We start from the raw sequence: 72,089 nt of genomic DNA on the forward strand, positions 1-72,089 counted from the left end.
CTGAAGAATCAAGCTTCTCACCAAAATCAACTCTATGAGATCCAATCCTTTGTGGAATTGCTTGTCTCTCTTCTAATACCTGCTGATGCCAAAAAGGAGGAGAAAGTGATTAAGTCCAAATGCAAATCTATTCAGACACTGAAAGGAAAGGATGATGAAAATGATGACCAGGGAAACTCTAACAAGGGTAGAGGTCATGGTCAAGGTAAAGGTTTTTCATCAATTAAAGCTGGAACTAAAAGTCAAAGAACAAGTTCTAATACTGGGAGAAGAATAAGTTCCTATACTGGTAAAAGGATAAGTTCTGATGAACTTCTGGAACTTGATGAGGAAATTTCAAGACCGTTATTTCTGAAAGAAAATCCAGGATTGGACTTTTAGAGTCTAAAGGAAGAAGAAGCTAGACTTAAGTTAGAAAAAGTCAACTCCAAATCTGAAGCTTCTGTTGTTGAAAAGAAACTTCCTAAAGCTAAAGGCATTGTGATAAAAGAAAGGACAAATTCTGAGGCAACTAAGGCCAAATCACAAATGGAGATAGATCCAAGGTCCAAGGGCAAAGAAAAAGTTGGTGAACCTGTAAAGGTTTATGTGCCTGCTATGGATGAAGAAATATCTGATGAACATGCTAATCTTATTCTGATTTCAAAGAAGATTTCTCAAACAACCTCTAACATGGCTCAAGTTGTTAATAGTCAAGATATGTTAAGTTCTGATATGACACTGAAGCAAGCAACCTCTGACATAGCTTATGTTATCAGAAGATAAGTTAAAGGAAACCTCTAACATTGCTTATGTTAAATCCTCAAGGTTACTCCTACCAGGATTTACTAAAGCTAAACAGACTCAACCTTTGAATACTGCAACATGTGTTTTGAAGCAAGAGTGGTTACAGGAAAGGAAGCAAAAGATAAATCTGGATTGGGTAGTGCTGATGAAAGAAGAGTGCAGAACATAACCAATGATCCAACTTCCTTAAGTGAACCAGGTGTTGGAGCAACTTCTGAAAGATTGAATCAGCTTGAATCTGTACAGATGGTTTACCATACCTTCTTGAAAGAAGACATCTTGTTATATTTTATGACAGATGGAAGGGTTTACCACATAAGGGAGAATGCTATACCACTGAAGTATTTTGAGGAACTAGAACATGTTCTATTCTTACTTCAAGTGAAGAACAGATTAACAGAAAGTGCTGCAAACTATTTGAAGACTCAAATTTAGAGATAGAAGAAGCTTTATTTTGTAAAGTCTGACAGCACATACTGTCCCAAGTACAGAGATCAGAAGGGTGATATTATCGAGATGAAGCCTAACTTTGCTAAGATTATAACTACCTTTCTGGGTTATAAGGCTATAGAATTCAATCTTGAGTCTGACAAGGCATATTTGATCAGACTGGATCAGGACATAAGGAAAGCCAGAATAAATGATTTCACACTACAAGAAAAATGTCAATAGACATCACACATTAGACATCGGTTGACGGTGCCACTGATGTTAAAAATTTTAATGACATCACCCCGTGTTTTTCTGATGTCTTTGTTATTTGAAGACATCAGTTATTATTAAACCAATGTCTAAACTTTACAAAAAAATAAAAAAATTTGCGCTCACCTTCATTTTCCCCTGTCAGTCAAAATCCCATCCATATCTGTTCTAAAATCCCCCCCTCCCAAAATTTCCCCCCTTAACCAATTTTTTGTTCCCCCCATTCCTCACTTCACAATTAAAATCTAAAAACTAAAATAAAAAACTAAAAACAAAAATCTGTCTTTCTCTCTGCTCACTCTCTCTCAACACATCTCTGTCTCGAACCTCTCTCTCTCCGCTCACTCACAATCTCTCTAAACTCCGCTCACTATCTCTCTGTTAAGCTCTGTACTGCGGTAAGTTATCTATGTACTCAAATACTCAAATCGAACTGATCTTCTCTACATGAAGACCAGTTTTATAAATTGAGGGTTTTTGAATTCGAAACCCTAATTTTGTAAAATTGGGGGTTTTTTAATTCAAGTGATACTCCTTCAAGGTTCAGACCCAAAGGAAGCACATACAGACTTATCAGCATTCACACATTCAAATCGCTGCATAAAGTTAAAAAGAAAGTTGATTTCATGATTTATTCAATTAGAAATTTAAGTGACTGTTATGATTTATTTAGTGTAAGTTTCTTCTGATTAATTCCGTGATAGTCTTGTTATGAACTCTTTCTTGAGGGATTATAATGCATAAAATTGATTTACGTGTACCTAAACTTTGTATTTCTTTTTTCTGATATCTGGGGATGGAAATATTTGGTTTTTCGGTACTATGATCTTTTTTAATGAACCTACTCAGACCTTGTGCTTATTTTCAAAACTAGATTTTAATGCTTTCGAAGCTGATGTAATTTTTTCTTCAATTTTATCATGTAAAAGAGTTGGAATAGAGGTTCTAAAAGTAGATGTATGCTTTGAGGACTTGACAATACATTAAGGTAAAAAAAAATTCCAACATTTAAACTAATCGAATGTAAAAACCTCTTGCATTGGTGTCATCATCTACTCGCAGAGTGATTGTTTTAAAGCTTGATGTAATTTTGTGTGCAATTTGTTTATCAGGAGCAGGAGGCCACTCTTACTTAAAAGTGGAATGATAACAAGTAGGTACTTGTTCTTGTGTTTCTGCATCTTTCTTTATGAGGTGCTGTAAATTTCTCATAGATTGTTGCAGTTTGCTTTCCATTGTATGGAAAATTGAAATTCGTGTTTACATTGCTCTGTCATCCGCAAATGCCCACTTGTAGTTAAATACTACAAACAAGTCAATCTTTTCATTTTAGTCTGCATGTCCAGTGCTCAATGATTCAAGAGCCTCCTCCCATTACAATATTTCTTTTCATTTATCTGCTCTCCTAAATTTACAACCAGGAGCAGTAAAAAATATCCATGATAGAACAAGTTGCGTTAACTATTATACATTCATAGTTAGTTGTTTAAAATTTAATATATATTGTGTCCAACTACATTTCAGGCCTGTTACGCTAATAGGGTTTTCGCTTGGAGCACGAGTAATTTTCAAGTGTCTTGAAACTCTGGCTAAAGCAGACTGTGATGGTATTTTCAGGGACATAAACTCTTTTTCCTTTTCGTTTATGCTAGCCTGAATTGTTCTAATGCAGTTACAATGAATACTTACAGCTCAGCTGGTTGAAAGAGTTTTTCTCCTTGGTTCACCTCTTTCTATTAAAGGTGAAAACTGGGAAGTAGCAATGAAGGTAATATCCTACTTTTTTATATATAAATGATCTGTCTTGGTGATCTATTATGTTTCCCTTTAAATTCATAGATCAGTTCTTTTGCAGGTTGTGTCTGGAAGATTTGTGAATGCATATTCTACAAATGACTGGATGCTTGGAGTCGTCTTTCGTGCTAGGTATATAGTAGAGCAGTCGTGAACTTATTACTTAATGTTCACAATTCTGCTGGTTCTTCCCATCTACCGGATAATACCATTTCTCGGTTTCATTTCTGATTAATTTTAAAAGTATAATATTGGTTCGCCATAACATGTGATTTTATCTTTGTGAGTTTATTCTAAAACGTTGCAACTTGATATTCTCATATATAAACAGTCTCCTCAGCAAAGGATTAGCTGGAATGCTAGAAGTTGATACCCCTGGAATTGAGAATGCAAGTATATGCTAACCATCATTTTTTGTTGCAGTTAGCAGATATACTTATCATACTTTGATATAAATTTAACATAATTATGAGTAAATGAGTTTTTCTTGGTACAGATCGATGTAACAGAATTCGTGGAGGGTCACTCTTCATACCTCTGGACTACTCAAGGAATTATGGAAAAAATCATAGGTTGTAGATTGCTATATGATGTGTGCTATAATATTATACTTGGAAATAATCCACCTGTTGCTGCATTTGTAGTTGGTAAGGGAAACCACCTTTTTTGTTTCCTCTTTGGATCTATGATTTCATATAAATGGTAATTTAATAGCAGGCTAATTAATTTAGGAAAATATCTGAAGCTGATGTGGTTTGTATATCTTAAAGGTATGTGTGCAGAGTGTTGAATGTGCCAATTTATTGTCCAGATATATAACATTTTATAACATGCATTGTAAATTCCATTTTATCTCAAGTTGACCCACATTATCTGTATTTTAAACCGTAATGTTCACTTTTATTATTGACACAGGTTTGGTAACACGGCATACTTGCATATATCTGTGGCTTTCATTCAGATGCTTAAAGCCCTGAGTATGTGATTTGAACAAAATTTACATTTATAAATTGCCTGTAAATTGTATCCAACTCTGTGATGGGGTGATATTTCATGTTGCCTTTTTTTACTTTTAAAAGAAAGCATTGTTCAGTTCATGAAGCTACCATGTTTCCGTTAGGTAACTTCTGTATTGCAATATTTCTCACTTGCAGTTTCGCATTTCTGTTTGTACCTTAATTAGTACTTCTTGAAGCAGCCTGGAATGGAAGTCTCTCAGATTAAGTTCAACTTCTGGATTTTTTTTCCAATGCCATTTGTGCGCTAGCATTGAACTTCTCAATTTTCTTAGTGATTGGTCGAACCGAAGCAGTGACCATTCGAGTTGTTGGTGTTCTGAAAGATTGGATATTGATTGCTCTTTCAACTGTAATATTTCCGGAGTCTATTATTACTGGACTAAACATTACTGGCTATGCAATAGGTATATAACTTGCGATCATTATACTTTTGGATAAACTTTGCTTGTATAAAGTTAATAACATGCAGTGTTTACTTTCCTTGATCATCAGATGTTGTCCAGCAGTTAATTGAGCTCTTTTAGAAGATAATATGAAAGACGAGTACAGAATGACTCAGTGACATCTGAGTTTTATCTGTAAATGTTAGGTAGCTAATCGTTCATATACATCATGTCTTACTTTTATGGTCATTAGTGTTTAGGTGTATGTATAGTAAACCTGCTATGCAGGAGAAAGTTTAAGAGATATTACTACTGATTGAAGAAATTTTTAATATACTGGCTTCCCATTTACATGGTCTTACATAAATCTTGTTTATTTCTTTTTGTGTTAGCAGTGTTTAGCAGTTGACATGTATATAAGAAAAGCTGATGTCAAAAAAGATAATGTACATCACTTTAAGGTAAAACACTGATGTCAAAGAAATCCAGGTTCAAGTCTAAATGAAACATAGAAATCAATTTGTTTAAGATAAAACTGATGTCAAGTGACATTATAAGCATCACTTTTAACCAAATAAAACTGATGTCAAAAAACGTAATGTACATCAGTTTCAGACAAATAACTGATGTGAAAGACTAACATGTTCAAGTCTAAATGATACATAGACATCACTTCATTCTAGAAAAAAGTGATGTCTATACGCTAAATTAGACATCACCTTTCATTAAAGAAACAGATGTTTAATATGCCATTTTACATCACCTCTGTCAAAATTATCGATGTTTTTGTGACAAAAAACATAGCTCAATATATGTTTAATATGTTTTAATAGGTGTAATTTAATTATTAAATAATTTTGTTATAGCATTTTTTGAAAAAATCATCACATAGACATCAGTATTTTTCACTAAAATCGATGTTTCTTTGACAAAAAACATAGCTCATGATGCGTTTAACATGTTTAATTAGGTGTAATTTAGTTATTAAATAATTTATTTATAGCATTTTATGTAAATAATCAACACATAGACATCTGTTTTTTTAACTAAAATCGATGTCTAATCGAGTATAGACATCGGGTATCCACCGATGTCTAGAATAGACATCACCGACATCAACATCGGTTGTGAAACAGCATAGACATCGGTCAAAAAGCGATGTCTATGGACTTTTTTCTTGTAGTGTCAGGGATGCTATCTTTCAAATTGGTGAAGATACAGTTGAATTGAAGAATGCTAAAAGGAGGATGATTGATGAACTTAAATATGCTGAGAGATGTTTGTTAAAGAACTATCTCAGAACAGCTCCTGACATCAAAGAGATCAGTAATTGAAGCCAAGTCAAGATCTACAACTGCTCAAATTATGATGTGTATACAGACTGAAGCTTTTTATCAGAAGTTAAAGGTGGTAAAGCTTTAAGGACTATCAGTTATGGTTATCTAGTCAAATTCTCATGCATTTGTACTTAATGTTTTTGACATAATCAAATATCTGTTAAACTTGTATATTATGCTAATTTACAAGTTGGGGGAGATTGTTAGATATATTTGATAATGTCATGTCTAATATGATTTGTGTTTAGTTTTCAGATCGTACTTAAACAGGACAAATCAGTATTAACTGGAAATCAGCACTTACTGAAGTCAGTACTTAAGATATCAGAACTTAAGTGGTAAGAACTTAAGTTGTCAGGAGATATTTATCAGGAGATAATATCAGGACTTAAGGGGACTTTCAGATAAGGAAGGCGGTCGATTGAAAGGAAAGAAGATCAAGACACACGCAAGAAGAGATATGCATGAAGAAGGAATTCTATGAAGAATAGAATACTTGGAAGAAAAGATAACTGATTGATATATTTTAGGAAGCAGAATTATATTCCATATCAATTAGCGATTATCTTGTAACTGTGTAGTATATAAACACAGACATAGGGTTTACACTATAAGTGTTATCATTATCGAGAATAATATTCATTGTAACCTTAGCAGCTCTCGTGATATTTGTTCATCATTGAGAGAGGACAGTTCCATATTGTAACAGAGTTTAATAAAGCTTGTTTTCTGTTACTTGTGTTCTTTAATTTGATTTGATTGTCATAAACACTGTATTCAACCCCCTTCTACAGTGTGTGTAACCTATCATACTTGTCGAACTATTTTAGTGTTAGGATCTCAACCCCTAAATTCAATTTGTAAAAATAGTTAAAATTTAAATATTCAAATATTCAATGCAGGAAGAGTTAAATGAATTTGAACGAAATAAAGTCTGGACCCTAGTGCCAAGACCAAAGAACATATCTGTTGTTGGTACAAAGTGGGTGTTCAGAATCAAAACTGATAGTGATGACATAATTACAAGGAATAAAGCAAGGCTGGTTGCAAAAGGATATTCTCAATAGGAGGGAATTTATTATGATGATACATTTGCACCATTTTCTAGATTGGAAGCCATAAGGATATATTTGGCTTACGCTACTCACAAAAAGTTTACTGTCTTTCAAATGGATGTGAAAAGTGCTTTTCTCAATGAAGAATTGGAAGAGGAGGTATATGTTGAACAACCTCCAGGCTTTGTAGATTCCAAACTTCCAAATCATGTCTACAGGCTTGATAAAGCACTTTATGGCCTTAAGCAAGCCCCAAGAATATGGTATGAGAGTTTAGCTCAGTTTCTTTCGGAAAGTGGATTTAACAGAGAAACTATTGACAAAACACTGTTCTACCTCAACCATGGAAAGGACTTAGTTTTGGTGCAAATATATGTTGATGATATCATTTTTGGTTCTACAAATGACAGACTTTGCAAGAAGTTTTCCAAACTGATGCAGTCAAGATATCAAATGAGTATGATGGGGGAACTTACCTATTTTATAGGCCTTCAAGTCAAGCAGAATGAAGAAGGCACTTTTATCTGTCAATCTAAGTACACCAGAAATTTGCTGAAGAAATTTGGAATGCAAAATTGTTCAAGTGCATCCACTCCCATGGCCACTACAAAAAAAATGGATAAGGATACTGGTACATCAGTAGATATTACTGATTATAGAGGTATGATTGGCTCACTACTCTATCTAACTGCTAGTAGACCTCATATCATGTATGCTACCTGTCTTTGTGCAAGATTTCAAGTAGATCCAAGAGAACCTCACTTAACAGCTGTGAAAAGAATTTCCAAGTACCTTAGGGGTACAGATGATTTGGGATTGTGGTATCCTAGAGAATCAGACTTTAAGCTAATAGGATACTCAGATACAGATTTTGTAGGATGCAAAATTGACAGGAAAAGCACAAATGGAAGCTGCTAATTTCTTGGAGGCAGATTAGTTTCTTGGTTTAGCAAGAAACAAAAGTCAATTTTCACATCAACTACAGAAGCACAGTACATTGATGCAGGAATTTGTTGTGCACAGATTCGTTAGATGAAGAATCGGTTACTGGATTATGGGTTAACATACTTTAAAATCCCTATTTACTGTGATAATCAAAGTGCTATTGCTATGACAGGTAATCCAGCTCAACACTCAATGACAAAGCACATCAGCATTAGGTACCACTTCATAAGGGAACATGTGGATGAAGGTACAGTAGAATTGCATTTTGTTCCAACAGATCAACAACTAGCAGATATCTTCACAAAACCACTGTGTGAAGCTACTTTTACAAGATTGGTAAATGAACTTGGAATGGTTTCAGGTTCTTTCTCTAAATCTGCTTAGTTTCTGTTCTGATACATCAGATTTTATGATCAGTATTTACAGATATTACTATCTTTGTGTATTCTGTCTTAAATTGAAAATTGCTTAAGTGCTGATTATTGTCTGATGTGAATTTCTAAACTCTGATAGTGATATGAATGTTTCTGTGACTATTCAATACAATGAGGATAACTGTGCTAGATGCTGACCTAGTAGTGTTTAATATACTAAAGTCCCATGTTTAAAGTAATTGTTTATATGGAAATCTTTTAACACAAGCAAATTCTGATATTGAGCTTAGTTGAAGTTTACTTTGTGTATCTTATTACTAAGTTAAAAACTAGAATAGTGCTTCTTATCTGTTAAGATCTGATGTTAGTAAATATGATGGATGTACTAAGTGCTGATAAACCTCACTTATCAAAAGAAAAAGGAAAAGAAAAAGAAATTAAAATGAGGTACTCCTTTAAGATCTAGAGTAAAAATGTGGAAGGGAAGACCCAAGTGCATTGCTGGTATTAAGTAATATACATTAGAAAGCAAAATAAATATTTTCTTGGTGACTTTTCACACTCTATGATAACTGGAGAAATACTCTGATAATAGCATAAATTCTGATAAGCAGTCGTGACTCAATTACACTGAGAAACCACCGTAAAATGGAATTTCAAAAGATGCATAAAATGAGAACAAAACAGTTGAGGTGGACTCATGCATGAACTCATTCTAAAGTAGACTTCAGAATAATGACAGATTTTGAGCAAAGTTCTTAGTTATGCCTTATCTCTAAGATGTACTGAAGTGAATCAGACTTTAATCTTTATCTGATATTTAGCTTACTGCACACACATACACTCCATATGAATGATGAACATTACTATGGTGATAAATGTTATTTTAGATGAACAGTTTAAGTGTCAGTTGCATAAATTCCGAGGACAAGTTCTGATGGAAGGTCTGATGATTAAGTTCTGATGAAACCATATCAGTATTTGTGTGAAGAATTATAGGAATATACATTCACTTTTCGAGTTAAGGAGCCATATTCTGATGACTTTTAAATCCTGATAATAATCAAGTTTTGATGCTCACGTGACAGTATTTAGTTACTCGATTTATTTTTGGTCATTACGTGAACGATAATATTTTTACAGAATAGTGATTAATGTGAGATAAAAAAGTCATAATCATTTTTGGTTAGTAGTTAGCGTGTATGTCTTGAAAAACTGCATGCGCACAGTAATTATCATTATAACCCGTGCCTATTAACTCTGGTTTTAGATCTTTTACTGACTGTTATTATTACACATCAGTCTAGGGAGTCGAGGGGTCATTATTTTTACTTGTAATTGTTGCCCATTCCTCGCGTTCCTTGGTATTCCATTGCCTATTTAAATGACTGATCATTCATTAGCAAAACCACATCTGGTCATTTCTCTCAAACAATGGCTCATTTTAGTTGGTTTTACAACTATGGCACCGAAACAGTGCACATTTTTCGAAATGGAATTCCGACGTCAAATCCTATCAACAACATTCCATTTGTCCTATGGATTCAACTTCCAAAGAACGTTAAAAATGATTTGTTGTCTTTCCAAAGAGAAGTTCATCTTTGTATTCTTCGAGAGCAGGAGCAAATCATTCGTCTTGTTGTTCTCTTTGTTGAAAGTAGGAAGAAGAATTAACTGTTATCCATCTGTTTCTCTTCACCGTCAGCTTTATGAGGCTTCTTAGCTTAGGACTAAGGCTGTTGATGTTAGGAATCGTAGAATAGGACTATCTTGTAGTTTTGCATGTAATTGATAAATTTCATCGAATGTAATCATCTTATATATTAATGAAATTTTGATTAATTGCAAGATTTGTTCTATGTTTCTCAAATTATGTGATTGTGCATGTTTAATTGCAATTATTTAATCTTTACTTCATTGACTTTTAATCTTATTTTGTGATGAATGTTTTGATTAAATTCTGTTGATTTGAGAAAACAACTGAGGAACAGGTTTCTATGTCAGAACCTGTTATTATAGAAGCTGAGAAGAATTCTTCTCAGAAAGATACTGTAACTGGGAGTTCTAGGCCCCTCAAAAGGCTTAGAAAATTAAATTCTGATGATAAAACTCCTACAGTGTCTCCACCTTTGAGGAAAGTTAAGAAATAGAGAGCTTATAGGAACATACTTGAGTTAGATTCAGATGTAGTGGAAGCAGCTAAGGAAGGGGATCAGGAATCTCTATTCTCAATAGAACCAGTTGTTATTGAATTACTTCCTTCTACACAACCAGAAACTGCTTAAGATAAAATGCCTACACCTTGTATGTCACATATAGTTGATCCAGTACATACTGAAAAACCAGGTACAAGTGCTGAAATTGATATTCATAACCTGATTGTGCCTGAGGTTTTGTACTTGGAAGCTCCACAAATTCAACTCAGTCCACCAACAACATCACTTTTGAATGTTGATCAGAATCTGGCTGCAGATCAGAATTTAGAGGATGATGTTGAAGCCTCTATAGCCTCGCATACTGCTGTTTTACCAGAGGATGCTGATACTGCAGGATCTACAAGTTCTGATGCTGCCAATGAAGAAATTACTAGTGAAGCTACTGCGAGTTTAGATGCTGATGCAGCTGGTCCATCAGGACATGCACCTCAACAAACTGTTCATAAAGCTGATTTAGTCAAGAAGTTTGTTACAGGGGAAGCACCAGTACCTTGGAGTGAAACTCCTAGAGGAAAGGAGTGGACTAAAGAATGGAACTCAGTTAGTTTTGTTCCTTCTGAAAAGATTTTTGCTGAGCATCTTGCAAAAGCTGATGAAATGCTGATAAATGATGATTTCAAGGCACAACTGAGAGTTACTGCATTGAGTACAAGGCACCTTCAAGGTCAACACTCAATAACTCATGACAAGGTGAAAAAAATTCAAGAAAACTTGATCCAGCAAGATATGAATCTGAAATTTGAAAAGAACAGAATTTTCAAGCTAGCCTTTGACAGAATTGCCTATATTGAGAAAACTCAGGAGAAGCAACAAGCTCAAATTGAAGAAATTCTGAAGAATCAAGCTTCTCACAAAAATCAACTCTATGAGATCCAATCCTCAGTGGAATTTCTTGTCTCTCTTCTATTACCTGCTGATGCCAAAAAAGGGGAGAAAGTGATTAAGTCCAAATGCAAATCTATTCAGACACTGAAAGGAAAGGATGATGAAAATGATGACCAGGGAAACTCTAACAAGGGTAGAGGTCATGGTCAACGTAAAGGTTTTTCATCAAGTAAAGCTGGAACTACAAGTCAAAGAACAAGTTCTGATACTGGGAGAAGAATACGTTCTTATACTGGTAAAAGGATAAGTTCTGATGAACTTCTAGAACTTGATGAGGAAATTTCAAGACAGTTATTTCTGAAAGAAAATCCAGGATTGGACTTTTAGAGTCTAAAGGAAGAAGAAGCTAGACTTAAGTTAGAAAAAGTCAACTCCAAATCTGAAGCTTCTGTTGTTGAAAAGAAACTTCCTAAAGCTAAAGGCATTGTGATAAAAGAAAGGACAAATTCTGAGGCAACTAAGGCCAAATCACAAATGGAGATAGATCCAAGGTCCAAGGGCAAAGAAAAAGTTGGTGAACCTGTAAAGGTTTATGTGCCTGCTATGGATGAAGAAATATCTGATGAAGATGCTAATCTTACTATAATTTCAAAGAAGATTTCTCAAACAACCTCTGACATGGCTCAAGTTGTTCATAGTCAAGATATGTTAAGTTCTGATATGACACTGAAGCAAGCAACCTCTGACATAGCTCAAGTTGGCTTGATATCAGAAGATAAGTTAAAGGAAACCTCTGACATTTCTTATGTTAAATCCTCAAGGTTACTCCTACCAGGATTCACTAAATCTAAACAGACTCAACCTTTGAAGACTGCAACATGTGGTTTTGAAGCAAGAGTGGTTACAGGAAAGGAAGCAAGAGATAAATCTGGATTGGGTAGTGCTGATGAAAGAAGAGTGCAGAACACAACCAATGATCCAACTTCCTTAAGTGAACCAGGTGTTGGAGCAACTCATGAAAGATTGAATCAGCTTGAATCTGTACAGATTGTTTACCATACCTTCTTGAAAGAACACATCTTGTTATATTTCATGACAGATGGAAAGGTTTACCACATAAAGGAGAATGTTATACCACTGAAGTATTTTGAGGAACTAGAACATGTTTTATTCTTACTTCAAGTGAAGAAAAGGTTAATAGAAAGTGCTGCAAACTATTTGAAGACTCAAATTCAGAGACTGAAGAAGCTTTATTCTGTAAAGTCTGACAGCACATACTATCCCAAGTACAGAGATCACAAGGGTGATATTATCGAGATGAAGCCTAACTTTGCTAAGATTATAACTACCTTTCTGGGTTATAAGGCTGTAGAATTCAATCTTGAGTCTGACAAGGCATATTTGATCAGACTAGATCAGGACATAAGGAAAGCCAGAATAAATGATCTCATGGCTGCTATCTTTCAAATTGGTGAAGATACAGTTGAATTGAAGAATGATAAAAGGAGGATGATTGATGAACTTAAATATGTTGAGAGATGTTTGTTAAAGAACTATCTCAGAACAACTCCTAACATCAAAGAGATCAGTAATTGAAGCCAAGTCAAGATCTACAACTGCTTAAATTCTGATGTGTATACAGACTGAAGCTTTTTATCAGAAGTTAAAGGTGGTAAAGCTTTAAGGACTATAAGTTGTAGTTATCTAGTCAAATTCTCATGAATTTGTACTTAATGTTTTTGACATTATCAAATATCTGTTAAACTTGTATATTATGCTAATTTACAAGTTGGGGGAGATTGTTAGATATATTTGATAATGTCATGTCAACTGGAAATCAGCACTTATACTGAAGTCAGTACTTAAGATATCAGAACTTAAGTGGTAAGAACTTAAGTTGTCAGGAGATATTTATCAGGAGATAAATATCTAGAGATCAGCTTGTGGAATTAGTCTTCAGGTAGTAGAGAATTTATAGAAGTCCAGAGAAATAATCGCGTGTTTCAGTCATGTTAGGAGAGTCATTTGTGTGCCTGGCTTTTAGCCATTATCAGCTAAACCAATCTATTATATTGTACCGTTCTTCTTTTGAAATAAAAACAGACGCTTACTAGTGCATCTATCTTATTTTCTCTCAGATAAAGAAATACTTATACGTATATAAACAGGTATATACAGGTGCTATTTTCAACAAAAACAAGTTCGAATGAGTAAACCAGCCGAGCCTAGTCGAGTTTGAATATCATTTTCGGCTAGATTATTTAAGGGGCTCAACTCGTTTGAAAAAAGTACTGTTTGTTTGTGCACTACAAGAAAAATGCCATCAGACAACGCTTGACCAAAAAAGTGTTGCCGAGAAATTTTACACAACAGTTTTTTAAAAACCAGAAAACGGGTGTTGTGTGAATCCCTTTACTGCAATAGGTTTAAAACTGTTGTCTAGCATATCATATCAGACAACCGTTTTATGAGATAAGGTGTTGTTTAAATTAAAAGATTTCATCATTCCTACAATGCTTTAAAAACTATTGTCTAGGTAATCGACACAGACAAGCCTTTCTAAAGCGATGTTGTGCAAATGAGATAGTTTGTACAACAGTTTAATTTTGCATTGTCTGAAAGTAATGGAGACAACGTTGTGAAACACCGTTGTTAGAATGAGACAAGTGTTTTCTCAATGGATTAGTTAAGCTGGAATCAAACAACGTAACTCCGTTGTGTTGTCTGAATATCACTTGACATACAAGTGTTTTTCTTCTGTTGTATGTCATGACATCACACAAGCGTTTTGCTCATAAAACCATTGTCACTTGTATTGGTGAGCTGGTGTAATGAGAGACGTTCATTGAGAGGAGATTTTATATCAGTCGTTAGATTAAAAAACATTACTATGCTTACACAACCTTTTTTATTCAAAAGAAAGTACTGTCAATGTTTATCTAAGACGACCTTTTTCCATAGAAACCATTGTCTATAAGTCTGATTGAAGTAAATAAAATAAAGTTCTAATGGATAAAAGAAGATGAAAGTCATGATAATTGAAGTGTCTGTATTTAACAGAAGACAAGTAAATAATATGAATAGTTAAAACAATTAAATTTTATAATTTATTTTCAGTTACAAGACAAATTTTTTATTTTTAAAATCAATGTGGTATAAAAAAATTGTAAATTTTATCTGTAATACGGTGGTGAAATTTTAAAGTATCCTACACAAGCACTACAAGGAAAACCGGCTCACACAACGGTTTTTGCCCGTTATCTGATACCCTGAAAAACTGTTGACTATTGAGCCGCCGTCTCTTATATGGATCAGACAACGGGAAAAAACTGTTGTGTGAGTCTACATAGACAACGACCATGTCATTAAGCCCGTTGTATTATATCCAGAAAAGATAACATTTTTGCGTAGTTTTCGTTGCAACAAGTAACATTACTCAAGTGTTTTCCCAAAGTCAGGAAACACTAGTGTATATTATCACTAATAGTATGACATTAAAATAAGAAATACAACATTTTGTGTCATATAAACGTTGTTGTGTACCCAAACACACAACAAAAATGAGCTAAGAAAACTCTTGTAACCATGGTCTACAGACAACAGTTTTTTTTTTCTAAATGTATGGCTTGAACTACTACTTACAACGGTTATCCTTTCCCAACGTGTGGTTCGAGTACCTTGCATACAATGTTTTTAATTTTTTTTAGACACTGATTTTTGTTATTAGAAATATTGTTTTAGTTCTAAAAAATACAATGCTTTTTATGAAACTTGGATATTGAAAGTATTGTCTCATAAAAAATATAACAAGTATTTTGATGAATGCCCTCATTGGCTTTGCATATCCAAACAAAAGTTCTACATGTAGCCAAAAGAATAATTTTCCATATCCAAATAAAAATAAGCTACACTATAGAATGAACATGCTACAAAAATTTCAAAAAATAACAATCCATCAACCTGCCCCTTATTCCCAATTGGGCCTCTCCTTTCCTCCTTGCCTTTCATGGTATCACAAACTTGTAGCATAGATGATGTTAAGCCCATTTCAAGTTTTACCATTTCTAACGACTATAAATTTTCTTATGCAACTGCTGGTGTTTCTGGTTTGCACTAACTTCCCAAACTTGATTCACTTGGAAGTCCAGAAGGTCAAAACTCACTTTGTCGATAGCTTGTTTCTCGGCATAACACTGATTATTCACTGTGACAAAAATTCAAATGTCAGCACAACTGGCTCTAACCAAACAATCATTGAAAACACGTAAAAATGATTAAGGAACAAAAAGAACATGTATTAGTATGCAACAACATCATAAGCAGTATCTTTGAGAAGGAAACCCAGGGTGATTTCAAATACAGAATAAGGGCAGCTACCTATAGCTTCTTGTAGAATAGAAATCATAACATGACCCATAGAAGCTGAACATAGATGAAAAATATATTGTATGAAAAACTTTTTAACTAAAAGGTTATAAAATTGTCAAGTACATGACACAATATATATTGTCGCTTACGTGGCTATGAGTTTCAAACAAAACAATGTATAGTGCTTAGGCACATGGCCTCATTTTCTCTAACTAGAGAACAAAATCCTGCTCCTGATGAAAAGATACATGGTTCTAAAACCATTCCTCCACCTCACTTGCTGACAACATAAAATACATGTTTTTGGCGTCACACAATATTAGCTAATAATCAACATAATAATAGTCATCATTGATCTAAAGATGCAAAAATGTAGGCACATGACAAATCACAAAGTTATCAATTATAAGTAATTGAAAATAGTATTGCAAAAAGTAGTCATTTTCATTAGGTATAAGTTTGGGTTAGCATTCTAAGACAAAAGTTTTACAGAATGGGCATTTCAAACGATTGTATATCCAGCAGAATAATATTATTCGAAATAACAGCCCTTAATTTTGGCTAAAAAAGATAGTGATGATATCAAGGCAACACGTTAAAAAGTGATATCAAGTATTAAATCTCGCAAATATGCAAACTAAATGATTAGTAAGCAGAACACCTTAGTTTCAGCATGTTTAATGATGTATGAATCAAACTAAAAGATTACTAAGCAGAACACCTTAGTTTCAGCATCTTTTCCAATATAGGAACAATAAATATATTATTATCATACATGGATCTTATCGTATAACTCAACGAATCATGAGTTCTGAATTTCAACACTTGCAAAAGTATAATAATTTAGAATTCACTATATTCATATCTCACTAAACAAAATCATCACTAGAAGGCACACAAAAAGTTGATGTAAAATTTTAAATGAATATATGAATATTACAAATAAGGACAATGGTCCACAACTGTAGTCCTCTCCCTAGACCACCATGAGACAACATTGAAATAAGACTCTGACCACACCACACCAATATATAGCCTATTTTAAAAATTGAACATGAGCTTCCAAATTAACACCAGTACACATAATCAATTTTTAAAATTTAATATGTACATGAAAAATTACAAAATTCAAGCCAGTGAATGTCAAAACATTTACTTATATAAACAAACATAATTAAGCAAGCTCATATATAATGAATTGAGGAGAGTACTCAATTCGATTTGAATGGAAACTCACATGTTGATTTGAGCGGGTGCCCGACAAAAGATTTTGATTTACTCTGCAAAGACCCTATAGGGAATCCACCAACCATTACTGCACAGTTAACTCCAGTGCATGCCTCGACAACATCAGTTGTTGCAATAACACCTGTTACAAGTTATAATACAGAAAGGTATTAAATAAAAAGTTATACCGATGTTCTAATTATTTCTTTTTCATTTATAAGTTATAACTTACAACCAAAGAGTGTAAGAACTAACTCTTCAAAAGAGGAAAAACAGCATCCACCAACTATATTTTCACTCCATTCAATACCTCGGCAGGTGGTGGAATATCGAGCATGTGGAGGATTACAAGTTGGTCAACACCCAGCATCACTCTTCTGACAGTCATCGGCACAAGAGCATATCCAATTTGTCTAAGGGCCAAGAACTAGTCATACAAACCTTTCATTTAGCTAGCAATCGAATCATGAGATTTAAACCCGTTCAATGGGAATGAGATTTTTCTAATACAAGATTATACTGAAATGTAATTATCAGTTTTATTAACCAAGTAAAAATTCATCCTACTCTCTAGTAATCTACTGACAGGTGTAAGGTGAGAAGTCCTGCTAGGTAATTAAAAATAAGTCTCGCATAATTTTTATCAACAAAAAGATAAGAAGCCATTTCAGTTAATGAAAAGAATGAATTCAGTTCAAGACAATGTTAAGAAAACAATGAATTCAGCTCAAGACAGTATGCATACCTTATATCCATAGGTCAAATAACCCCCTAAAAACTTAAATTTCCTCTTATATACGGCCAATAGAAGATCAATTGCCCCCTAAATAGAAGAATTTAGATCTTATAAATGTCGTAATCGAGGCCCTTTTCGATCGAGTACTCAACAAAAGCAGGTCTCTGAGAGCCTTCCACCTTGGGAACTGTCAGTTACTGAGTCAACTACTGAGTCAAGTGGTGAGTCAGGTATATTTTCCATTTCTAAATCGGACATGTTTCTCGACGAGTCAGTGCAATACGAGAGAGAGGAGAGATTTGTAGTAGTAATATGAGATAGTTTTGTACGAGATATTGAGAAAAGAGAACAAAATAGAGTTCTTGAGAGTGAAGATGCCATTGATTTTAATGGAGAAAATTTTGAGTTTGAGCCCTAGAATTGGGAAGATTAGGGGAAAATGAACATACAAATCAATCAAAAAAGGCTAAAATCAAAATAAACATTTATGTATGTATAAATTTTGCATAACTAGGAGAGTAGACAAGGAGAAAAGTGGGGGAGAGAGAAAGGAAGAGAGAGATGAGAGAGAGACATTCAGATCTGTGAAACAATTAGACTGCACTATTTGTTAAGGGGGGGTGTCATTTGGGGAAAAATGGGAAAGAGCGGTCCATTTGCCGCTTCAATTTTCACATGTTTTGCCCTTATACAGCTTATATTTCAATAGAATTTTTATTAAAATTTAAGTAAATTAAATATTAAAAACTATTTTACACATATATATATTCATATATTTATATTTGATAATTTGTGTATATGACTTCAATCAATATATCTTAACATTCACACGGTTGGATCGTTGAAAAAATTATACAAAAAAATTATATTAGTAGTCGGGAATGAATCTTGTGTTTGGAAGTAGTGATTTTACCAGATTTTTCTATTTTCGTCATTCAAGATGAATTTAATAATTTTTTCTTATGACTAAAATTGATATATCTTAACATCCGTATGGTTGGATCGTCGAAAAATCATTTTAAAAAATTAATCCTGTAAATCGGGAATGAGTCTCGTTGTCGGGAGGGGTACTTTAACCAGATTTTTCTAATCCTGGCATGCAAAATGAATTTCAATTTTTTTAATAATTTTTTCGTATGACTAAAATTGATATATCCTAACATCCGTACGGTTGGATCGTCAAAAAATCATTTTAAAAAATTAATCCTGTAAATCGGGAACGAGTCTTGTTGTCAGGAGGGGTACTTTTACCAGATTTTTCTAATCCTGGCATGCAAAATGATTTTCAAATTTTTTAATAATTTTTTTGTATGACTAAAATCGATATATCCTAACATCCGTACGGTTGGATCATCGAAAAATCATTTTAAAAAATTAATCCTGTAAATCGGGAACGAGTCTTATTGTCGGGAGGGGTACTTTTACCAGATTTTTCTAATCCTGGCATGCAAAATGAATTTCAAATTTTTTAATAATTTTTTCGTATGACTAAAATCGATATATCCTAACATCCGTACGGTTGGATCGTCGAAAAATCATTTTAAAAAATTAATCCTGTAAATCGGGAACGAGTCTCGTTGTCGGGAGGGGTACTTTTACCAAATTTTTCTAATCCTGGCATGCAAAATGAATTTCAAATTTTTTAATAATTTTTTTTTCGTATGACTAAAATCGATATATCCTAACATCCGTACGGTTGGATCGTCGAAAAATCATTTTAAAAAATTAATCCTGTAAATCGGGAACGAGTCTAGTTGTCGGAAGGGGTACTTTTACCAGATTTTTCTAATCCTGGCATGCAAAATGAATTTCAAATTTTTTAATAATTTTTTCGTATGACTAAAATCGATATATCCTACCATCCGTACGGTTGGATCGTCGAAAAATCATTTTAAAAAATTAATACTGTAAATCGGGAACGAGTCTCGTTGTCGGGAGGGGTACTTTTACCAAATTTTTCTAATCCTAACATGCAAAATGAATTTCAAATTTTTTAATAATTTTTTCGTATGACTAAAATCGATATATCCTAACATCCGTACGGTTGGATCGTCGAAAAATCATTTTAAAAAATTAAACCTGTAAATCGGGAACGAGTCTCATTGTCGGGAGGGGTACTTTTACCAGATTTTTCTAATCCTGGCATGCAAAATGAATTTCAAATTTTTTAATAATTTTTTCGTATGACTAAAATCGATATATCCTAACATCCGTACGGTTGGATCGTCGAAAAATCATTTTAAAAAATTAATCCTGTAAATCGGGAACGTGTCTTGTTGTCAGGAGGGGTACTTTTACCAGATTTTTCTAATCCTGGCATGCAAAATGATTTTCAAATTTTTTAATAATTTTTTCGTATGACTAAAATCGATATATCCTAACATCCGTACGGTTGGATCATCGAAAAATCATTTTAAAAAATTAATCCTGTAAATCGGGAACGAGTCTTATTGTCGGGAGGGGTACTTTTACCAGATTTTTCTAATCCTGGCATGCAAAATGAATTTCAAATTTTTTTAATAATTTTTTCGTATGACTAAAATCGATATATCCTAACATCCGTACGGTTGGATCGTCGAAAAATCATTTTAAAAAATTAATCCTGTAAATCGGGAACGAGTCTCGTTGTCGGGAGGGGTACTTTTACCAAATTTTTCTAATCCTGGCATGCAAAATGAATTTCAAATTTTTTAATAATTTTTTTTTCGTATGACTAAAATCGATATATCCTAACATCCGTACGGTTGGATCGTCGAAAAATCATTTTAAAAAATTAATCCTGTAAATCGGGAACGAGTCTAGTTGTCGGAAGGGGTACTTTTACCAGATTTTTCTAATCCTGGCATGCAAAATGAATTTCAAATTTTTTAATAATTTTTTCGTATGACTAAAATCGATATATCCTACCATCCGTACGGTTGGATCGTCGAAAAATCATTTTAAAAAATTAATACTGTAAATCGGGAACGAGTCTCGTTGTCGGGAGGGGTACTTTTACCAAATTTTTCTAATCCTAACATGCAAAATGAATTTCAAATTTTTTAATAATTTTTTCGTATGACTAAAATCGATATATCCTAACATCCGTACGGTTGGATCGTCGAAAAATCATTTTAAAAAATTAATCCTGTAAATCGGGAACGAGTCTCATTGTCGGGAGGGGTACTTTTACCAGATTTTTCTAATCCTGGCATGCAAAATGAATTTCAAATTTTTTAATAATTTTTTCGTATGACTAAAATCGATATATCCTAACATCCGTACGGTTGGATCGTCGAAAAATCATTTTAAAAAATTAATCCTGTAAATAGGGAACGAGTCTCGTTGTCGGGAGGGGTACTTTTACCAGATTTTTCTAATCCTGGCATGCAAAATGAATTTCAAATTTTTTAATAATTTTTTCGTATGACTAAAATCGATATATCCTAAAATTCGTACGGTTGGATCATCGAAAAATCATTTTAAAAAATTAATCCTGTAAATCGAGAACGAGTCTCGTTGTCGGGAGGGGTACTTTTACCAAATTTTTCTAATCCTGACATGCAAAATAAATTTCAAATTTTTTAATAATTTTTTCTTATGACTAAAATTGATATATCCTAACATCCGTACGGTTGGATCGTCGAAAAATCATTTAAAAAAATTAATCTTGTAAATCGGGAATGAGTCTCGTTGTCGGGAGGGGTACTTTTACCAGATTTTTCTAATCCTGGCATGCAAAATGAATTTCAAATTTTTTAATAATTTTTTCTTATGACTAAAATTGATATATCCTAACATCCGTACGGTTGGATCGTCGAAAAATCATTTTAAAAAATTAATCTTGTAAATCGGGAACGAGTCTCGTTGTCGGGAGGGGTACTTTTACCAGATTTTTCTAATCCTGGCATGCAAAATAAATTTCAAATTTTTTAATAATTTTTTCTTATGACTAAAATCGATATATCCTAACATCCGTACGGTTGGATCGTCGAAAAATCATTTTAAAAAATTAATTCTGTAAATCGGGAATGAGTCTCGTTGTCGGGAGGGGTACTTTTACCAGATTTTTCTAATCCTGACATTCGAGATGAATTTCAAATTTTTTAATACTTTTTTCATGTGACTAAAATGAGTATTTCTTAACATCCGTACGGTTGGATCCTCTAAAAAATCATTAAAAAAATTTATCTTTTTCATCAGGTATGAAAAAAATCTAGTACGAGGCAACACCCAACGATTTTTTATGAAAAAGTCTTATTTGAAATAAATTGTGACAACAGGGTTTTTGATAAAAAACGTTGTCTTAGATGATCAAATTTTTTAAATCTTACGGCTGATATTAAATCTACTTTTAATCAACGGCTCTAATTACACCAACTCAACAATCCAAGTGAATGTTTTTTCCCCAATCACATGGTGCCACCTCATCACAAGCAACACTTCAGAAATTTCAAGAATCAGACTTACAGACAACGGTTTTTTATGAAAAAAGGTTGTCTTAGATGAACATTGACAACATTTATTTGAACAAAAGCTGTTGTGTAAGCGTAGCAGCTTTTTTTAATCTAATGGCTGATATTAAATATACATTCAATCAACTGCTCTTATTACACCAACTCAGCAATCCAAGTGAATTTTTTTTCACCAATCACATGGTGCAACCTCATCACAAACAAGTGTGAAAAAATCTTTTAAAAAATTTATCTTGTTCATCGGGAACGAATCCCGTGTTGGGAAGAAGTGCTTTTACCAGATTTTTCTAATCCTGACATTCGAGATGAATTTGAAATTTTTTAATACTTTTTTCATGTGACTAAAATAAGTATATCTTAACATCCGTACGGTTGGATCGTTGAAAAAATCATTTAAAAAAATTATCTTGTTCATCGGGAAAGAATTTCATGTTGGGAAGTAGTGCTTTTACCAGATTTTTCTAAACCTGACATTCGAGATGAATTTGAAATTTTTTAATACTTTTTTCATGTGACTAAAATAAGTATATCTTCACATCCGTATGGTTGGATCGTCAAAAAAATCATTTAAAAAATTTATCTTGTTCATCGGGAACGAATCCCGTGTTGGGAAGTAGTGCTTTTACCAGATTTTTCTAATCTTGACATTCGAGATGAATTTGAAATTTTTTAATACTTTTTTCATGTGACTAAAATAAGTATTTCTTAACATCCGTACGGTTGGATCATCTAAAAAATAATTTTAAAAAATTATCTCTTTTATCGGGTATGGAAAAAAATCTAGTACGAGGCAACATCCAACGGTTTTCTATGAAAAAGTCTTGTCTGAAATAAATAGTGACAACAGTTTTTTTGAAAAAAAATCGTTGTTTTAGATGATCAACTTTTTTAAATCCTACGGCTGATATTAAATCTACTTTTAATCAACGGCTCTAATTACACCAACTCAACAATCCAAGTGAATGTTTTTTCACCAATCACATGGTGCCACCTCATCACAAGCAATGCTTCTGAAATTTCAAGAATCAGACTTACAGACAACGGTTTTCTATGAAAAAAGGTTGTCTTAGATGAACATTGACAACATTTATTTGAACAAAAGCTGTTGTGTAAGCGTAGCAGCATTTTTTAATCTAATGGCTGATATTAAATATACTTTCAATCAACTGCTCTTATTACACCAACTCAGCAATCCAAGTGAATGTTTTTTCACCAATCACATGGTGCTACCTCATCTCCTCTTAATGAACGTCTCTCATTATACCAGCTCACCAATACAAGTGACAATGGTTTTATGAGCAAAACGCTTGTGTGATGTCGTGACATACAACAGAATAAAAACACTTATATGTCAAGTGATATTTAGACAACACAATGGAAGTATGTTGTTTGATTCCAGCTTAACTAATCCATTGAGAAAACACTTGTCTCATTCCAACAACGGTGTTTCACAACGTTGTCTCCATTACTTTCAGAAAATGCAAAATTAAACTTTTGTACAAACAACGTACTTGTCTGTGTACAAAATTAAACTTTTGTACAAACAACTTTCACAAGATATCTTTAGAAAGGCTTGTCTGTGTCGATTACCTAGACAATAGTTTTTAAAGCATTGTAGGAATGATGAAATCTTTTTATTTAAACAACACCTTATCTCATAAAATGGTTTTCTGATATGATATGCTAGACAACAGTTTTAAACCTATTGTAGTAAAGGGATTCACACAACACCCGTTTTCTGGTTTTTAAAAAACTGTTGTGTAAAATTTCTGGGCAACACTTTTTTGGTCAAGCGTTGTCTGATGGGTGTTGTCTGATGGCATTTTTCTTGTAGTGAAGGCTTGTATCTCATCTACTCTTATCTCATGGATTTCCTCATTAATTTCTTTGTTGAAAAAAGCTTCTACAATCCCCTATATAGTGCCACTCCATCCTTAGTAGTCCACATCTCTTTCTGAAGAGAAAAAAAAAAGAGGGAAAGACAGTCAGTCCTATGGAAGGATTGTTCTGTACCTTTCCTCAACAAACAAATGAAAAATATGTGTATACTAGTGATGGATGCACTTTTAAGGATAATAAGTTATATGAAGATATTATGAAAGAATTTGAAGACTACGGTTCTGTAACATTTTTTTAGAGGGTGGCTCAAGTGATGCCTTGGAAAACTATAGCATCCATCAAACTTCATCATCAGGTTTTGATGGAGGAATTAGACTAGATCAAGTCTTCCAACGACGAATTTGAAGACATCATCATGGAGGACAATGGTGATTTTGAAGATATTATCATTGAGGATAGCATGGTGGAGGAGAAAGCAAAAGAGCAGGCTGAACATTATACTACCAGGCCAAAGAAACCAGCCAGAATATGGAGTTTGGAAGAACACAGGTGACGCTTAGTAAGAAATTAAGAAAAATCAAGTATCTAAATACCACCTTTAATCATCGTTTCCAAGTTATTATTATCCCAAAAATATATAAACGTCATGTTAGCTTAAATGCAATTTTTTGCCCGGAAAAGATGACAGGTGGTTTATGTGGGGGTTAGAAATATGCCGGAAAGGAGATTGGAGGAACATAGCCAAGTATTTCGTGCCTTCCAGGACTCCATCTCAGGTTGCAAGTCATACTCAAAAATTCCTAAAGCGCGTTGAGAAAGAAGATACTGAGAAATGTAGAATGACCATTAACGACATTCACTGTCTGTGTTGCGACTCTAGCCCAAGCATGTATGGGGCCTCAGTGTCTTTCGTTTAGTTCTCTAGCATATATATTAAGCAGGTTATGTGCACCAACTTACAAATAATATTGGGGCCGATCTATGTGGATGCCTCGACTTTTAATGTTTCTCGGTTGTCTAATAAACAACTATATGAACCAATAATAATTCCCTGATAATGATCAGGCTATGATAAAAATGTTTCTTTGATTTAATCAAGCTATGGTGAACATATTTCTTCCACATTTGTTAGTTCATATTTTCTCTGATTAAAATTTGATCAAATTGAATTCATGCATCATGCATGGTACCTAATAAGAGCATCATATCATCACTGCATGGCCAAGAAAATAATTCTTTTACTATATGTGTTTATTTATTCAACTTAGGATGAGCTCGTTTAAGAGAACTCTGCTCGGCTCATGTCAGCTCGTTTTCCTAAAGAGACTGTCTTGAATATGAAAATAAGTTCGAATGAGTAAACCAGCCTAGCCAAGTGGAGTTTGAATATCATTTTCAGCTAGATTATTTAAGGGGCTCGACTCGTTTGAAGAATTTACTGTTTGTTTGCTGCACTGTGTGCAACACTTCTCAATGCAAAGCTATGCAAGAAAACTGGAAAATCATAAAACTATGCAAAATCGTCCAACCACATACCACACATAAGAACCATTACATACTTCATATAAGAGATATAAAATTCTTTTTTTTGCCTTACTTAGGAAGAAAATAAAATAAAGTTCTAAAGGATAAAAGAAGATGAAAGTCATGATAATTGAAGTGTCTGTATTTAACAGAGGGCAAGTAAATAATATGAATAGTTAAAGCAATTAAATTTTATAATTTATTTTCAGTTACAAGGCAAATTTTTTATTTTTAAAATGAATGTGGTATAAAAAAATCATAAATTTTTATCTGTAATACGGTGGTGACGTTTCAACAATGTATTTATCAGTAGAAGTAATTTTTTAAAGTATCCTACAGAAGGCTTGTATCTCATCTACTCTATCTCATGGATTTCCTCATTAATTTCTTTGTTGAAAAAAGCTTCTACAATACCCTATATACTGTCACTCTATCCTTAGTAGTCCACATCTCTTTCTGAAGAAAAAAAAAGAGAGAAAGACAGTCAGTCCTATGGAAGGATTGTTCTGTACCTTCCCTCAACAAACAAATGAAAATGATGTGTATACTAGTGATGGATGGACTTTTAAGGATAATAAGTTATATGATGATATTATGGAAGAATTTGAAGACTACGGTTCTGTAGCATTTTTTCAAAGGGTGGCTCAAGTGATGCCTTGGAAAACCATGGAATCCATTAAACTTCATCATCAGGTTTTAATGGAGTAATAAGACTGGATCAAGTCTTCCAACGGCGAATTTGAAGACATCATCATGGAGGACAATGGTGATTTTAAAGATATTATCATTGAGGATAGCATGGTGGAGGAGAAAGCAAAAGAGCAGGCTGAACAGTATACTCCCAGGCTTAGGAAACCAGCCAGAATATGGAGTTTGGAAGAACACAGGTGTCGCTTAGGAAGAAATTAAGAACAATCAAGTATCTTATAAATACCACCTTTAATCATCGTTGCCAATTTATTATTATCCCAAAAACATGTAAACGTCATGTTAGCTTAAATGCAATTTTTTGCCCGGAAAAGATGACAGGTGGTTTATGTGGGGGTTAGAAATAAGCGGGAAAGGAGATTGGAGGAACATAGCCAAGTATCTCGTGCCTTCCAGGACTCCATATCAGGTTGCAAGTCATGCTCAAAAATTCCTAAAGCGCGTTGAGAAAGAAGATACTGAGAAACATAGGACAACCATTAACGGTATTCAATGTCTGTGTTGTGACTCTAGCCCATGCATGTATGGGGCCTCAGTGTCTTTCATCTAGTCCTCTAGCATATATATTAAGCAGGTTATGTGCACCAACTTACAAATAATATTGGGGCCGATCTATGTGGATGACTCGACTTTTAATGTTTCTCCGTTGTCTAATAAACAACTATATGAACCAATAATAATTCCCTCATAATGATCAGGCTATGATAATAATGTTTCTTTGATTTAATTAAGCTATGGTGAACATATTTCTTCCACATTTGTTAGTTCTTATTTTCTCTGATTAAAATTTGATCTAATTGAATTCATGCATCATGCATGGTACCAAATAAGAGCATCATATCATCACTGCATGGCCAAGAAAATAATTCTTTTACTATATATGTTTATTTATTCAACTCAGAATGAGCTCATTTAAGATAAATCGGTCCGGCTCGTGTCGGCTCGTTTTCCTAAAGAGACTGTCTTGAATATGAAAACAAGTTCGAATGAGGAAATCAGCCTAGCCTAGTCGAGTTTGAATATCATTTTCGGATAGATTATTTAACGCGCTCGACTCGTTTGAAAAAAGTACTGTTTGTTTGCTGCACTGTGTGCAACACTTCTCAATGCAAAGCTATGAAAAAAACTGGAATATCATAAAACTATGCAAAATCGTCCAACCACATACCACACATAAGAACCATTACATACCTCATATAAGAGATATAAAATTCTTTTTTTTGATGTGCAGGTCTTACCTAGGAAGAAAATAAAATAAAGTTCTAATGGATAGAAGAAGATGAAAGTCGTGATAATTTAAGTGTCTATATTTAAGTGAAGACAAGTAAATAATATGAATAGTAAAAGCAATTAAATTTTATAATTTATTTTCAGTTACAAGACAATTTTTTTATTTTTAAAATGAAAGTGGTATAAAAAAATTATAAATTTTATCTGTAATAAGGTGGTGACGTTGTAGAAGTAATTTTTTAAAGTATCCTACAGAAGGCTTGTATCTCATCTACTCTATCTCATGGATTTCCTCATTAATTGCTTTGTTGAAAAAAGCTTCTGCAATCCCCTATATAGTGTCACTCTATCCTTAGTAGTCCACATCTCTTTCTGAAGAAAACAAAGAGAGAGAAAGACAGTCAATCCTATGGAAGGATTGTTCAGTACCTTCCCTCAAAAAACAAATGAAAATGATGTCTATACTAGTGATGGATGGACTTTTAAGGATAATAAGTTATATGAAGATATTATGGAAGAATTTGAAGACTACGGTTCTGTATCATCTTTTCAGAGGGTGGCTCAAGTGATGCCTTGGAAAACCATGGCATCCATTAAACTTCATCATCAGGTTTTGATGGAGGAATTAGACTGGATCAAGTCTTCCAAAGGCGAATTTGAAGACATCATCATGGAGGACAATGGTGATTTTGAAGATATTATCATTGAGGATAGCATGGTGGAGGAGAAAGCAAAAGAGCAGGCTGAACAGTATACTACCAGGCCAAGGTAACCAGCCAGAATATGGACTTTGGAAGAACACAGGTGACACTTAGTAAGAAATTAAGAAAAATCAAGTATCTAAATACCACCTTTAATCATCGTTGCCAAGTTATTATTATCCCAAAAACATATAAACGTCATGTTAGCTTAAATGCAATTTTTTCCCCGGAAAATATGACAGGTGGTTTATGCGGGGGTTAGAAATATGCGGGAAAGGAGATTGGAGGAACATAGCCAAGTATTTCGTGCCATCCACGACTCCATCTCAGGTTGCAAGTCATGGTCAAAAATTCCTAAAGCGCGCTGAGAAAGAAGACACTGAGAAACGTAGGACGACCATTAACGACATTCAATGTCTGTGTTGCGACTCTAGCCCATGCATGTATGGGGCCTCAGTGTCTTTCGTCTAGTCCTCTAGCATATATATTAAGCAGGTTATGTGCACCAACTTACAAATAAATATTGGGGCCAATCTATGTGGATGCCTCTACTTTTAATATTTCTCCATTGTCTAAAAAACAACTATATGAACCAATAATAATTCCCTGATAAAGATCAGGCTATGATAATAATGTTTCTTTGATTTAATCAAGCTATGGTGAACATATTTCTTCCACATTTGTTAGTTCTTATTTTCTCTGATTAAAATTTGATCTAATTGAATTCATGCATCAAGCATGGTACCTAATAAGAGCATCATATCATCACTGCATGGCCAAGAAAATAATTCTTTTACTATATATGTTTATTTATTCAACTCACGATGAGCTCGTTTAAGAGAACTCGGCTCGGCTCATGTCGGCTCGTTTTCCTAAAGAGACCTTCTTGAATATGAAAACAAGTTCGAATAAGTAAAACAGCCGAGCCAAGTCGAGTTTGAATATCATTTTTAGCTATATTATTTAATGGGCTCGACTCGTTTGAAAAATTTATTGTTTGTTTGTTGCACTGTGTGCAACAGTTCTCAATGCAAGGCTATGCAAAAAAACTGGAAAATCAAAAAATTATGCAAAATCGTCCAACCACATACCACACATAAGAACCATTACATACTTCATATAAGAGATATAAAATTCTTTTTTTTTGCTGTGCAGGCCTTACCTAGGTAGAAAATAAAAGAAAGTTCTAATGGATAAAAGAAGATGAAAGTCATGATAATTGAAGTGTATCTATTTAACAGAAGACAAGTAAATAATATGAATAGTTAAAGCAATTAAATTTTATAATTTATTTTCAGTTACATGACAAATTTTGTATATTTAAAATGAATGTGGTATTAAAAAATTATAAATTTTATCTCTAATACGGTGGTGACGTTTCAATAATTTATTTATCTGTAGAAGTAATTTTTTAAAGTATCCTAGAGAAGGCTTGTATCTCATCTACTATATCTCATGGATTTCCTCATTAATTTCTTTGTTGAAAAAAGCTTCTGCAATCCCCTATATAGTGTCACTCTATCCTTAGTAGTCCACATCTCTTTCTGAAGAAAAAAAAAGAGAGAAACACAGTCAGTCCTATGGAAGGATTGTTCTGTACCTTCCCTCAACAAACAAATGAAAATGATGTGTATACTAGTGATGGATGGACTTTCAAGGATAATAAGTTATATGAAGATATTATGGAAGAATTTGAAGACTACGGTTCTGTAGCATTTTTTCAGAGGGTGGCTAAGGTGATGCCTTGGAAAACCATTGCATCCATTAAACTTCATCATCAGGTTTTGATGGAGGAATTAGACTGGATCAAGTCTACCAACGGCGAATTTGAAGACATCATCATGGAGGACAATGGTGATTTTGAAGATATTATCATTGAGGATAGCATGGTGGAGGAGAAAGCAAAAGAGCAGGCTGAACAGTATACTACCAGGCCAAGGAAACCAGCCAGAATATGGACTTTGGAAGAACACAGGTGATGCTTAGTAAGAAATTAAGAAAAATCAAGTATCTAAATACCACCTTTAATCATCGTTGCCAAGTTATTATTATCCCAAAAACATATAAACGTCATGTTAGCTTAAATGCAATTTTTTGCCCGGAAAATATGACAGGTGGTTTATGCGGGGGTTAGAAATATGCGGGAAAGGAGATTGGAGGAACATAGCCAAGTATTTCGTGCCTTCCAGGACTCCATCTCAGGTTGCAAGTCATGCTCAAAAATTCCTAAAGCGCGTTGAGAAAGAAGACACTGAGAAACGTAGGACGACCATTAATGACATTCAATGTCTGTGTTGCGACTCTAGCCCATGCATGTATGGGGCCTCAGTGTCTTTCGTCTAGTCCTCTAGCATATATATTAAGCAGGTTATGTGCACCAACTTACAAATAAATATTGGGGCCAATCTATGTGGATGCCTCGACTTTTAATGTTTCTCCGTTGTCTAAAAAACAACTATATGAACCAATAATAATTTCCTGATAATGATCAGGCTATGATAATAATGTTTCTTTGATTTAATCAAGCTATGGTGAATATATTTCTTCCACATTTGTTAGTTCTTATTTTCTCTGATTAAAATTTGATCTAATTGAATTCATGCATGGTACCTAATAAGAGCATCATATCATCACTGCATGGCCAAGAAAATAATTCTTTTACTATATATGTTTATTTATTCAACTCAGGATGAGCTCGTTTAAGAGAACTCGGCTCGGCTCATGTCGGCTCGTTTTCCCAAAGAGACTGTCTTGAATATGAAAACAAGTTTGAATGAGTAAACCAGCCTAGCCTAGTCGAGTTTAAATATCATTTTCAGCTAGATTATTTAAGGGGCTCGACTCGTTTGAAGAATTTACTGTTTGTTTGCTGCACTGTGTGCAACACTTCTCAATGCAAAGCTATGGAAGAAAACTGGAAAATTATAAAACTATGCAAAATCGTCCAACCACATACCACACATAAGAACCATTACATACTTCATATAAGAGATATAAAATTCTTTTTTTTGCCTTACTTGGTAAGAAAATAAAATAAAGTTCTAATGGATAAAAGAAGATGAAAGTCATGATAATTGAAGTGAAGTGTCTGTATTTAACAGAAGACAAGTAAATAATATGAATAGTTAAAGCAATTAAATTTTATAATTTATTTTCAGTTACAATACTAATTTTTTATTTTTAAAATGAATGTGGTATAAAAAAATTATAAATTTTATCTGTAATACGGTGGTGACGTTTCAACAATTTATTTATCAGTAGAAGTAATTTTTTAAAGTATCCTATAGAAGGCTTGTATCTCATCTACTCTATATCATGGATTTCCTCATTAATTTCTTTGTTGAAAAAAGCTTCTGCAATCCCCTATATAGTGTCACTCTATCCTTAGTAGTCCACATCTCTTTCTGAAGAAAAAAAATAGAGAGAAAGACAGTCAGTCCTATGGAAGGATTGTTGTGTACCTTCCCTCAACAAACAAATGAAAATGATGTGTATACTAGTGATGGATGGACTTTTAAGGATAATAAGTTATATGAAGATATTATGGAAGAATTTGAAGACTACGGTTCTGTAGCATTGTTTCAGAGGGTGGCTCAAGTGATGCCTTGGAAAACCATGGCATCCATTAAACTTCATCATCAGGTTTTGATGGAGGAATTAGACTGGATCAAGTCTTCCAACGGCGAATTTGAAGACATCATCATGGAGGACAATGGTGATTTTGAAGATATTATCATTGAGGATAGCATGGTGGAGGAGAAAGCATAAGAGCAGGCTGAACAGTATACTACCAGGCCAAGGAAACCAGCCAGAATATGGACTTTGGAAGAACACAGGTGACGCTTAGTAAGAAATTAAGAAAAATCAAGTATCCAAATACCACCTTTAATCATCGTTGCCAATTTATTATTATCCCAAAAACATGTAAACGTCATGCTAGCTTAAATGCAATTTTTTGCCGGGAAAATATGACAGGTGGTTTATGCAGGGGTTAGAAATATGCGGGAAAGGAGATTGGAGGAATATAGCCAAGTATCTCGTGCCTTCCACGACTCCATATCAGGTTGCAAGTCATGCTCAAAAATTTCTAAAGCGCGTTGAGAAAGAAGACACTGAGAAATGTAGGACGACCATTAATGACATTCAATGTCTGTGTTGCGACTCTAGCCCATGCATGTATGGGGCCTCAGTCTCTTTCGTCTAGTCCTCTAGCATATATATTAAGCATGTTATGTGCACCAACTTACAAATAATATTGGGGCCGATCTATGTGGATGCCTCGACTTTTAATGTTTCTCCGTTGTCTAATAAACAACTATATGAACCAATAATAATTCCCTGATAATGATCAGGCTATGATAATAATGTTTCTTTGATTTAATTAAGCTATGGTGAACATATTTCTTCCACATTTGTTAGTTCTTATTTTCTCTCAATAAAATTTGATCTAATTGAATTCATGTATCATGCATGGTACCTAATAAGAGCATCATATCATCACTGCATGGCCAAGAAAATAATTCTTTTACTATATATGTTTATTTATTCAACTCAGAATGAGCTCGTTTAAGAGAACTCGGCCCGGCTCGTGTCGGCTCGTTTTCCTAAAGAGACCGTCTTGAATATGAAAACAAGTTCGAATGAGTAAACCAGCCTAGCCTAGTCGAGTTTGAATATCATTTTCGGATAGATTATTTAACGGGCTCGACTCGTTTGAAAAAAGTACTGTTTGTTTGCTGCACTGTGTGCAACACTTCTCAATGCAAAGCTATGAAAAAAAACTGGAAAATCATAAAACTATGCAAATTCGTCCAACCAGTGGATGCCTCGACTTGTAATGTTTCTCCGTTGTCTAAAAAACAACTATATAAACCAATAATAATTCCCTGATAATGATCAGGCTATGATAATAATGTTAATTTGATTTAATCAAGCTATGGTGAACATATTTCTTCCACATTTGTTAGTTCTTATTTTCTCTGATTAAAATTTGATCTAATTGAATTCATGCATGGTACCTAATAAGAGCATCATATCATCACTGCATGGCCAAGAAAATAATTCTTTTACTATATATGTTTATTTATTCAACTCAGGATGAGCTCGTTTAAGAGAACTCGGCTCGGCTCATGTCGGCTCGTTTTCCTAAAGAGACTGTCTTGAATATGAAAACAAGTTCGAATGAGTAAACCAACCTAGCCTAGTCGAGTTTGAATATCATTTTCAGCTAGATTATTTAAGGCTCGACTCGTTTGATGAATTTACTGTTTGTTTGCTGCACTGTGTGCAACACTTCTCAATGCAAAGCTATGCAAAAAAACTGGAAAATCATAAAACTATGCAAAATGGTCCAACCACATACCACACATAAGAACCATTACATACTTCATATAAGAGATATAAAATTCTTTTTTTTGCCTTACTTAGGAAGAAAATAAAATAGAGTTCTAATGGATAAAAGAAGATGAAAGTCATGATAATTGAAGTGTCTGTATTTAACAGAAGATAAGTAAATAATATGAATAGTTAAAGCAATTAAACTTTATAATTTATTTTCAGTTACAATACTAATTTTTTATTTTTAAAATGAATGTGGTATAAAAAAATTATAAATTTTATCTGTAATACGGTGGTGACGTTTCAACAATTTATTTATCAGTAGAAGTAATTTTTTAAAATATCCTATAGAAGGCTTGTATCTCATCTACTCTATCTCATGGATTTCCTAATTAATTTCTTTGTTGAAAAAAGCTTCTGCAATCCCCTATATAGTGTCACTCTATCCTTAGTAGTCCACATCTCTTTCTGAAGAAAAAAAATAGAGAGAAAGACAGTCAGTCCTATGGAAGGATTGTTGTGTACCTTCCCTCAACAAACAAATGAAAATGATGTGTATACTAGTGATGGATGGACTTTTAAGGATAATAAGTTATATGAAGATATTATGGAAGAATTTGAAGACTACGGTTCTGTAGCATTGTTTCAGAGGGTGGCTCAAGTGATGCCTTGGAAAACCATGGCATCCATTAAACTTCATCATCAGGTTTTGATGGAGGAATTAGACTGGATCAAGTCTTCCAACGGCGAATTTGAAGACATCATCATGGAGGACAATGGTGATTTTGAAGATATTATCATTGAGGATAGCATGGTGGAGGAGAAAGCAAAAGAGCAGGCTGAACAGTATACTACCAGGCCAAGGAAACCAGCCAGAATATGGACTTTGGAAGAACACAGGTGACGCTTAGTAAGAAATTAAGAAAAATCAAGTATCTAAATACCACCTTTAATCATCGTTGCCAATTTATTATTATCCCAAAAACATGTAAACGTCATGCTAGCTTAAATGCAATTTTTTTCCGGGAAAATATGACAGGTGGTTTATGCAGGGGTTAGAAATATGCGGGAAAGGAGATTGGAGGAATATAGCCAAGTATCTCGTGCCTTCCAGGACTCCATATCAGGTTGCAAGTCATGCTCAAAAATTCCTAAAGCGCGTTGAGAAAGAAGACCCTGAGAAATGTAGGACGACCATTAACGACATTCAATGTCTGTGTTGCGACTCTAGCCCATGCATGTATGGGGCCTCAGTCTCTTTCGTCTAGTCCTCTAGCATATATATTAAGCATGTTATGTGCACCAACTTACAAATAATATTAGGGCCGATCTATGTGGATGCCTCGACTTTTAATGTTTCTCCGTTGACTAATAAACAACTATATGAACCAATAATAATTCCCTGATAATGATCAGGCTATGATAATAATGTTTCTTTGATTTAATTAAGCTATGGTGAACATATTTCTTCCACATTTGTTAGTTCTTATTTTCTCTCAATAAAATTTGATCTAATTGAATTCATGTATCATGCATGGTACCTAATAAGAGCATCATATCATCACTGCATGGCCAAGAAAATAATTCTTTTACTATATATGTTTATTTATTCAACTCAGAATGAGCTCGTTTAAGAGAACTCGGCCCGGCTCGTGTCGGCTCGTTTTCCTAAAGAGACCGTCTTGAATATGAAAACAAGTTCGAATGAGTAAACCAGCCTAGCCTAGTCGAGTTTGAATATCATTTTCGGATAGATTGTTTAGCGGGCTCGACTCGTTTGAAAAAAGTACTGTTTGTTTGCTGCACTGTGTGCAACACTTCTCAATGCAAAGCTATGAAAAAAAACTGGAAAATCATAAAACTATGCAAATTCGTCCAACCACATACCACACATAAGAACCATTACATACGTCATATAAGAGATATAAAATTCTTTTTTTTGCTATGTAGGCCTTACCTAGGAAGAAAATAAAATAAAGTTGTAATGGATAAAAGAAGATGAAAGTCATGATAATTTGATTTATATAATAATAGAATTGAAGTGTTTGTATTTAACAGAAGACAAGTAAATAACATGAATAGTTAAGGTATTTAAATTTTACAATTTTTTTTGAGTTACAACACAGTAATTTTTTTATAAATTTAATCTCTAATTGGTGGTGACGTTTCAACAATTTATTTATCTGTTGTTGGAGTAATTTTTTAAAGTATCCTACACAAGGCTTGTACCTCATCTACTCTATCTCATGGATTTCCTTATTAATTTCTCTGTTGAAAAAAGCTTTTTCAATCCCCTATATAGTGTCACTCTATCCTAAGTAGTCAACATCTCTTTCTGAAGAAAAAAAAAAGAGAGAAAGACAGTCAGTCCTATGGAAGGATTGTTCTGTACCTTCCCTCAACAAACAAATGAAAATGATGTGTATACTAGTGATGGATGCTTTTAAGGATAATAAGTTATATGAAGATATTATGGAAGAATTTGAAGACTACGGTTCTGTAGCATTTTTTGGGAGGGTGGCTCAAGTGATGCCTTGGAAAACTATGGCATCCATCAAACTTCATCATCAGGTTTTGATGGAGGAATTAGACTGGATCAAGTCTTCCAACGGCGAATTTGAAGACATCATCATGGAGGACAATGGTGATTTTGAAGATATTATCATTGAGGATAGCATGGTGGAGGAGAAAGCAAAAGAGCAGGCTGAACAGTATACTACCACGCTAAGGAAACCAGCCAGAATATGGAGTTTGGAAGAACACAGGTGACACTTAGTAAGAAATTAAGAAAAATCAAGTATCTAAATACCACCTTTAATCATCGTTGTCAAGTTATCACTACAAGAAATTTACAATCAAACAACGGTTGATAGACAACGATTAAAAAAAAACCGTCGTCCTAAAAAATCAAACAACGGTGAATTGATTTTGAAGAAAAAACAATTGTGTGAGCTCCAGAATAAACAACGGATATCCATCTTTTTTAAACTGTTGTACAAGTTGTATCCTCTCATCGTGTCAAATAACGGTTTTTTAAATATAGTGTTGTTGTAGATGTTTAACACAACGATTACAGACCGTTGTTACTATGCTAACATATAGGGATATAAGTCAACGGTTTTGACATTATATTGTGTAATTCAGACAACGGTTTTTCAGAAAGGTTATCCTCTAAACCATCAAACAACGGAATGAAAAAAGTTTTCTGAGGAATTTCAATGGGTACCACGTACTGAGGTGGCAGCACGTGATATGTGGTAAATCATTCACAAGGATTGTTGAGGTGGCGAAATGAGAGCCCTTCATAGAAATGAGATTTGATATCGGTCGTTAGATCGAAAATTAGCTGATAATCTTAAACAATGGTTTTATGTTAAAACAAAAGTGTTGTCTTAGTTGGTCTCATACAAGTTTTTAGATAATACGTTGTGTATACGTAATTCACACAACAGTTTTTAGAAAGGTTGTCTTAGAAACCTTCATACAACAGAATAAAACAATTGTCTGAAATAGTTATTGTATAATATCAATGGGCACCGCCTGATGAGGTGGCACCCCATGATAGGTTGTAAATATTTTACTCCGATTGCTGAAGTGTCGGAATGACAACCCTTAATTGAAATGAGATTAGATATTAGCCGTTAGATTGAAAAAAGCTGATATGCTTACACAACGGTTTTATAATAAAAAAAGTGTTGTCTTAGTTTATCTTTAGAGAATGGTGTTTGAAGGAAACCATTGTAAAAGTATTACTGTATAAAATGATATTCCCGGTTAACAAGTTAAATTTTTAAATGATTTTTTCGATCTGTACGGATGTTAAGATATATTAATTTTAGTCATATGAATAAGTAAACCAACCTAGCCTAGTCGAGTTTGAATATCATTTTTAGCTAGATTATTTAACGGGCTCGACTCGTTTGAAGAATTTACTGTTTGTTTGCTGCACTGTGTGCAACACTTCTCAATGCAAAGCTATGCAAGAAAACTGGAAAATCATAGAACTATGCAAAATCGTCCAACCACATACCACACATAAGAACCATTACATACTTCATATAAGAGATATAAAATTCTTTTTTTTGCCTTACTTGGTAAGAAAATAAAATAAAGTTCTAATGGATAAAAGAAGATGAAAGTCATGATAATTGAAGTGAAGTGTCTGTATTTAACAGAAGACAAGTAAATAATATGAATAGTTAAAGCAATTAAATTTTATAATTTATTTTCAGTTACAAGAAAAAAATTTATTTTTAAAATGAAAGTGGTATAAAAAAATTATAAATTTTATCTGTAATACGGTGGTGACGTTTGAGCAATTTATTTATCTGTAGAAGTAATTTTTTAAAGTATCCTAGAGAAGGCTTGTATCTCATCTACTCTATCTCATGGATTTCCTCATTAATTTCTTTGTTGAAAAAAGCTTCTGCAATCCCCTATATAGTGTCACTCTATCCATAGTAGTCCACATCTCTTTCGGAAGAAACAAAAGAGAGAGAAAGACAGTCTGTCCTATGCAAGGATTGTTCTGTACCTTCCCTCAACAAACAAATGAAAATGATGTCTATACTAGTGATGGATGGACTTTTAAGGATAATAAGGTATATGAAGATATTATGGAAGAATTTGAAGACTACGGTTCTGTATCATTTTTTCAGAGGGTGGCTCAAGTGATGCCTTGGAAAACCATGGCATCCATTAAACTTCATCATCAGGTTTTGATGGAGGAATTAGACTGGATCAAGTCTTCCAACGGCGAATTTGAAGACATCATCATGGAGGACAATGGTGATTTTGAAGATATTATCATTGAGGATAGCATGGTGGAGGAGAAAGCAAAACAGCAGGCTGAACAGTATACTACCAGGCCAAGGAAACCAGCCAGAATATGGACTTTGGAAGAACACAGGTGACACTTAGTAAGAAATTAAGAAAAATCAAGTATCTAAATACCACCTTTAATCATCGTTGCCAAGTTATTATTATCCCAAAAACATATAAACGTCATGTTAGCTTAAATGCAATTTTTTGCCCCGAAAATATGACAGGTGGTTTATGCGGGGGTTAGAAATATGCGGGAAAGGAGATTGGAGGAAGATAGCCAAGTATTTCGTGCCTTCCAGGACTCCATCTCAGGTTGCAAGTCATGCTCAAAAATTCCTAAAGCGCGTTGAGAAAGAAGACACTGAGAAACGTAGGACGACCATTAATGACATTCAATGTCTGTGTTGCGACTCTAGCCCATGCATGTATGGGGCCTCAGTGTCTTTCGTCTAGTCCTCTAGCATATATATTAAGCAGGTTATGTGCACCAACTTACAAATAAATATTGGGGCCAATCTATGTGGATGCCTCGACTTTTAATGTTTCTCCATTGTCTAAAAAACAACTATATGAACCAATAATAATTCCCTGATAATGATCAGGCTATGATAATAATGTTAATTTGATTTAATCAAGCTATGGTGAACATATTTCTTCCACATTTGTTAGTTCTTATTTTCTCTGATTAAAATTTGATCTAATTGAATTCATGCATCAAGCATGGTACCTAATAAGAGCATCATATCATCACTGCATGGCCAAGAAAATAATTCTTTTACTATATATGTTTATTTATTCAACTCACGATGAGCTCGTTTAAGAGAACTCGGCTCGGCTCATGTCGGCTCGTTTTCCTAAAGAGACCTTCTTGAATATGAAAACAAGTTCGAATAAGTAAAACAGCCGAGCCAAGTCGAGTTTGAATATCATTTTTAGCTATATTATTTAATGGGCTCGACTCGTTTGAAAAATTTATTGTTTGTTTGTTGCACTGTGTGCAACAGTTCTCAATGCAAGGCTATGCAAAAAAACTGGAAAATCAAAAAATTATGCAAAATCGTCCAACCACATACCACACATAAGAACCATTACATACTTCATATAAGAGATATAAAATTCTTTTTTTTTGCTGTGCAGGCCTTACCTAGGTAGAAAATAAAAGAAAGTTCTAATGGATAAAAGAAGATGAAAGTCATGATAATTGAAGTGTATCTATTTAACAGAAGACAAGTAAATAATATGAATAGTTAAAGCAATTAAATTTTATAATTTATTTTCAGTTACATGACAAATTTTGTATATTTAAAATGAATGTGGTATTAAAAAATTATAAATTTTATCTCTAATACGGTGGTGACGTTTCAACAATTTATTTATCTGTAGAAGTAATTTTTTAAAGTATCCTAGAGAAGGCTTGTATCTCATCTACTATATCTCATGGATTTCCTCATTAATTTCTTTGTTGAAAAAAGCTTCTGCAATCCCCTATATAGTGTCACTCTATCCTTAGTAGTCCACATCTCTTTCTGAAGAAAAAAAAAAGAGAGAAACACAGTCAGTCCTATGGAAGGATTGTTCTGTACCTTCCCTCAACAAACAAATGAAAATGATGTGTATACTAGTGATGGATGGACTTTCAAGGATAATAAGTTATATGAAGATATTATGGAAGAATTTGAAGACTACGGTTCTGTAGCATTTTTTCAGAGGGTGGCTAAGGTGATGCCTTGGAAAACCATTGCATCCATTAAACTTCATCATCAGGTTTTGATGGAGGAATTAGACTGGATCAAGTCTACCAACGGCGAATTTGAAGACATCATCATGGAGGACAATGGTGATTTTGAAGATATTATCATTGAGGATAGCATGGTGGAGGAGAAAGCAAAAGAGCAGGCTGAACAGTATACTACCAGGCCAAGGAAACCAGCCAGAATATGGACTTTGGAAGAACACAGGTGATGCTTAGTAAGAAATTAAGAAAAATCAAGTATCTAAATACCACCTTTAATCATCGTTGCCAAGTTATTATTATCCCAAAAACATATAAACGTCATGTTAGCTTAAATGCAATTTTTTGCCCGGAAAATATGACAGGTGGTTTATGCGGGGGTTAGAAATATGCGGGAAAGGAGATTGGAGGAACATAGCCAAGTATTTCGTGCCTTCCAGGACTCCATCTCAGGTTGCAAGTCATGCTCAAAAATTCCTAAAGCGCGTTGAGAAAGAAGACACTGAGAAACGTAGGACGACCATTAATGACATTCAATGTCTGTGTTGCGACTCTAGCCCATGCATATATGGGGCCTCAGTGTCTTTCGTCTAGTCCTCTAGCATATATATTAAGCAGGTTATGTGCACCAACTTACAAATAAATATTGGGGCCAATCTATGTGGATGCCTCGACTTTTAATGTTTCTCCGTTGTCTAAAAAACAACTATATGAACCAATAATAATTTCCTGATAATGATCAGGCTATGATAATAATGTTTCTTTGATTAATCAAGCTATGGTGAATATATTTCTTCCACATTTGTTAGTTCTTATTTTCTCTGATTAAAATTTGATCTAATTGAATTCATGCATGGTACCTAATAAGAGCATCATATCATCACTGCATGGCCAAGAAAGTAATTCTTTTACTATATATGTTTATTTATTCAACTCAGGATGAGCTCGTTTAAGAGAACTCGGCTCGGCTCATGTCGGCTCGTTTTCCCAAAGAGACTGTCTTGAATATGAAAACAAGTTTGAATGAGTAAACCAGCCTAGCCTAGTCGAGTTTAAATATCATTTTCAGCTAGATTATTTAAGGGGCTCGACTCGTTTGAAGAATTTACTGTTTGTTTGCTGCACTGTGTGCAACACTTCTCAATGCAAAGCTATGGAAGAAAACTGGAAAATTATAAAACTATGCAAAATCGTCCAACCACATACCACACATAAGAACCATTACATACTTCATATAAGAGATATAAAATTCTTTTTTTTGCCTTACTTGGTAAGAAAATAAAATAAAGTTCTAATGGATAAAAGAAGATGAAAGTCATGATAATTGAAGTGAAGTGTCTGTATTTAACAGAAGACAAGTAAATAATATGAATAGTTAAAGCAATTAAATTTTATAATTTATTTTCAGTTACAATACTAATTTTTTATTTTTAAAATGAATGTGGTATAAAAAAATTATAAATTTTATCTGTAATACGGTGGTGACGTTTCAACAATTTATTTATCAGTAGAAGTAATTTTTTAAAGTATCCTATAGAAGGCTTGTATCTCATCTACTCTATATCATGGATTTCCTCATTAATTTCTTTGTTGAAAAAAGCTTCTGCAATCCCCTATATAGTGTCACTCTATCCTTAGTAGTCCACATCTCTTTCTGAAGAAAAAAAATAGAGAGAAAGACAGTCAGTCCTATGGAAGGATTGTTGTGTACCTTCCCTCAACAAACAAATGAAAATGATGTGTATACTAGTGATGGATGGACTTTTAAGGATAATAAGTTATATGAAGATATTATGGAAGAATTTGAAGACTACGGTTCTGTAGCATTGTTTCAGAGGGTGGCTCAAGTGATGCCTTGGAAAACCATGGCATCCATTAAACTTCATCATCAGGTTTTGATGGAGGAATTAGACTGGATCAAGTCTTCCAACGGCGAATTTGAAGACATCATCATGGAGGACAATGGTGATTTTGAAGATATTATCATTGAGGATAGCATGGTGGAGGAGAAAGCATAAGAGCAGGCTGAACAGTATACTACCAGGCCAAGGAAACCAGCCAGAATATGGACTTTGGAAGAACACAGGTGACGCTTAGTAAGAAATTAAGAAAAATCAAGTATCCAAATACCACCTTTAATCATCGTTGCCAATTTATTATTATCCCAAAAACATGTAAACGTCATGCTAGCTTAAATGCAATTTTTTGCCGGGAAAATATGACAGGTGGTTTATGCAGGGGTTAGAAATATGCGGGAAAGGAGATTGGAGGAATATAGCCAAGTATCTCGTGCCTTCCACGACTCCATATCAGGTTGCAAGTCATGCTCAAAAATTTCTAAAGCGCGTTGAGAAAGAAGACACTGAGAAATGTAGGACGACCATTAATGACATTCAATGTCTGTGTTGCGACTCTAGCCCATGCATGTATGGGGCCTCAGTCTCTTTCGTCTAGTCCTCTAGCATATATATTAAGCATGTTATGTGCACCAACTTACAAATAATATTGGGGCCGATCTATGTGGATGCCTCGACTTTTAATGTTTCTCCGTTGTCTAATAAACAACTATATGAACCAATAATAATTCCCTGATAATGATCAGGCTATGATAATAATGTTTCTTTGATTTAATTAAGCTATGGTGAACATATTTCTTCCACATTTGTTAGTTCTTATTTTCTCTCAATAAAATTTGATCTAATTGAATTCATGTATCATGCATGGTACCTAATAAGAGCATCATATCATCACTGCATGGCCAAGAAAATAATTCTTTTACTATATATGTTTATTTATTCAACTCAGAATGAGCTCGTTTAAGAGAACTCGGCCCGGCTCGTGTCGGCTCGTTTTCCTAAAGAGACCGTCTTGAATATGAAAACAAGTTCGAATGAGTAAACCAGCCTAGCCTAGTCGAGTTTGAATATCATTTTCGGATAGATTATTTAACGGGCTCGACTCATTTGAAAAAAGTACTGTTTGTTTGCTGCACTGTGTGCAACACTTCTCAATGCAAAGCTATGAAAAAAAACTGGAAAATCATAAAACTATGCAAATTCGTCCAACCAGTGGATGCCTCGACTTGTAATGTTTCTCCATTGTCTAAAAAACAACTATATAAACCAATAATAATTCCCTGATAATGATCAGGCTATGATAATAATGTTAATTTGATTTAATCAAGCTATGGTGAACATATTTCTTCCACATTTGTTAGTTCTTATTTTCTCTGATTAAAATTTGATCTAATTGAATTCATGCATGGTACCTAATAAGAGCATCATATCATCACTGCATGGCCAAGAAAATAATTCTTTTACTATATATGTTTATTTATTCAACTCAGGATGAGCTCGTTTAAGAGAACTCGGCTCGGCTCATGTCGGCTCGTTTTCCTAAAGAGACTGTCTTGAATATGAAAACAAGTTCGAATGAGTAAACCAACCTAGCCTAGTCGAGTTTGAATATCATTTTCAGCTAGATTATTTAAGGCTCGACTCGTTTGATGAATTTACTGTTTGTTTGCTGCACTGTGTGCAACACTTCTCAATGCAAAGCTATGCAAAAAAACTGGAAAATCATAAAACTATGCAAAATGGTCCAACCACATACCACACATAAGAACCATTACATACTTCATATAAGAGATATAAAATTCTTTTTTTTGCCTTACTTAGGAAGAAAATAAAATAGAGTTCTAATGGATAAAAGAAGATGAAAGTCATGATAATTGAAGTGTCTGTATTTAACAGAAGATAAGTAAATAATATGAATAGTTAAAGCAATTAAACTTTATAATTTATTTTCAGTTACAATACTAATTTTTATTTTTAAAATGAATGTGGTATAAAAAAATTATAAATTTTATCTGTAATACGGTGGTGACGTTTCAACAATTTATTTATCAGTAGAAGTAATTTTTTAAAATATCCTATAGAAGGCTTGTATCTCATCTACTCTATCTCATGGATTTCCTAATTAATTTCTTTGTTGAAAAAAGCTTCTGCAATCCCCTATATAGTGTCACTCTATCCTTAGTAGTCCACATCTCTTTCTGAAGAAAAAAATAGAGAGAAAGACAGTCAGTCCTATGGAAGGATTGTTGTGTACCTTCCCTCAACAAACAAATGAAAATGATGTGTATACTAGTGATGGATGGACTTTTAAGGATAATAAGTTATATGAAGATATTATGGAAGAATTTGAAGACTACGGTTCTGTAGCATTGTTTCAGAGGGTGGCTCAAGTGATGCCTTGGAACACCATGGCATCCATTAAACTTCATCATCAGGTTTTGATGGAGGAATTAGACTGGATCAAGTCTTCCAACGGCGAATTTGAAGACATCATCATGGAGGACAATGGTGATTTTGAAGATATTATCATTGAGGATAGCATGGTGGAGGAGAAAGCAAAAGAGCAGGCTGAACAGTATACTACCAGGCCAAGGAAACCAGCCAGAATATGGACTTTGGAAGAACACAGGTGACGCTTAGTAAGAAATTAAGAAAAATCAAGTATCTAAATACCACCTTTAATCATCGTTGCCAATTTATTATTATCCCAAAACATGTAAACGTCATGCTAGCTTAAATGCAATTTTTTGCCGGGAAAATATGACAGGTGGTTTATGCAGGGGTTAGAAATATGCGGGAAAGGAGATTGGAGGAATATAGCCAAGTATCTCGTGCCTTCCAGGACTCCATATCAGGTTGCAAGTCATGCTCAAAAATTCCTAAAGCGCGTTGAGAAAGAAGACCCTGAGAAATGTAGGACGACCATTAACGACATTCAATGTCTGTGTTGCGACTCTAGCCCATGCATGTATGGGGCCTCAGTCTCTTTCGTCTAGTCCTCTAGCATATATATTAAGCATGTTATGTGCACCAACTTACAAATAATATTAGGGCCGATCTATGTGGATGCCTCGACTTTTAATGTTTCTCCGTTGACTAATAAACAACTATATGAACCAATAATAATTCCCTGATAATGATCAGGCTATGATAATAATGTTTCTTTGATTTAATTAAGCTATGGTGAACATATTTCTTCCACATTTGTTAGTTCTTATTTTCTCTCAATAAAATTTGATCTAATTGAATTCATGTATCATGCATGGTACCTAATAAGAGCATCATATCATCACTGCATGGCCAAGAAAATAATTCTTTTACTATATATGTTTATTTATTCAACTCAGAATGAGCTCGTTTAAGAGAACTCGGCCCGGCTCGTGTCGGCTCGTTTTCCTAAAGAGACCGTCTTGAATATGAAAACAAGTTCGAATGAGTAAACCAGCCTAGCCTAGTCGAGTTTGAATATCATTTTCGGATAGATTGTTTAGCGGGCTCGACTCGTTTGAAAAAAGTACTGTTTGTTTGCTGCACTGTGTGCAACACTTCTCAATGCAAAGCTATGAAAAAAAACTGGAAAATCATAAAACTATGCAAATTCGTCCAACCACATACCACACATAAGAACCATTACATACGTCATATAAGAGATATAAAATTCTTTTTTTTGCTATGTAGGCCTTACCTAGGAAGAAAATAAAATAAAGTTGTAATGGATAAAAGAAGATGAAAGTCATGATAATTTGATTTATATAATAATAGAATTGAAGTGTTTGTATTTAACAGAAGACAAGTAAATAACATGAATAGTTAAGGTATTTAAATTTTACAATTTTTTTTGAGTTACAACACAGTAATTTTTTTATAAATTTAATCTCTAATTGGTGGTGACGTTTCAACAATTTATTTATCTGTTGTTGGAGTAATTTTTTAAAGTATCCTACACAAGGCTTGTACCTCATCTACTCTATCTCATGGATTTCCTTATTAATTTCTCTGTTGAAAAAAGCTTTTTCAATCCCCTATATAGTGTCACTCTATCCTAAGTAGTCAACATCTCTTTCTGAAGAAAAAAAAAAGAGAGAAAGACAGTCAGTCCTATGGAAGGATTGTTCTGTACCTTCCCTCAACAAACAAATGAAAATGATGTGTATACTACTGATGGATGCTTTTAAGGATAATAAGTTATATGAAGATATTATGGAAGAATTTGAAGACTACGGTTCTGTAGCATTTTTTGGGAGGGTGGCTCAAGTGATGCCTTGGAAAACTATGGCATCCATCAAACTTCATCATCAGGTTTTGATGGAGGAATTAGACTGGATCAAGTCTTCCAACGGCGAATTTGAAGACATCATCATGGAGGACAATGGTGATTTTGAAGATATTATCATTGAGGATAGCATGGTGGAGGAGAAAGCAAAAGAGCAGGCTGAACAGTATACTACCACGCTAAGGAAACCAGCCAGAATATGGAGTTTGGAAGAACACAGGTGACACTTAGTAAGAAATTAAGAAAAATCAAGTATCTAAATACCACCTTTAATCATCGTTGTCAAGTTATCACTACAAGAAATTTACAATCAAACAACGGTTGATAGACAACGATTAAAAAAAAACCGTCGTCCTAAAAAATCAAACAACGGTGAATTGATTTTGAAGAAAAAACAATTGTGTGAGCTCCAGAATAAACAACGGATATCCATCTTTTTTAAACTGTTGTACAAGTTGTATCCTCTCATCGTGTCAAATAACGGTTTTTTAAATATAGTGTTGTTGTAGATGTTTAACACAACGATTACAGACCGTTGTTACTATGCTAACATATAGGGATATAAGTCAACGGTTTTGACATTATATTGTGTAATTCAGACAACGGTTTTTCAGAAAGGTTATCCTCTAAACCATCAAACAACGGAATGAAAAAAGTTTTCTGAGGAATTTCAATGGGTACCACGTACTGAGGTGGCAGCACGTGATATGTGGTAAATCATTCACAAGGATTGCTGAGGTGGCGAAATGAGAGCCCTTCATTGAAATGAGATTTGATATCGGTCGTTAGATCGAAAATTAGCTGATAATCTTAAACAATGGTTTTATGTTAAAACAAAAGTGTTGTCTTAGTTGGTCTCATACAAGTTTTTAGATAATACGTTGTGTATACGTAATTCACACAACAGTTTTTAGAAAGGTTGTCTTAGAAACCTTCATACAACAGAATAAAACAATTGTCTGAAATAGTTATTGTATAATATCAATGGGCACCGCCTGATGAGGTGGCACCCCATGATAGGTTGTAAATATTTTACTCCGATTGCTGAAGTGTCGGAATGACAACCCTTAATTGAAATGAGATTAGATATTAGCCGTTAGATTGAAAAAAGCTGATATGCTTACACAACGGTTTTATAATAAAAAAAGTGTTGTCTTAGTTTATCTTTAGAGAATGGTGTTTGAAGGAAACCATTGTAAAAGTATTACTGTATAAAATGATATTCCCGGTTAACAAGTTAAATTTTTAAATGATTTTTTTGATCTGTACGGATGTTAAGATATATTAATTTTAGTCATATGAATAAGTAAACCAGCCTAGCCTAGTCGAGTTTGAATATCATTTTTAGCTAGATTATTTAACGGGCTCGACTCGTTTGAAGAATTTACTGTTTGTTTGCTGCACTGTGTGCAACACTTCTCAATGCAAAGCTATGCAAGAAAACTGGAAAATCATAGAACTATGCAAAATCGTCCAACCACATACCACACATAAGAACCATTACATACTTCATATAAGAGATATAAAATTCTTTTTTTTGCCTTACTTGGTAAGAAAATAAAATAAAGTTCTAATGGATAAAAGAAGATGAAAGTCATGATAATTGAAGTGAAGTGTCTGTATTTAACAGAAGACAAGTAAATAATATGAATAGTTAAAGCAATTAAATTTTATAATTTATTTTTAGTTACAAGAAAAAAATTTATTTTTAAAATGAAAGTGGTATAAAAAATTATAAATTTTATCTGTAATACGGTGGTGACGTTTGAGCAATTTATTTATCTGTAGAAGTAATTTTTTAAAGTATCCTAGAGAAGGCTTGTATCTCATCTACTCTATCTCATGAATTTCCTCATTAATTTCTTTGTTGAAAAAAGCTTCTGCAATCCCCTATATAGTGTCACTCTATCCATAGTAGTCCACATCTCTTTCGGAAGAAACAAAAGAGAGAGAAAGACAGTCTGTCCTATGCAAGGATTGTTCTGTACCTTCCCTCAACAAACAAATGAAAATGATGTCTATACTAGTGATGGATGGACTTTTAAGGATAATAAGGTATATGAAGATATTATGGAAGAATTTGAAGACTACGGTTCTGTATCATTTTTTCAGAGGGTGGCTCAAGTGATGCCTTGGAAAACCATGGCATCCATTAAACTTCATCATCAGGTTTTGATGGAGGAATTAGACTGGATCAAGTCTTCCAACGGCGAATTTGAAGACATCATCATGGAGGACAATGGTGATTTTGAAGATATTATCATTGAGGATAGCATGGTGGAGGAGAAAGCAAAACAGCAGGCTGAACAGTATACTACCAGGCCAAGGAAACCAGCCAGAATATGGACTTTGGAAGAACACAGGTGACACTTAGTAAGAAATTAAGAAAAATCAAGTATCTAAATACCACCTTTAATCATCGTTGCCAAGTTATTATTATCCCAAAAACATATAAACGTCATGTTAGCTTAAATGCAATTTTTTGCCCCGAAAATATGACAGGTGGTTTATGCGGGGGTTAGAAATATGCGGGAAAGGAGATTGGAGGAAGATAGCCAAGTATTTCGTGCCTTCCAGGACTCCATCTCAGGTTGCAAGTCATGCTCAAAAATTCCTAAAGCGCGTTGAGAAAGAAGACACTGAGAAACGTAGGACGACCATTAATGACATTCAATGTCTGTGTTGCGACTCTAGCCCATGCATGTATGGGGCCTCAGTGTCTTTCGTCTAGTCCTCTAGCATATATATTAAGCAGGTTATGTGCACCAACTTACAAATAAATATTGGGGCCAATCTATGTGGATGCCTCGACTTTTAATGTTTCTCCATTGTCTAAAAAACAACTATATGAACCAATAATAATTCCCTGATAATGATCAGGCTATGATAATAATGTTAATTTGATTTAATCAAGCTATGGTGAACATATTTCTTCCACATTTGTTAGTTCTTATTTTCTCTGATTAAAATTTGATCTAATTGAATTCATGCATGGTACCTAATAAGAGCATCATATCATCACTGCATGGCCAAGAAAATAATTCTTTTACTATATATGTTTATTTATTCAACTCAGGATGAGCTCGTTTAAGAGAACTCGGCTCGGCTCATGTCGGCTCGTTTTCCTAAAGAAACTGTCTTGAATATGAAAACAAGTTCGAATGAGTAAACCAACCTAGCCTAGTCGAGTTTGAATATCATTTTCAGCTAGATTATTTAAGGGGCTCGACTCGTTTGATGAATTTACTGTTTGTTTGCTGCACTGTGTGCAACACTTCTCAATGCAAAGCTATGCAAAAAAACTGGAAAATCATAAAACTATGCAAAATGGTCCAACCACATACCACACATAAGAACCATTACATACTTCATATAAGAGATATAAAATTCTTTTTTTTGCCTTACTTAGGAAGAAAATAAAATAGAGTTCTAATGGATAAAAGAAGATGAAAGTCATGATAATTGAAGTGTCTGTATTTAACAGAAGATAAGTAAATAATATGAATAGTTAAAGCAATTAAACTTTATAATTTATTTTCAGTTACAATACTAATTTTTTATTTTTAAAATGAATGTGGTATAAAAAAATTATAAATTTTATCTGTAATAGGGTGGTGACGTTTTAACAATTTATTTATCAGTAGAAGTAATTTTTTAAAGTATCCTATAGAAGGCTTGTATCTCATCTACTCTATCTCATGGATTTCCTCATTAATTTCTTTGTTGAAAAAAGCTTCTGCAATCCCCTATATAGTGTCACTCTATCCTTAGTAGTCCACATCTCTTTCTGAAGAAAAAAATAGAGAGAAAGACAGTCAGTCCTATGGAAGGATTGTTGTGTACCTTCCCTCAACAAACAAATGAAAATGATGTGTATACTAGTGATGGATGGACTTTTAAGGATAATAAGTTATATGAAGATATTATGGAAGAATTTGAAGACTACGGTTCTGTAGCATTGTTTGAGAGGGTGGCTCAAGTGATGCCTTGGAAAACCATGGCATCCATTAAACTTCATCATCAGGTTTTGATGGAGGAATTAGACTGGATCAAGTCTTCCAACGGCGAATTTGAAGACATCATCATGGAGGACAATGGTGATTTTGAAGATATTATGATTGAGGATAGCATGGTGGAGGAGAAAGCAAAAGAGCAGGCTGAACAGTATACTACCAGGCCAAGGAAACCAGCCAGAATATGGACTTTGGAAGAACACAGGTGACACTTAGTAAGAAATTAAGAAAAATCAAGTATCTAAATACCACCTTTAATCATCGTTGCCAATTTATTATTATCCCAAAAACATGTAAACGTCATGCTAGCTTAAATGCAATTTTTTGCCGGGAAAATATGACAGGTGGTTTATGCAGGGGTTAGAAATATGCGGGAAAGGAGATTGGAGGAATATAGCCAAGTATCTCGTGCCTTCCAGGACTCCATATCAGGTTGCAAGTCATGCTCAAAAATTCCTAAAGCGCGTTGAGAAAGAAGACAATGAGAAATGTAGGACGACCATTAACGACATTCAATGTCTGTGTTGCGACTCTAGCCCATGCATGTATGGGGCCTCAGTCTCTTTCGTCTAGTCCTCTAGCATATATATTAAGCATGTTATGTGCACCAACTTACAAATAATATTGGGGCCGATCTATGTGGATGCCTCGACTTTTAATGTTTCTCCGTTGTCTAATAAACAACTATATGAACCAATAATAATTCCCTGATAATGATCAGGCTATGATAATAATGTTTCTTTGATTTAATTAAGCTATGGTGAACATATTTCTTCCACATTTGTTAGTTCTTATTTTCTCTCAATAAAATTTGATCTAATTGAATTCATGTATCATGCATGGTACCTAATAAGAGCATCATATCATCACTGCATGGCCAAGAAAATAATTCTTTTACTATATATGTTTATTTATTCAACTCAGGATGAGCTCGTTTAAGAGAACTCGGGTCGGCTCATGTCGGCTCGTTTTCCTAAAGAGACTGTCTTGAATATGAAAACAAGTTCGAATGAGTAAACCAACCTAGCCTAGTCGAGTTTGAATATCATTTTCAGCTAGATTATTTAACGGGCTCGACTCGTTTGATGAATTTACTGTTTGTTTGCTGCACTGTGTGCAACACTTCTCAATGCAAAGCTATGAAAAAAAAACTGGAAAATCATAAAACTATGCAAATTCGTCCAACCACATACCACACATAAGAACCATTACATACTTCATATAAGAGATATAAAATTCTTTTTTTTTGCTATGTAGGCCTTACCTAGGAAGAAAATAAAATAAAGTTCTAATGGATAAAAGAAGATGAAAGTCATGATAATTTGATTTATATAATAATAGAATTGAAGTGTTTGTATTTACCAGAAGACAAGTAAATAACATGAATAGTTAAGGTATTTAAATTTTACAATTTTTTTTTGAGTTACAACACAGTAATTTTTTTATAAATTTAATCTCTAATTGGTGGTGACGTTTCAACAATTTATTTATCTGTTGTTGGAGTAATTTTTTAAAGTATCCTACACAAGGCTTGTACCTCATCTACTCTATCTCATGGATTTCCTTATTAATTTCTCTGTTGAAAAAAGCTTTTTCAATCCCCTATATAGTGTCACTCTATCCTAAGTAGTCAACATCTCTTTCTGAAGAAAAAAAAAAGAGAGAAAGACAGTCAGTCCTATGGAAGGATTGTTCTGTACCTTCCCTCAACAAACAAATGAAAATGATGTGTATACTAGTGATGGATGCTTTTAAGGATAATAAGTTATATGAAGATATTATGGAAGAATTTGAAGACTACGGTTCTGTAGCATTTTTTGGGAGGGTGGCTCAAGTGATGCCTTGGAAAACTATGGCATCCATCAAACTTCATCATCAGGTTTTGATGGAGGAATTAGACTGGATCAAGTCTTCCAACGGCGAATTTGAAGACATCATCATGGAGGACAATGGTGATTTTGAAGATATTATCATTGAGGATAGCATGGTGGAGGAGAAAGCAAAAGAGCAGGCTGAACAGTATACTACCACGCTAAGGAAACGAGCCAGAATATGGAGTTTGGAAGAACACAGGTGACACTTAGTAAGAAATTAAGAAAAATCAAGTATCTAAATACCACCTTTAATCATCGTTGTCAAGTTATCACTACAAGAAATTTGCAATCAAACAACGGTTGACAGACAACGATTAAAAAAAAACCGTCGTCCTAAAAAATCAAACAACGGTGAATTGATTTTGAAGAAAAAACAGTTGTGTGAGCTCCAGAATAAACAACGGATATCCATCTTTTTTAAACTGTTGTACAAGTTGTATCCTCTCATCGTGTCAGATAACGGTTTTTTAAATATAGTGTTGTTGTAGATCTTTAACACAACGATTACAAACCGTTGTTACTATGCTAACATATAGGGATATAAGTCAACGGTTTTGACATTATATTGTGTAATTCAGACAACGGTTTTTCAGAAAGGTTATCCTCTAAACCATCAAACAACGGAATGAAAAAAGTTTTCTGAGGAATTTCAATGGGTACCACGTACTGAGGTGGCAGCACGTGATATGTGGTAAATCATTCACAAGGATTGCTGAGGTGGCGAAATGAGAGCCCTTCATTGAAATGAGATTTGATATCGGTCGTTAGATCGAAAATTAGCTGATAATCTTAAACAATGGTTTTATGTTAAAACAAAAGTGTTGTCTTAGTTGGTCTCATACAAGCTTTTAGATAATACGTTGTGTATACGTAATTCACACAACAGTTTTTAGAAAGGTTGTCTTAGAAACCTTCATACAACAGAATAAAATAGTTGTCTGAAATAGTTATTGTATAATATCAATGGGCACCGCCTGATGAGGTGGCACCCCATGATAGGTTGTAAACATTTTACTCTGATTGCTGAAGTGTCGGAATGACAACCCTTGATTGAAATGAGATTAGATATTAGCTGTTAGATTGAAAAAAGCTGATATGCTTACACAACGGTTTTATAATAAAAAAAGCGTTGTCTTAGTTTATCTTTAGAGAATGATGTTTCAAGGAAACCATTGTAAAAGTATTACTGTATAAAATGATATTCCCAGTTAACAAGTTAAATTTTTAAATGATTTTTTCAATCTGTACGGATGTTAAGATATATTAATTTTAGTCATATGAATGAGTAAACGAGCCTAGCTTAGTCGAGTTTGAATATCATTTTTAGCTAGATTATTTAACGGGCTCGACTCGTTGGAAGAATTTACTGTTTGTTTGTTGCACTGTGTGCAACACTTCTCAATGCAAAGCTACGCAAGAAAACTGGAAAATCATAAAACTATGCAAAATCGTCCAACCACATACCACACATAAGAACCATTACATACTTCATATAAGAGATATAAAATTCTTTTTTTTGCCTTACTTGGTAAGAAAATAAAATAAAGTTCTAATGGATAAAAGAAGATGAAAGTCATGATAATTGAAGTGAAGTGTCTGTATTTAACAGAAGACAAGTAAATAATATGAATAGTTAAACCAATTAAATTTTATAATTTATTTTCATTTACAAGAAAAAATTTTATTTTTAAAATGAAAGTGGTATAAAAAAATTATAAATTTTATCTGTAATACGGTGGTGACGTTTGAGCAATTTATTTATCTGTAGAAGTAATTTTTTAAAGTATCCTAGAGAAGGCTTGTATCTCATCTACTCTATCTCATGGATTTCCTCATTAATTTCTTTGTTGAAAAAAGCTTCTGCAATCCCCTATATAGTGTCACACTATCCATAGTAGTCCACATCTCTTTCTGAAGAAACAAAAGAGAGAGAAAGACAGTCAGTCCTATGCAAGGATTGTTCTGTACCTTCCCTCAACAAACAAATGAAAATGATGTCTATACTAGTGATGGATGGACTTTTAAGGATAATAAGGTATATGAAGATATTATGGAAGAATTTGAAGACTACGGTTCTGTATCATTTTTTCAGAGGGTGGCTCAAGTGATGCCTTGGAAAACCATGGCATCCATTAAACTTCATCATCAGGTTTTGATGGAGGAATTAGACTGGATCAAGTCTTCCAACGGCGAATTTGAAGACATCATCATGGAGGACAATGGTGATTTTGAAGATATTATCATTGAGGATAGCATGGTGGAGGAGAAAGCAAAACAGCAGGCTGAACAGTATACTACCAGGCCAAGGAAACCAGCCAGAATATGGACTTTGGAAGAACACAGGTGACGCTTAGTAAGAAATTAAGAAAAATCAAGTATCTAAATACCACCTTTAATCATCGTTGCCAAGTTATTATTATCCCAAAAACATATAAACGTCATGTTAGCTTAAATGCAATTTTTTGCCCCGAAAATATGACAGGTGGTTTATGCGGGGGTTAGAAATATGCGGGAAAGGAGATTGGAGGAAGATAGCCAAGTATTTCGTGCCTTCCAGGACTCCATCTCAGGTTGCAAGTCATGCTCAAAAATTCCTAAAGAGCGTTGAGAAAGAAGACACTGAGAAACGTAGGACGACCATTAATGACATTCAATGTCTGTGTTGCGACTCTAGCCCATGCATGTATGGGGCCTCAGTGTCTTTCGTCTAGTCCTCTAGCATATATATTAAGCAGGTTATGTGCACCAACTTACAAATAAATATTGGGGCCAATCTATGTGGATGCCTCGACTTTTAATGTTTCTCCGTTGTCTAAAAAACAACTATATGAACCAATAATAATTCCCTGATAATGATCAGGCTATGATAATAATGTTTCTTTGATTTAATCAAGCTATGGTGACCATATTTCTTCCACATTTGTTAGTTCTTATTTTCTCTGATTAAAATTTGATCTAATTGAATTCATGCATGGTACCTAATAAGAGCATCATATCATCACTGCATGGCCAAGAAAATAATTCTTTTACTATATATGTTTATTTATTCAACTCAGGATGAGCTCGTTTAAGAGAACTCGGTTCGGCTCATGTCGGCTCGTTTTCCTAAAGAGACTGTCTTGAATATGAAAACAAGTTCGAATGAGTAAACCAACCTAGCCTAGTCGAGTTTGAATATCATTTTCAGCTAGATTATTTAACGGGCTCGACTCGTTTGATGAATTTACTGTTTGTTTGCTGCACTGTGTGCAACACTTCTCAATGCAAAGCTATTAAAAAAAACTGGAAAATCATAAAACTATGCAAATTCGTCCAACCAGTGGATGCCTCGACTTTTAATGTTTCTCCGTTGTCTAAAAAACAACTATATGAACCAATAATAATTCCCTGATAATGATCAGGCTATGATAATAATGTTTCTTTGATTTAATCAAGCTATGGTGAACATATTTCTTCCACATTTGTTAGTTCTTATTTTCTCTGATTAAAATTTGATCTAATTGAATTCATGCATGGTATCTAATAAGAGCATCATATCATCACTGCATGGCCAAGAAATTAATTCTTTTACTATATATGTTTATTTATTCAACTCAGGATGAGCTCGTTTAAGAGAACTCGGCTCGGCTCATGTCGGCTCGTTTCCCTAAAGAGACTGTCTTGAATATGAAAACAAGTTCGAATGAGTAAACCAGCCTAGCCTAGTCGAGTTTGAATATCATTTTCAGCTAGATTATTTAACGGGCTCGACTCGTTTGAAGAATTTACTGTTTGTTTGCTGCACTGTGTGCAACACTTCTCAATGCAAAGCTATGCAAGAAAACTGGAAAATCATAAAACTATGCAAAATCGTCCAACCACATACCACACATAAGAACCATTACATACTTCATATAAGAGATATAAAATTCTTTTTTTTGCCTTACTTGGTAAGAAAATAAAATAAAGTTCTAATGGATAAAAGAAGATGAAAGTCATGATAATTAAAGTGAAGTGTCTGTATTTAACAGAAGACAAGTAAATAATATGAATAGTTAAAGCAATTAAATTTTATAATTTATTTTCAGTTACAAGAAAAAAATTTATTTTTAAAATAAAAGTGGTATAAAAAAATTATAAATTTTATCTGTAATACGGTGGTGACGTTTCAGCAATTTATTTATCTGTAGAAGTAATTTTTTAAAGTATCCTAGAGAAGGCTTGTATCTCATCTACTCTATCTCATGGATTTCCTCATTAATTTCTTTGTTGAAAAAAGCTTCTGCAATCCCCTATATAGTGTCACTCTATCCATAGTAGTCCACATCTCTTTCGGAAGAAACAAAAGAGAGAGAAAGACAGTCAGTCCTATGCAAGGATTGTTCTGTACCTTCCCTCAACAAACAAATGAAAATGATGTGTATACTAGTGATGGATGGACTTTTAAGGATAATAAGTTATATGAAGATATTATGGAAGAATTTGAAGACTACGGTTCTGTAGCATTATTTCAGAGGGTGGCTCAAGTGATGCCTTGGAAAACCATGGCATCCATTAAACTTCATCATCAGGTTTTGATGGAGGAATTAGACTGGATCAAGTCTTCCAACGGTGAATTTGAAGACATAATCACGGAGGACAATGGTGATTTTGAAGATATTATCATTGAGGATAGCATGGTGGAGGAGAAAGCAAATGAGCAGGCTGAACAGTATACTACCAGGCCAAGGAAACCAGCCAGAATATGGACTTTGGAAGAACACAGGTGACGCTTAGTAAGAAATTAAGAAAAATCAAGTATCTAAATACCACCTTTAATCATCGTTGCCAAGTTATTATTATCCCAAAAACATATAAACGTCATGTTAGCTTAAATGCAATTTTTTGCCCGGAAAATATGACAGGTGGTTTATGCGGGGGTTAGAAATATGCGGGAAAGGAGATTGGAGGAACATAGCCAAGTATTTTGTGCCTTCCAGGACTCCATCTCAGGTTGCAAGTCATGCTCAAAAATTCCTAAAGCCCGTTGAGAAAGAAGACACTGAGAAACGTAGGACGACCATTAATGACATTCAATGTCTGTGTTGCGACTCTAGCCCATGCATGTATGGGGCCTCAGTGTCTTTCGTCTAGTCCTCTAGCATATATATTAAGCAGGTTATGTGCACCAACTTACAAATAAATATTGGGGCCAATCTATATGGATGCCTCGACTTTTAATGTTTCACCGTTGTCTAAAAAACAACTATATGAACCAATAATAATTCCCTGATAATGATCAGGCTATGATAATAATATTTCTTTGATTTAATCAAGCTATGGTGAACATATTTCTTCCACATTTATTAGTTCTTATTTTCTCTGATTAAAATTTGATCTAATTGAATTCATGCATGGTACCTAATAAGAGCATCATATCATCACTGCATGGCCAAGAAAATAATTCTTTTACTATATATGTTTATTTATTCAACTCAGGATGAGCTCTTTCAAGAGAACTCGGCTCGGTTCATGTCGGCACGTTTTCCTAAAGAGACTGTCTTGAATATGAAAACAAGTTCGAATGACTAAACCAACCTAGCCTAGTCGAGTTTGAATATCATTTTCAGCTAGATTATTTAACGGGCTCAACTAGTTTGATGAATTTACTGTTTGTTTGTTGCACTGTGTGCAACACTTCTCAATGCAAAGCTATGCAAAAAAACTGGAAAATCATAAAACTATGCAAAATGGTCCAACCACATACCACACATAAGAACCATTGCATACTTCATATAAGAGATATAAAATTCTTTTTTTTGCCTTACTTAGGAAGAAAATAAAATAAAGTTCTAATGGATAATAGAAGATGAAAGTCATGATAATTGAAGTGTCTGTATTTAACAGAAGACAAGTAAATAATATGAATAGTTAAAGCAATTAAACTTTATAATTTATTTTCAGTTACAATACTAATTTTTTATTTTTAAAATGAATGTGGTATAAAAAAATTATAAATTTTATCTGTAATACGGTGGTGACGTTTCAACAATTTATTTATCAGTAGAAGTAATTTTTTAAAGTATCCTAAGAAGGCTTGTATCTCATCTACTCTATCTCATGGATTTCCTCATTAATTTCTTTGTTGAAAAAAGCTTCTGCAACCCCTATATAGTGTCACTCTATCCTTAGTAGTCCACATCTCTTTCTGAAGAAAAAAAAAAGAGAGAAAGACAGTCAGTCCTATGGAAGGATTGTTCTGTACCTTCCCTCAACAAACAAATGAAAATGATGTGTATACTAGTGATGGATGCTTTTAAGGATAATAAGTTATATGAAGATATTATGGAAAAATTTGAAGACTACTGTAGCATTTTTTGGGAGGGTGGCTCAAGTGATGCCTTGGAAAACTACGGCATCCATCAAACTTCATCATCAGGTTTTGTTGGAGGAATTAGACTGGATCAAGTCTTCCAACGACGAATTTGAAGACATCATCATGGAGGACAATGGTGATTTTGAAGATATTATCATTCAGGATAGCATGGTGGAGGAGAAAGCAAAAGAGCAGGCTGAACAGTATACTACCAGGCTAAGGAAACCAGCCAGAATATGGAGTTTGGAAGAACACAGGTGACGCTTAGTAAGAAATTAAGAAAAATCAAGTATCTAAATATCACCTTCAATCATCGTTGTCAAGGTATCACTACAAGAAATTTGCAATCAAACAACGGTTGATAGACAACGATTAAAAAAACCGTCGTCCTAAAAAATCAAACAATGGTGAATTGATTTTGAAGAAAAAATAGTTGTGTGAGCTCCAGAATAAACAACTGATATCCATCTTTTTTAAACTATTGTACAAGTTGTATCCTCTCATCGTGTCAGATTACGGTTTTTTAAATATAGTGTTGTTGTAGATCTTTAACACAACGATTACAAACCGTTGTTACTATGCTAACATATAGGGATATAAGACAATGGTTTTGACATTATATTTTGTAATTCAGACAACGGTTTTTCAGAAAGGTTATCCTCTAAATCATCAAACAACGGAATGAAAACAGTTGTCTGAGGAATTTCAATGGGTACCACGTACTGAGGTGGCAGCACGTGATATGTGGTAAATCATTCACAAGGATTGCTGAGGTGGCGAAATGAGAGCCCTTCATTGAAATGAGATTTGATATCGGTCGTTAGATCGAAAATTAGCTGATAATCTTAAACACTGGTTTTATGTTAAAACAAAAGTGTTGTCTTAGTTGGTCTCATACAAGCTTTTAGATAATACGTTGTGTATACGTAATTCACACAACAGTTTTTAGAAAGGTTGTCTTAGAAACCTTCATACAACAGAATAAAACAGTTGTCTGAAATAGTTATTGTATAATATCAATGGGCACCGCCTGATGAGGTGGCACCCCATGATAGGTTGTAAACATTTTACTCCGATTGCTGAAGTGTCGGAATGACAACCCTTGATTGAAATGAGATTAGATATTAGCCGTTAGATTGAAAAAAGCTGATATGCTTACACAACGGTTTTATAATAAAAAAAAGCGTTGTCTTAGTTTATCTTTAGAGAATGGTGTTTCAAGGAAACCATTGTAAAAGTATTACTGTATAAAATGATATTCCCGGTTAACAAGTTAAATTTTTAAATGATTTTTTCGACGATCCAACTGTACGGATGTTAAGATATATTAATTTTAGTCATATGAAAAAATTATAAAAAATTTAAAATTCATCTTGCATGTGAGGATTTGAAAAATCTAGTAAAAGTACCACCCCCGACAACGAGACTCGTTCCTGATTTACAAGATTAATTTTTAAAATTATTTTTTCGATGATCCAACCGTACAGATATTAAGATATATCAATTGTAGTCATATGAAAAAAATTATAAAAAAATTTGAAATTCATCTTGCATGTCAGGATTAGAAATATTTAGTAAAAGTACCACTCCCGACAACGAGACTCGTTTCCGATTTACAAGATTATTTTTTAAAATGATTTCTCCGACGATCCAAATGTACGGATGTTAAGATATATCAATCGTAGTCATATGAAAAAATTATTAAAAAATTTGAAATTCATCTTGCATGTCAGGAATAGAAAAATCAAGTAAAAGTACCACTCCCGACAACGAGACTCGTTCCCGATTTACAAGATTAATTTTTAAAATGATTTTTCGACGATCCAACCGTACAGATTTTAACATATATCAATTTTAATCATATGAAAAAATTATAAAAAAATTTAAAATTCATCTTGCATGTCAGGATTAGAAAATTCTAGTAAAAGTACCACTCCCAACAACGAGACTCGTTCCCGATTTACAAGATTAATTTTTAAAATGATTTCTCCGACGATCCAACTGTACGGATGTTAAGATATATCAATTTTAGTCATATAAAAAAATTATAAAAAAAATTGAAATTCATCTTGCATGTCAGGATTAGAAATATCTAGTAAAAGTATCACTCCCGACAACGAGACTTGTTTCCGATTTACAAGATTATTTTTTAAAATGATTTCTCCGACGATCCAACCGTACGGATGTTAAGATATATCAATTGTAGTCATATGAAAAAATGATTTATTAAAAAATTTGAAATTCATCTTGCATGTCAGGATTAGAAAAATCTAGTAAAAGTACCACTCCCGACAACGAAACTCGTTCGCGATTTACAAGATTAATTTTTAAAATGATTTTTTCGACGATCCAACCGTACAGATGTTAAGATACATCAATTTTAGTCATATGAAAAAATTATAAAAAAATTTGAAATTCATCTTGCATCTAAGGATTAGAAATATCTAGTAAAAGTACCACTCCCGACAACGAGACTTGTTTCCGATTTACAAGAATATTTTTTAAAATGATTTCTCCGACGATCCAACCGTACGGATGTTAAGATATATCAATTGTAGTCATATGAAAAAATTATTAAAAAATTTGAAATTCATCTTGCATGTCAGGATTAGAAAAATCTAGTAAAAGTACCACTCCCGACAACGAGACTCGTTCCCGATTTACAAGATTAATTTTTAAAATGATTTTTTCGACGATCCAACCGTACAGATGTTAAGATACATCAATTTTAGTCATATGAAAAAATTATAAAAAAATTTGAAATTCATCTTGCATCTCAGGATTAGAAATATCTAGTAAAAGTACCACTCCCGACAACGAGACTTGTTTCCGATTTAAAATAATATTTTTTAAAATGATTTCTTCGACGATCTAACCGTACGAATGTTAAGATATATCAATTGTAGTCATATGAAAAAATTATTAAAAAATTTAAAATTCATCTTGCATGTCAGGATTAGAAAAATCTAGTAAAAGTACCTCTCCCGACAATGAGACTCGTTCCCGATTTAAAAGATTAATTTTTAAAATTATTTTTTCGATGATCCAACCGTACAGATGTTAAGATATATCAATTTTAGTCATATGAATAAATTATAAAAAAATTTGAAATTCATCTTGCATGTCAAGATTAGAAATATCCAGTAAAAGTACTACTCCCGACAACGAGACTCGTTTCCGATTTACAAGATTATTTTTTAAAATGATTTCTCCGACGATCCAACCGTACGGATGTTAAGATATATCAGTTGTAGTCATATCAAAAATTATTAAAAAATTTGAAATTCAACTTGCATGTCAGGATTAGAAAAATCTAGTAAAAGTACCACACCCGACAACGATACTCGTTCCCGATTTACAAGATTAATTTTTAAAATGATTTTTTCGACGATCCAACCGTATAGATATTAAGATATATTAATTTTAGTCATATGAAAAAATTATAAAAAAATTTTAAATTCATCTTGCATGTCAGGATTAGAAATATCTAGTAAAAGTACCACTCCCGACAACGAGAATTGTTTCCGATTTACAATATTATGTTTTAAAATGATTTCTCCGACGATCCACCCGTACGGATGTTAAGATATATCAATTGTAGTCATATGAAAAAATTATTAAAAAATTTGATATTCATCTTGCATGTCAAAATTAGAAAAAAATCTAGTAAAAGTACAACTCCCGACAACGAGACTCGTTCCCGATTTACAAGATTGATTTTGAAAATGATTTTTTCGACGATCCAACCATACAGATGTTAAGATATATCAATTTTAGTCATATGAAAAAATTATAAAAAATTTGAAATTCATCTTGGATGTCAGGATTAGAAATATCTAGTAAAAGTACTATTCCCGACAACGAGACTCAGTTCCGATTTACAATATTATTTTTTAAAATGATTTCTCCGACGATCCAACCGTACGGATGTTAAGATATATCAATTGTAGTCATATGAAAAAATTATTAAAAAATTTGAAATTCATCTTGCATGTCAGGATTAGAAAAATCTAGTAAAGTACAACTCCCGACAACGAGACTCGTTCTCGATTTACAAGATTAATTTTTAAAATGATTTTTTCAACGATCCAACCGTACAGATGTTAAGATACATCAATTTTAGTCATATGAAAAAATTATAAAAAAATTTGAAATTCATCTTGCATCTCAGGATTAGAAATATCTAGTAAAAGTACCACTCCCGACAACGAGACTTGTTTCCGATTTACAATAATATTTTTTAAAATGATTTCTCCGACGATCCAACCGTACGGATGTTAAGATATATCAATTGTAGTCATATGAAAAAATTATTAAAAAATTTAAAATTCATCTTGCATGTCAGGATTAGAAAAATCTAGTAAAAGTACCTCTCCCGACAACGAGACTCGTTCCCGATTTACAAGATTAATTTTTAAAATGATTTTTTCGACGATCCAACTGTACGGATGTTAAGATATATCAATTTTAGTCATATTAAAAAATTATAAAAAAAATTTGAAATTCATCTTGCATGTCAAGATTAGAAATATCTAGTAAAAGTACTACTCCCGACAACGAGACTCGTTTCCGATTTACAAGATTATTTTTTAAAATGATTTCTCCGACGATCCAACCGTACGGATGTTAAGATATATCAATTGTAGTCATATGAAAAAATTATTAAAAAATTTGAAATTCATCTTGCATGTCAGGATTAGAAAAATCTAGTAAAAGTACCACTCCCGACAACGAGACTCGTTCCCGATTTACAAGATTAATTTTTAAAATGATTTTTTCGACAATCCAATCGTACAGATGTTAAGATACATCAATTTTAGTCATATGAAAAAATTATAAAAAAATTTGAAATTCATCTTGCATCTCAAGATTAGAAATATCTAGTAAAAGTACCACTCCCGACAACGAGACTTGTTTCCGATTTACAATAATATTTTTTAAAATGATTTCTCCGATGATCCAACCGTACGGAGGTTAAGATATATCAATTGTAGTCATATGAAAAAATTATTAAAAAATTTGAAATTCATCTTGCATGTCAGGATTAGAAAAATCTAGTAAAAGTACCACTCCCGACAACGAGACTCGTTCCCGATTTACAAGATTAATTTTTAAAATTATTTTTTCGATGATCCAACCGTACAGATGTTAAGATATATCAATTTTAGTCATATGAAAAAATTATAAAAAAATTTGAAATTCATCTTGCATGTCAAGATTAGAAATATCTAGTAAAAGTACTAGTCCCGACAACGAGACTCGTTTCCGATTTACAAGATTATTTTTTAAAATGATTTCTCTGACGATCCAACCGTACGGATGTTAAGATATATCAATCGTAGTCATATAAAAAATTATTGAAAAATTTGAAATTCATCTTGCATGTGAGGATTAGAAAAATCTAGTAAAAGTACCACTCCCGACAACGATACTCGTTCCCGATTTACAAGATTAATTTTTAAAATGATTTTTTCGACGATCCAACCGTACAGATGTTAAGATATATCAATTTTAGTCATATGAAAAAATTATAAAAAAAATTGAAATTCATCTTGCATGTGAGGATTAGAAATATCTAGTAAAAGTACCACTCCCGACAACGAGACTTGTTTCCGATTTACAATATTATTTTTTAAAATGATTTCTCCAACGATCCAACCGTATGGATGTTAAGATATATCAATTGTAGTCATATGAAAAAATTATTAAAAAATTTGATATTCATCTTGCATGTCAAAATTAGAAAAATCTAGTAAAAGTACCACTCCCGACAACGAGACTCGTTCCCGATTTACAAGATTAATTTTTAAAATGATTTTTTTGACGATCCAACCATACAGATGTTAAGATATATCAATTTTAGTCATATGAAAAAATTATAAAAAATTTGAAATTCATCTTGGATGTCAGGATTAGAAATATCTAGTAAAAGTACGAATCCCGACAACGAGACTCATTTCCGATTTACAATATTATTTTTTAAAATGATTTCTCTGATGATCCAACCGTACGGATGTTAAGATATATCAATTGTATTCATATGAAAAAATTATTAAAAAATTTGAAATACATCTTGCATGTCAGGATTAGAAAAATCTAGTAAAAGTATCACTCCCGACAACGATACTCGTTCCCGATTTACAAGATTAATTTTTAAAATGATTTTTTCGACGATCCAACCGTACAGATGTTAAGATATATCAATTTTAGTCATATGAAAAAATTATAAAAAAAATTGAAATTCATCTTGCATGTGAGGATTAGAAATATCTAGTAAAAGTACCACTCCCGACAACGAGACTTGTTTCCGATTTACAATATTATTTTTTAAAATGATTTCTCCAACGATCCAACCGTACGGATGTTAAGATATATCAATTGTAGTCACATGAAAAAATTATTAAAAAAATTGAAATTCATCTTGCATGTCAGGATTAGAAAAATCTAGTAATAGTACCACTCCCAACAACGAGACTCGTTCCCGATTTACAAGATTAATTTTTAAAATGATTTTTTGACGATCCAACCGTACGGATGTTAAGATATATCAATTTTAGTCATATGAAAAAATTATTAAAAAATTTGAAATTCATCTTGCATGCCAGGATTAGAAATATCCAGTAAAAGTACCACTCCCAACAACGAGACTCGTTCCCGGTTTACAAGATTAATTTTTATAATGATTTCTCCGATGATCTAACCATACAGTTGTTAATATATATCAATTTTAGTCATATATAAAAATTAATAAAAAAATTGAAATTCATCTTGCATGTTAGGATTAGAAAAATCTAGGAAAAGTACCACTCCCCACAACGAGAATCGTTCCCGATTTGCAAGATTATTTTTTAAAATGATTTCTCTCACGATCCAACCTTACGGATGTTAAGATATATCAATTTTAGTCACATGAAAAAATTATTAAAAAATTTGAAATTCATCTTACATGTCAGGATTAGAAAAATCTAGTAAAAGTACCACTCCCGACAACGAGACTATTTCCGGATTTACAAGATTAATTTTTAAAATGATTTTTCGACGATTCAACCGTACGGATGTTAAGATATATCAATTGTAGTCATATGAAAAATTATTAAAAAATTTGAAATTTATCTTGCATGTCAGGATTAGAAAAATCTAGTAAAAGTACCACTCCCGACAACGATACTCGTTCCCGATTTACAAGATTAATTTTTAAAATGATTTTTTCAACAATCCAACTGTACGGATGTTAAGATATATCAATTTTAGTCATATGAAAAAATTATAAAAAAAATTTGAAATTCATCTTGCATGTCAAGATTAGAAATATCTAGTAAAAGTACTACTCCCGACAACGAGACTCGTTTCCGATTTACAAGATTATTTTTTAAAATGATTTCTCCGACGATCCAACCGTACGGATGTTAAGATATATCAATTGTAGTCATATGAAAAAATTATAAAAAAATTTGAAATTCATCTTGCATCTCAAGATTAGAAATATCTAGTAAAAGTACCACTCCCGACAACGAGACTTGTTTCCGATTTACAATAATATTTTTTAAAATGATTTCTCCGATGATCCAACCGTACGGATGTTAAGATATATCAATTGTAGTCATATGAAAAATTATTAAAAAATTTGAAATTCATCTTGCATGTCAGGATTAGAAAAATCTAGTAAAAGTACCACTCCCGACAACGAGACTCGTTCCCGATTTACAAGATTAATTTTTAAAATTATTTTTTCGATGATCCAACCGTACAGATGTTAAGATATATCAATTTTAGTCATATGAAAAAATTATAAAAAAATTTGAAATTCATCTTGCATGTCAAGATTAGAAATATCTAGTAAAAGTACTAGTCCCGACAACGAGACTCGTTTCCGATTTACAAGATTATTTTTTAAAATGATTTCTCTGACGATCCAACCGTACGGATGTTAAGATATATCAATCGTAGTCATATAAAAAATTATTGAAAAATTTGAAATTCATCTTGCATGTGAGGATTAGAAAAATCTAGTAAAAGTACCACTCCCGACAATGATACTCGTTCCCGATTTATAAGATTAATTTTTAAATGATTTTTTCGACGATCCAACCGTACAGATGTTAAGATATATCAATTTTAGTCATATGAAAAAATTATAAAAAAATTGAAATTCATCTTGCATGTGAGGATTAGAAATATCTAGTAAAAGTACCACTCCCGACAACGAGACTTGTTTCCGATTTACAATATTATTTTTTAAAATGATTTCTCCGACGATCCAACCGTATGGATGTTAAGATATATCAATTGTAGTCATATGAAAAAATTATTAAAAAATTTGAATATTCATCTTGCATGTCAGAATTAGAAAAATCTAGTAAAAGTACCACTCCCGACAACGAGACTCGTTCCCGATTTACAAGATTAATTTTTAAAATGATTTTTTTGATGATCCAACCATACAGATGTTAAGATATATCAATTTTAGTCATATGAAAAAATTATAAAAAATTTGAAATTCATCTTGGATGTCAGGATTAGAAATATCTAGTAAAAGTACGACTTCCCGACAACGAGACTCATTTCCGATTTACAATATTATTTTTAAAATGATTTCTCTAATGATCCAACCGTACGGATGTTAAGATATATCAATTGTAGTCATATGAAAAAATTATTAAAAAATTTGAAATACATCTTGCATGTCAGGATTAGAAAAATCTAGTAAAAGTACCACTCCCGACAACGATACTCGTTCCCGATTTACAAGATTAATTTTTAAAATGATTTTTTCGACGATCCAACCGTACAGATGTTAAGATATATCAATTTTAGTCATATGAAAAAATTATAAAAAAATTGAAATTCATCTTGCATGTGAGGATTAGAAATATCTAGTAAAAGTACCACTCCCGACAACGAGACTTGTTTCCGATTTACAATATTATTTTTTAAAATGATTTCTCCAACGATCCAACCGTACGGATGTTAAGATATATCAATTGTAGTCATATGAAAAAATTATTAAAAAATTTGAAATTCATCTTGCATGTCAGGATTAGAAAAATCTAGTAAAGTACCACTCCCGACAACGAGACTCGTTCCCGATTTACAAGATTAATTTTTAAAATGATTTTTTTGACGATCCAACCGTACGGATGTTAAGATATATCAATTTTAGTCATATGAAAAAATTATTAAAAAATTTGAAATTCATCTTGCATGCCAGGATTAGAAATATCTAGTAAAAGTACCACTCCCGACAACGAGACTCGTTCCCGGTTTACAAGATTAATTTTTAAAATGATTTCTCCGATGATCCAACCGTACGGATGTTAAGATATATCAATTGTAGTCATATGAAAAAATTATTAAAAAATTTGAAATTCATCTTGCATGTCAGGATTAGAAAAATCTAGTAAAAGTACCACTCCCGACAACGAGACTCGTTCCCGATTTACAAGATTTATTTTTAAAATGATTTTTTCGACAATCCAACCGTATGGATGTTAAGATATATCAATTTTAGTCATATGAAAAAATTATTAAAAAATTTGAAATTCATCTTGCATGTCAGGATTAGAAATATCTTGTAAAGTACCACTCCCGACAACGAGACTCGTTTCCGATTTACAAGATTAATTTTTAAAATGATTTCTCGACGATCCAACCGTACGGATGTTAAGATATATCAATTGTAGTCATATGAAAAAATTATTAAAAAATTTGAAATTCATCTTGCATGTCAGGATTAGAAAAATCTAGTAAAAGTACCACTCCCGACAACGAGACTCGTTCCCGATTTACAAGATTAATTTTTAAAATATTTTTTCAACGATCCAACCTGTACGGATGTTAAGATATATCAATTTTAGTCATATGAAAAAATTATAAAAAAATTTGAAATTCATCTTGCATGTCAAGATTAGAAATATCTAGTAAAAGTACTACTCCCGACAACGAGACTCGTTTCCGATTTACAAGATTATTTTTTAAAATGATTTCTCCGACGATCCAACCGTACGGATGTTAAGATATATCAATTGTAGTCATATGAAAAAATTATTAAAAAATTTGAAATTCATCTTGCATGTCAGGATTAGAAAAATCTAGTAAAAGTACCACTCCCGACAACGAGACTCGTTCCCGATTTACAAGATTAATTTTTAAAATGATTTTTTCGACGATCCAATCGTACAGATGTTAAGATACATCAATTTTAGTCATATGAAAAAATTATAAAAAAATTTGAAATTCATCTTGCATCTCAGGATTAGAAATATCTCGTAAAAGTACCACTCCCGACAACGAGACTTGTTTCCGATTTACAATAATATTTTTTAAAATGATTTCTCCGATGATCCAACCGTACGGATGTTAAGATATATCAATTGTAGTCATATGAAAAAATTATTAAAAAATTTGAAATTCATCTTGCATGTCAGGATTAGAAAAATCTAGTAAAAGTACCACTCCCGACAACGAGACTCGTTCCCGATTTACAAGATTAATTTTTAAAATGATTTTTTCGATCGATCCAACCGTACAGATGTTAAGATATATCAATTTTAGTCATATGAAAAAATTATAAAAAAATTTGAAATTCATCTTGCATGTCAAGATTAGAAATATCTAGTAAAAGTACTACGTCCCGACAACGAGACTCGTTTCCGATTTACAAGATTATTTTTTAAAATGATTTCTCCGACGATCCAACCGTACGGATGTTAAGATATATCAATTGTAGTCATATGAAAAAATTATTAAAAATTTGAAATTCATCTTGCATGTGCAGGATTAGAAAAATCTAGTAAAAGTACCACTCCCGACAACGATACTCGTTCCCGATTTACAAGATTAATTTTTAAAATGATTTTTTCGACGATCCAACCGTACAGATGTTAAGATATATCAATTTTAGTCATATGAAAAAATTATAAAAAAATTGAAATTCATCTTGCATGTCAGGATTAGAAATATCTAGTAAAAGTACCACTCCCGACAACGAGACTTCGTTTCCGATTTACAATATTATTTTTTAAAATGATTTCTCCGACGATCCAACCGTACGGATGTTAAGATATATCAATTGTAGTCATATGAAAAAATTATTAAAAAATTTGAAATTTATCTTGCATGTCAGGATTAGAAAAATCTAGTAAAAGTACCACTCCCGACAACGAGACTCGTTCCCGATTTACAAGATTAATTTTTAAAATGATTTTTTCGACGATCCAACCGTACAGATGTTAAGATATATCAATTTTAGTCATATGAAAAAATTACAAAAAAAATTTGAAATTCATCTTGCATGTCAGGATTAGAAATATCTAGTAAAAGTACTACTTCCCGACAACGAGACTCATTTCCGATTTACAATATTATTTTTTAAAATGATTTCTCCGATGATCCAACCGTACGGATGTTAAGATATATCAATTGTAGTCATATGAAAAAATTATTAAAAAATTTGAAATACATCTTGCATGTCAGGATTAGAAAAATCTAGTAAAAGTACCACTCCCGACAACGAGACTCGTTCCCGATTTACAAGATTAATTTTTAAAATGATTTTTTCGACGATCCAACCGTACAAGATGTTAAGATATATCAATTTTAGTCATATGAAAAAATTATAAAAAAATTTGAAATTCATCTTGCATGTCAGGATTAGAAATATCTAGTAAAAGTACCACTCCCGACAACGAGACTTGTTTCCGATTTATAAGATTATTTTTTGAAATGATTTCTCCGACGATCCAACCGTACGGATGTTAAGATATATCAATTGTAGTCATATGAAAAAATTATTAAAAAATTGAAATTCATCTTGCATGTCAGGATTAGAAAAATCTAGTAATAGTACCACTCCCAACAACGAGACTCGTTCCAGATTTACAAGATTAATTTTTAAAATGATTTTTTCGACGATCCAACCATACAGATGTTAAGATATATCAATTTTAGTCATATGAAAAAATTATAAAAAAATTTGAAATTCATCTTGCATGTCAGGATTAGAAATATCTAGTAAAAGTACTACTCCCGACAACGAGACTCATTTCCTGATTTACAATATTATTTTTTAAAATGATTTCTCCGACGATCCAACCGTACGGATGTTAAGATATATCAATTGTAGTCATATGAAAAAATTATTAAAAAATTTGAAATTCATCTTGCATGTCAGGATTAGAAAAATCTAGTAAAAGTACAACTCCCGACAACGAGACTCGTTCCCGATTTACAAGATTAATTTTTAAAATGATTTTTTCGACGATCCAACCGTACGGATGTTAAGATATATCAATTTTAGTCATATGAAAAAATTATAAAAAAATTTGAAATTCATCTTGCATGTAGGATTAGAAATATCTAGTAAAAGTACCACTCCCTGACAACGAGACTCGTTCCCGATTTACAAGATTAATTTTTAAAATGATATTTTCGACGATCCAACCGTACGAGATGTTAAGATATATCAATTTTAGTCATATGAAAAAATTATAAAAAATTTGAAATTCATCTTGCATGTCAGGATTAGAAAAATCTAGTAAAAGTACCACTACCGACAACGAGACTCGTTCCCGATTTACAAGATTAATTTTTAAAATGATTTCTCCGACGATCCAACCGTACGGATGTTAAGATATATCAATTTTAGTCATATGAAAAAATTATAAAAAAATTGAAATTCATCTTGCATGTTAGGATTAGAAATATCTAGTATAAGTACCACTCTCGACAACGAGACTTGTTATCCGATTTACAAGATTATTTTTTAAAATGATTACTCCGACTGATCCAACCGTACAGATGTTAAGATATATCAATTGTAGTCATATGAAAAAATTATTAAAAATTTGAAATTCATCTTGCATGTCAGGATTAGAAAAATCTAGTTAAAGTACCACTCCCGACAACGAGATTTGTTCCCGATTTACAAGATTAATTTTTAAAATGATTTTTTCGACGATCCAACCGTACAGATGTTAAGATATATCAATTTTAGTCATATGAAAAAATTATAAAAAAATTGAAATTCATCTTGCATGTTAGGATTAGAAATATCTAGTAAAAGTACTACTCCCGACAACGAGACTCGTTTCCGATTTACAAGATTATTTTTTAAAATGATTTCTCCGACGATCCAACCATACGGATGTTAAGATATATCAATTGTAGTCATATGAAAAAATTATTAAAAAATTTGAAATTCATCTTGCATGTCAGGATTAGAAAAATCTAGTAAAAGTACCTCTCCCGACAACGAGACTCGTTCCCGATTTACAAGATTAATTTTTAAATGATTTTTTTGACAATCCAACCGTACGGATGTTAAGATATATCAATTTTAGTCATATGAAAAAATTATTAAAAAATTTGAAATTCATCTTGCATGCCAGGATTAGAAATATCTAGTAAAAGTACCACTCCCAACAACGAGACTCGTTCCCGGTTTACAAGAATAATTTTTAAAATGATTTCTCTGATGATCTAACCATACGGTTGTTAATATATATCAATTTTAGTCATATATAAAAATTATTTAAAAATTTGAAATTCATCTTGCATGTCAGGATTAGAAAAATCTAGTAAAAGTACCACTCCCCACAACGAGAATCGTTCCCGATTTGCAAGATT

The 72,089-nt window shown here is 33.1% G+C and overlaps 6 protein-coding genes across 6 annotated transcripts; all 6 read left to right on the forward strand.

Moving 5' to 3' along the window:
* Positions 1 to 27,931: 27,931 nt before the first annotated feature.
* LOC141683675 (transcription factor DIVARICATA-like) lies at positions 27,932 to 29,389 on the forward strand. Its single transcript, XM_074488423.1, has 3 exons — positions 27,932 to 28,290; positions 28,466 to 28,638; positions 29,379 to 29,389. Exons 1-3 carry the CDS (start codon positions 27,932 to 27,934, stop codon positions 29,387 to 29,389), a joined length of 543 nt encoding a protein of 180 aa, XP_074344524.1.
* Positions 29,390 to 34,065: 4,676 nt separating this feature from the next.
* LOC141683678 (transcription factor DIVARICATA-like) lies at positions 34,066 to 34,828 on the forward strand. The gene is made up of 2 exons (XM_074488436.1): positions 34,066 to 34,460; positions 34,600 to 34,828. Exons 1-2 carry the CDS (start codon positions 34,066 to 34,068, stop codon positions 34,826 to 34,828), a joined length of 624 nt encoding a protein of 207 aa, XP_074344537.1.
* A 3,246-nt stretch (positions 34,829 to 38,074) lies between these two features.
* LOC141683681 (transcription factor SRM1-like) lies at positions 38,075 to 39,532 on the forward strand. Its single transcript, XM_074488438.1, has 3 exons — positions 38,075 to 38,469; positions 38,609 to 38,781; positions 39,522 to 39,532. Exons 1-3 carry the CDS (start codon positions 38,075 to 38,077, stop codon positions 39,530 to 39,532), a joined length of 579 nt encoding a protein of 192 aa, XP_074344539.1.
* Positions 39,533 to 48,213: 8,681 nt separating this feature from the next.
* LOC141683682 (transcription factor SRM1-like) lies at positions 48,214 to 48,976 on the forward strand. The gene is made up of 2 exons (XM_074488439.1): positions 48,214 to 48,608; positions 48,748 to 48,976. Exons 1-2 carry the CDS (start codon positions 48,214 to 48,216, stop codon positions 48,974 to 48,976), a joined length of 624 nt encoding a protein of 207 aa, XP_074344540.1.
* Positions 48,977 to 50,068: 1,092 nt separating this feature from the next.
* On the forward strand, positions 50,069 to 51,526 carry LOC141683683 (transcription factor DIVARICATA-like). The gene is made up of 3 exons (XM_074488440.1): positions 50,069 to 50,463; positions 50,603 to 50,775; positions 51,516 to 51,526. The coding sequence occupies exons 1-3, from the start codon at positions 50,069 to 50,071 to the stop codon at positions 51,524 to 51,526; spliced, it is 579 nt and encodes a 192-aa protein (XP_074344541.1).
* A 2,554-nt stretch (positions 51,527 to 54,080) lies between these two features.
* On the forward strand, positions 54,081 to 54,843 carry LOC141683684 (transcription factor SRM1-like). Its single transcript, XM_074488441.1, has 2 exons — positions 54,081 to 54,475; positions 54,615 to 54,843. The coding sequence occupies exons 1-2, from the start codon at positions 54,081 to 54,083 to the stop codon at positions 54,841 to 54,843; spliced, it is 624 nt and encodes a 207-aa protein (XP_074344542.1).
* The last annotated feature ends 17,246 nt before the right edge of the window (positions 54,844 to 72,089 follow it).

The sequence above is a fragment of the Apium graveolens genome, chromosome 9 (assembly GCF_009905375.1).
Source record: "Apium graveolens cultivar Ventura chromosome 9, ASM990537v1, whole genome shotgun sequence".
Classification (NCBI taxonomy): Eukaryota; Viridiplantae; Streptophyta; class Magnoliopsida; order Apiales; family Apiaceae; genus Apium; species Apium graveolens.

Excerpts from the sequence above, each read along its gene's own strand:
- LOC141683684 (XM_074488441.1), top strand. The coding sequence starts at position 54,081 with ATGCAAGGATTGTTCTGTACCTTCCCTCAACAAACAAATGAAAATGAT. Across the intron at positions 54,476-54,614 it reads TGGACTTTGGAAGAACACAG|GTGGTTTATGCGGGGGTTAG; the intron begins GTGACGCTTAGT and ends AAAATATGACAG.
- LOC141683681 (XM_074488438.1), top strand. The coding sequence starts at position 38,075 with ATGCAAGGATTGTTCTGTACCTTCCCTCAACAAACAAATGAAAATGAT. Across the intron at positions 38,470-38,608 it reads TGGACTTTGGAAGAACACAG|GTGGTTTATGCGGGGGTTAG; the intron begins GTGACACTTAGT and ends AAAATATGACAG.
- LOC141683675 (XM_074488423.1), top strand. The coding sequence starts at position 27,932 with ATGGAAGGATTGTTCAGTACCTTCCCTCAAAAAACAAATGAAAATGAT. Across the intron at positions 28,291-28,465 it reads CAGTATACTACCAGGCCAAG|GTGGTTTATGCGGGGGTTAG; the intron begins GTAACCAGCCAG and ends AAAATATGACAG.
- LOC141683682 (XM_074488439.1), top strand. The coding sequence starts at position 48,214 with ATGCAAGGATTGTTCTGTACCTTCCCTCAACAAACAAATGAAAATGAT. Across the intron at positions 48,609-48,747 it reads TGGACTTTGGAAGAACACAG|GTGGTTTATGCGGGGGTTAG; the intron begins GTGACACTTAGT and ends AAAATATGACAG.
- LOC141683678 (XM_074488436.1), top strand. The coding sequence starts at position 34,066 with ATGGAAGGATTGTTGTGTACCTTCCCTCAACAAACAAATGAAAATGAT. Across the intron at positions 34,461-34,599 it reads TGGACTTTGGAAGAACACAG|GTGGTTTATGCAGGGGTTAG; the intron begins GTGACGCTTAGT and ends AAAATATGACAG.
- LOC141683683 (XM_074488440.1), top strand. The coding sequence starts at position 50,069 with ATGGAAGGATTGTTGTGTACCTTCCCTCAACAAACAAATGAAAATGAT. Across the intron at positions 50,464-50,602 it reads TGGACTTTGGAAGAACACAG|GTGGTTTATGCAGGGGTTAG; the intron begins GTGACACTTAGT and ends AAAATATGACAG.